Raw genomic sequence first — 60,948 nt, 5'->3', positions numbered from 1 at the left:
TTCAGTCCTCATCATCAGTTATCTTCTATGTTCTTGAACAACCCTCAATGCCATTATTATTGCTCTCTACCAAAAGGCAGGAAGAGGAAGACGAGTGTTGAGGAGTGCTCTCTTTGACAAGGGATGTGTTTATTAGGCACCGAATGGAAGAAATCGGACTGAAACAAGGAGAGGGACTACCTGGATTTGTCCAATAAGAAACCCTCATTTTCGCTTTCAGTTACGAAGCATTTTAAAATATTTTTTGTTATATGCCCTAATGAACACAACCCTGGTCTCTCTTGTAAGAAGATGTTATCTCAGTGAAACCGACCTGGATAAATAAGCTGAAATAGCAAATAAACTGATCCCTGATCAGTCCTCAGAGCAGCAGTCCTCTTCGTCTCCAGAGCCCTTGAAGCAGGCCGACTCGTAGTGCTTGTTCAGGTAGGACTTGAGTACAAAGCTCTTGCCGCAGTGCTTGCACTCATAGTGCTTGAAGGCTGAGTGGGTCTGCATGTGGGCACGCAGGTTGGAGCGGTCCGCAAACGCTTTGCCGCAGTGGGCACAGGCAAATGGTTTTTCGCCCGTGTGCGAGCGCATGTGACCCTGCAGCAGCCATGGCCGGCTGAACGCCTTGCTGCACACGCTGCACTCGTGCCGCAGGTCGTGGGTGAGCATGTGCATGGCCAGCGCCGGCATGGACACATAGGCCTTGTGGCACGTGGGGCACGTCCTGGCCTGCTGGCCGTCCAGGCTGCGGTGCGTCTGCTTGTGGCGGCTCAGGTTGGATGAGGTGGCGTAGGTCTTGCCACATTCGCCACACGTGTGGCGGCCCGGTCCCTTGGATTTCCCAGACTTCCCTTTGGCAGCCTTAGCCGCTGTGGCTCCTGTGGAGCTTTCTTCTGTACTGCTATCTCTCTCCTCACCTTCCTTGTGTTGGTGCCTGTGGTTGGCCCTTGTTCGAGAGCGGCCGTCGGAGATAAGGACGGCGTCCACTGGGTAGTAGATGCTGCTATCCGACTCGGTGGTGACGCTCGAGTGGGGGCTGTCGGGCTGCTCCATGTCATGGTCAGAGTAGTCCTCCCCCCCACTGCTCCCCGTGCTCCCCGGAGAGTACAGGGGCCCCACAGAGAGCCCGGTCTGCCACTTCGAACCCAGCTCCTTTGTGCTCTGGCATATTGAGGGGATCACATAATCCTGGATGTAGCCTGTAGCGGGTTGGAAGAGAAAGAATTTGAATAAATAAGGGCAGACATTTATGAAAATGTATACACATTTTTACTAAATAATTTGTTACAAAATACGTTTTGGGGTCGAGGATGTTATGGTTTTATGATTCCAGCACTCTTTCTGATGCCAGTTGAAAGCATCTTGTTGTTTTTTCGTTTTTTGTTGAGCTATTGAGTAAAAACCTCTAACTGGGCACAGACGTCGATTCAACGTCTGTTCAACGTTAGTTCAACATAATTTCATTGAAATTACATGGAAACGACGTTGATTCAACCAGTGTGTGTCCAGTGAGCTGGATCTTCCATGCGTTGCGAATCAATATGAAACTATACAAGAAACCAAAAGCAAGTACTTGGTTCAGCAAGATTTGCGAATTAAATATGAATGACTCTTCAGTGCACCGTTTTTCAGCGATCAATAACTCATCCGGCTCAGAACAAGGGTTGTATCCCAAATGGCACCATATTCCCTATATAATGCACTGCTTTTGACCAGGGCCCATAGGGAATAGGGTGCCATTTGGGACGCATCTAAGGACAATCATTGCTAGCTACATCAAAAACACCATCACATACGAAACACAAGTTCTATGAACTGACACAACAGTCATAAAATTAAACACACTTGTTAGTTCTCCACAACCGATCCACCTGTCACCTTCCCATCCAATGCCACCATATATAAATCTGGGCCAAAACAGAATGTCTAAGAAGAGAAATTCCCCAAAGCTCTAATTCATTTTAATCAGATCATTCTCCATCTGTGGCATGTTGAAAGTGCCTGTGAGTATGGTAATAGAGAGATTGAATGACAGGTGCAGTGTCATTTGAGGATGGGGATGGAAAGGAGGAGTTATAGTCTGATCTTGACACTATATTGTGCTCCCCCTGCAACACAAAGGGATTCAGACAGCTGGCATCCTAAATCTGGGAACAGATTATCCTGCGAGCCAAAGCTCTGTGGTTTTGAAGGACATTCCACCAACAACAAAAACAAAACACACCACACATTTCGATGGAAGTGTTTTGCCCTGAAATCACAGTATGAGTTGACAAAACCTGTACATCTGAAGTTGGTTGTACTCCCCTCTCATTGTTTTGAATCCATTTTGTGACATCATAAACAAATGATGTCACATAAAGCATGTTGCCCTTTTCCATTTAAGGTAATATGTTCTAATGTATGCTCTTTTTCACCATTTAACATTGAGTTTTGTCAATTCATCAGAGAAACATTATATTTTGTCAATGGATTTTAGAGGGGGAGAGAGAGGGATTTCATTTCTGCAATTTGACCCCCTGTGGGTATCTAGCATCCTGTAAGATCAGATGGAATGGAGGAGGATGAGGAGATGGAGATATGGAGGGGGGTTGGTGATGATAAGGGGAAACGCTCAAGAATAACAGCGAAGGACAAACCAGTCCCATGTGGATATCTGCTTTCTGGTGGTGATGGAGAGGTTTGGACCTCACAAAGGCTTGGATGGGATTTCAAGCCTAATGTATACATCCATGTATACCATTATGTATGTACACAATAGTATTAAAGCCTGTTGTGTGATCTGCTCAGTATTAAATTGATTGGTCCAGTGTGACCTGAATACTATTTAGCATCACTGGAGTTAGAAAACAAAAGGATTGAATTGAAAACACAACATCACAGGCTTCATGGCAGAAGACATGGATCAAGAGGTTGATCCGTTTACTGAATATTTTTCTAAATAAAAGTAATTTTTAAAACAAATGCTTTTGTGATTTTTCCATTCCTGAACAAATACAGTATTGCAACAAAAGAATTATCTAAAACCTACAACTCTAATCTATATACTCCTGAGTGGCGCTGCGGTCTAAGGCACTGCATCTCAGTGCTAGAGGCGTCACTACAGACCCTGGTTTGATTCCAGGCTGTATCACAACCGGCCGTGATTGGGAGTCCCATAGGGCGGCACAGAATTGGTCCAGCGTCGTTAGGGTTTGCTTGGGGTAGGCCGTCATTGAAAATAAGAATTTGTTCTTAACTGACTTGCTTAGTTAAATAAAGGTTAAATAAAAATAAAATAATAAAAAATATACAGCAAGCAAATTAATGATGACAATGCACTTTTTGTTTTCAATGTGTAGACAGAATTTTTAAGTAATCTTGACCCACCATTTTCACTCAAATGGACCGCCAAGTTGGTGGTGGACTCAGTGATGGCACGTGTGAGTGTGTACGATCCGTCGTTGTGATGCTGATGAGGATGATTGGAGGAGGAGAAATAGTGGACCTTCAGTTGCTTCACCAAAAAGGAACGTGGCATTTTCTTGACGGGCTGTTCCTAATGCCACATATGAAGAACAAAACTGCACAGGAAAAAGTCAAAGACCTGCACCCTTTAGAAAAGGCCTCAAGTCAAAGAAAACCAAAATGGTGGTGGACGATACTAAAAGATGCTCTGAGATTTCCCTCACTGCTAAAACTCCCAGGCCTGAATAGCCTGAAAAGCCTCAGTCTGAATGCCAGAAGGAAGAGAAACAGAAAGGACAGAAGAAAAAGGGAAAAGTGAAAGACAAAGGATAGGAGAAAGAACACAGAGAAAGAAATAAAGTGTAGAGAGATAGAGGGCGAGAGAAGAGGAGATGGCTAGACTAGCTGAGCTCAGCACTCGCACAGGCTTTTATATGGAACACGAGTCCCCTAAGATCAGGTGGTGCCTTTGGAAAAGGGAGCCTGCTTAGCATTAATCCATCAAACATCCCCGGGGACACACATAAAATTACCACAAGCCGTCTGTGCATGCCAGCGCGCACACACACACACACACACACACACACGAGTGCACATGCACATTGCAGCCATCTCCCCCTCCTCCCCTCCCACCCCCACTCTTTTACCCCTTCATCACTCCGCTCACACAGAGTGAGAGAGAGAGAGAGAGAGCAGACAATAGCATGGCTGAAACACGTGGGTGACACTACACACAACATCTTGTCTCCTATTGTCTAACCCCCTTCTGCAGATATTAGAATATTTAACAGCAAAATGCTGATTAATGGAATTTGATTTCATAATGATAATCTTCTTTTATAAGTATTTGTAAGTAGCAGTGGAGGCTGCTGAGGGGAGGACAGCTCATGGTAATGGCTGTAACTGAGCAAATGGAATGGCATCAAACACATATAAACCATGTGTTTGATACCATTCCACTTATTCTGCTCCAGCCAATACTGGACTACCTGGCATGATGACTCCTTGCTGTCCCCAGTCCACCTGGCCGTGCTGCTGCTCCAGTTTCAACTGTTCTGCCTGCGGCTATGGAATCCTGACCTGTTCACCGGACGTGCTACCTGTCCCAGACCTATTATTTGACCATGCTGGTCATTTATGAACATTTGAACATCTTGGCCATATTCTGTTATAATCTCCACCCGGCACAGCCAGAAGAGGACTGGCCACCACTCATAGCCTGGTTCCTCTCTAGGTTTCTTCCTAGGTTCAGGCCTTTCTAGGGAGTTTTTCCTAGCCAACATGCTTCAACACCTGCATTGCTTGCTGTTTGTGGTTTTAGGCTGGGTTTCTGTACAGCACTTTGAGATATCAGCTGATGTACGAAGGGCTATATAAATACATTTGATTTGAATACCACGAGCCCGTCCTCCCCAATTAAGGTGCCACCAACCTCCTGTAGATGGGGATATAGATTTTAACAAAAGGCAATATATAGGCAACTGCCAAAATAAAGGAAACATTTAAATGAGGTAGTATAGTGAAGTAAATTGAAAACAGGTGCTTCCACACAGGTGTGGTTCCTAAGTTAATTAAGAAATTAAAACATCCCATCATGCTTAGGGTCATGTATAAAAAATGCTGGGCAGCCCATTATTTTGGCTACCATGACTAGAAGAAGAGATCTCAGTGACTTTGAAAGAGGGAGCATAGAGGGTGTAAAGGGTTTGTGTGTCTCAGTCACCAGATCTCAACCCAATTGAACACTTATGGGATATTCTGGAGCGGCGCCTGAGACAGCGTTTTCCACCACCAACAAAACACCAAATTCCAGACAGTTGTAGAATCTATGCCAATGTGCATTGAAGCTGTTCTGGCGGCTCGTGGTGGCCCAACGCCTTATTAATGCACTTTATGTTGAAGCTTCCTTTATTTTGGTAGTTACATGTGTGGCAGAGGCTGTAAAATGTGAATGTAGCCATCAGCCGTACATATTGAATTGGATGTAATGAACGGAGGGCATTACATTGCGATGTGTATCTCTCCAGCATAAACCACTTCCACATTTTACATTTACATTGTTGACATTTCAGAGATACTGCAATCAGTGCTGAGACCACAGCTGCTATTGTTCACTCTCATCCCTGATTGTGGGTTTCTGGTAGTTTTATGTCCACTCAAGAATATCTTAACCCCAACGTCAACCGGACGTGACTTTTGGTCTGGCGGCTGGTACTCAGCTTTACCAAGGCCTGGACAGTGAGGATACACACACTCACACACACACAGGTGGGTTTATAGATTCTAAAGGTACAGTTGGACTAAATCGTGGGCCTTGAAAAGTCTTTGGATGTATTTTTGCTAATGCACGAACAGAAGGAAAACCCTCTCTCCAACAACAAGAAAAGCGATATGCCTAATTTCATTCCTTTTGTGTTTCATTTCTTTTGGGGGAAACAAGTGTTTCACTCATACAAGGAACAAGGTAATGGTACAAAATGTGCAATCCTGCAAATCTGTAAAGATACTTACACATAAAGTACAACACGTGTGTTTTTACTCCATACACAACATGAATTAATTTTGTGTGCGACTTTGCACTATGTGACGAGCTAACAGCATAGTAAATAGGCCATACAGTGTGTTAGTTGGGAGTGGCTATTGTTGTCTGTTTTAGTAGAGATAATTGAGATAATTTGTGCTAATCACATTCAGTCATTGGTGGAGGGCCCTCTGCAAAACAAATGCAGGTCCTTTTCACAAAGAACGTATTTTCAGCGCTTCGCTAAAGTTGCTTTCTTCAGCACCTGACAATGAGACAGCTGCAAGCCAATGAATGAGCCTGATTGTCTTGTCCATTGATCGGCAGTAACCAATGAGTGAATCTGAGAAAAGAAAGGAATTAACTTGTTTTTACCTTCACTCACTTATTTCTGAGTATGTACCGAGTTAAAAATGAAGAATTATTCTTAAAAAAAAAAACTTTTTGTGTAGTCTTATACATACAGTGGGGCAAAAAAGTATTTAGTCAGCCATCAATTGTGCAAGTTCTCCCACTTAAAAAGATGAGAGAGGCCTTAATGAATTTATTTGCAAATTATGGTGGAAAATAAGTATTTGGTCACCTACAAACAAGCAAGATTTCTGGCTCTCACAGACCTGTAACTTCTTCTTTAAGAGGCTCCTCTGTCCTCCACTTGTTACCTGTATTAATGGCACCTGTTTGAACTTGTTATCAGTATAAAAGACACCTCAAACAGTCACACTCCAAACTCCACTATGGCCAAGACCAAAGAGCTGTCAAAGGACACCAGAAACAAAATTGTAGACCTGCACCAGGCTGGGAAGACTGAATCTACAATAGGTAAGCAGCTTGGTTTGAAGAAATCCACTGTGGGAGCAATTATTAGGAAATGGATTACATACAAGACCACTGATAATCTCCCTCGATCTGGGGCTCCACGCAAGATGTCACCCTGTGGGGTCAAAATTATCACAAGAACCGGTGAGCAAAAATCCCAGAACCACACAGGGGGACCTAGTGAATGACCTGCAGAGAGCTGGGACCAAAGTAACAAAGCCTACCATCAGTAACACACTACGCCGCCAGGGACTCAAATCCTGCAGTGCCAGACGTGTCCCCCTGCTTAAGCCAGTACATGTCCAGGCCCGTGTGAAGTTTGCTAGAGAGCATTTGGATGATGCAGAAGAAGATTGGGAGAATGTCATATGGTCAGATGAAACCAAAATATAACTTTTTGGTAAAAACTCAACTCGTCGTGTTTGGAGGACAAAGGGACCAGGACGACTGATCCGTGTAAAGGAAAAAATGAATGGGGCCATGTATCGTGAGATTTTGAGTGAAAACCTCCTTCCATCAGCAAGAGCATTGAAGATGAAACGTGGCTGGGTCTTTCAGCATGACAATGATCCCAAACACACCGCCCCGGGCAACAAAGGAGTGGCTTCGTAAGAAGCATTTCAAGGTCCTGGAGTGGCCTAGCCAGTCTCCAGATCTCAACCCCATAGAAAATCTTTGGAGGGAGTTGAAAGTCCGTGTTGCCCAGCAACAGCCCCAAAACATCACTGCTCTAGAGGAGATCTGCATGGAGGAATGGGCCAAAATACCAGCAACAGTGTGTGAAAACCTTGTGAAGACGTTTGACCTCTGTCATTGCCAACAAAGGGTATATAACAAGGTATTGAGATAAACTTTTGTTATTGACCAACTACTTTTTTTCCACCATAATTTGCAAATAAATTCATAAAAAATCCTACAATGTGATTTTCTGGATTTTTTTTCTAATTTTGTCTGTCATAGTTGAAGTGTACCTATGATGAAAATTACAGGCCTCTCTCATCTTTTTAAGTGGGAGAACTTGCACAATTGGTGGCTGACTAAATACTTTTTTGCCCCACTGTACCCATAACTTCTATTTCTGCTTGGGAAAACAATGCTACAAGGACCACAGGGATTCTGCATAGGACAAACACATGACAAAACCTCCACTTGAATTATTTTGAGGTGACTTGAAAAGGCATGTAGAACCAACTCAATCCTCACCATCCCTATCCCACAGAAAGACCTTAACAAGAAGCTCTGATGAGAGGTCACGGAAAGAGATCCGAGAAAAACATCAACCCATTAGGTGTTGTGATAAGGGGGGAGAGATGGAGTAGGGTGGAGAGCTGTTGGGGGGCACAACGGGGGTTGTACAACTACATTTTAATCTAGTCAGGCCTCAATCCTGATAAAAGGATTCTGTCCGTCTCTCTCCTCTCCATTTTGGTGGTCATCAATCAAACGTGTCACTCCCTCCTTCCCAACGGTCTTTGTTCACGACGTCCATCCGTTGTGGTGGTGTGAGGAGGACCAGGTCTCCTGGGAACTGGGACCTACAGAAGGCAGAAGAAGAGAGAATAAGGTGCATTAGGAGGAGAAAGCTGTGACATGATGCCTGATCTGGATGGATGCTAGTGCAGACAATAGGAGAAATGTACTGTACTGCATGAGACATTAATTTCAATAGTACTTGTGATTGTGTTCTTATTGACCAATAATGATACATTACAACCCAGGAACACAGGACACAAGAACGTGATTATTTTTTTATAGCGCTAAAACGTGGACTGTGGCCATTTTCGCTCAAACAACCCCCCGCATAAAAATACAAAATAAATATAGAAACAACATGCAAAGGTCAGCTCCAGACAGTAGATCAATGACATTACACAATGTTTAAAATGCTGACGAGTGCCTGTTTGGTGCATTCTATTGTGTCTCAGAAAAATAACAGGTGTCCACTACACGTACCATTTATGTCTATCGCATTACTGAAATAACCCGATTTTATTGGCTAAATGTCCCAATAGCATCCCGTTGTCCTTGGCTCCTGATATTGATAAAGGGGCTTGCGCCTCAAATGTCACCCTATTCCCTATATAGTGCACTACTTTTTTAACTGGACCCATAGGGCTCTGGTCAAAAGAAGTGCACTATGTGGAGAGTAGGGTGTCATTTGGGACACATCCAGAGTGAATTAACTTTCGTAGGCGGACACTTGGCCTTGGGACTTCATGCTTGCCAATAATACTGCATATTTCTAACCATATATCATATATAGCATATATCACTTCCCTTGTCCCTATTCAATATGCAATCAACTGATGGTGCCACTTGGGGTGACATTGTCTATACAAGTGTCATTCGGTGGCCTTGAGAGCACTTACACTAAATGGCTCTTTGTCAGATAGCCCTTCAGCGCTCACGGTTCAATTGCACTGTCAAAGGGAGTATTATTAATTATTAGTAGTAGTATTAAGGGAGAATTACCTGCAGAGGACCCCAATGGGGACCCTTATCTGAAAGGAAACAACATACCATTTGGCTATGGTCTGCATTAAAAAAGCTATTTTTCACAAAATGAAGTACCACTAGAATAATCACTGTATCTGTATATGAGCTGAAAAAGGAATGCTGGGAGAACGCATCATCAATTCTGCCTAATTGAGGGGCACGTGGCACGTGCAGGAAAGTGTGTGTGTGTTGGGGGCGGGGGGTGTTCGAGGAGAGGTTACAATGGGTGTGATAGGGGCCAGCTGTAGTGCTGAGACCACGAGCTGTGTGTTAGAGGGGAGGGGGTCTAAGGGGGGAAGTGGTGTGGGTGTGTTCAGGGGGGAGGGAATTCTCACCCTCTCACACTCTTTGTCCCGGGGCCATCTGCTCAGGGTTTCGTAATGGGGCGTGCAGTAGTGTGAGGGGGTGTAAGGGGTGGGATATTGGTAGAGGGCTACATTCCGTCACCTTAAAGCCATGCGACAGCCAGCAACTCAGCTGCTCCCCTTGGGACCAGGCTATTGGCGCCGTGAGATGGAGATGTACAGTGGCCCAAGTGACCTTGCCGAAATGACTCTCCATTTCCCTTATCAGTTGCATTGGTTTATCAGCCATTTTAGTTTTTTTTTGCAGAATAAAGGGGGGGGAGTATCTGGGTTCGACACGTGTGTCATGACGGCACTGACAAAGCAGTTGGCTCCAGTCAAACCTGACGGGAAGTCAGGATTACTAACATATAACATATTACTTTATTTTCTTAGAATGGGTGCCTTTGGTAAGTTTTTTTTTAAATTATAAATTAGATATGCTAAATAGAAGACTGACAACCTTGTCAACAGCTCCTCTGCAGCCCCCAAGTAAGCTGAACTAGCCCTCAGTTTCCCTCTGTTTATTTGTCATTATTATCAAGGGAGGGAAAACTCACAGTCCACTTTTCTCCAATGTCCAAGAATCTAAACAAAATCAACACGTTTGTTTATTTAATGAGAAAGTCCAAAAGGACATATGACAGAGTATGATCAACTTAATCAATAGCTTAATCAACGGGACAAATCTCAAAGCAAACCCAAAATGATACATGTACTGTATGTGCGCCGTCCTTCGAAATGAAACTCAACACAAAGCAAACAACCTGTCTCATTTAGCTAATTGGCACTCTAGTTGTGGGTCTCACTCTCTTTGAGCGAGATTGTATGTGTGTGTGTGTATGTGTGTGTGGTATTGACCACACGAGCAGATGGGCCTCTCAAAACTGCTCGGTGCAGCCCCATACACATCGGGTCATGCTGGAGAATGGTGTGGGACTATATGTGTCAGTGGATCATGTGACTCCTCCCACAACTGGTCTTCTCTCTGTCTGTGTTTGACATCTGAACGCAACAAATGGAGTGCAATCAGAGAATGGAGTCAATCATGAAGATGTGTGTGACTACAGATACGTCATTTGATGATCAGGCAGTTGGTCTAATGAACACAAGTTTATGACATTAAATGAATAAATATCAGATATACACTACCGTTCAAAAGTTTGAGGTCACTTAAAAATGTCCTTGTTTTTGAAAGAAAAGCAAAAAGAATTGTCCATTAAAATAACATCAAATTGATTAGATATCAGTGTAGACATTGTTAATGTTGGAAATGACTATTGTAGCTGGAAACGGCTGACTTTTTAAATGGAATATCTACATAGGCGTACAGAGGTCCATTATCAGCAACCATCACTCCTGTGTTCCAATGACACGTTGTGTTAGCTAATCCAAGTTTATAATTTTAAAAGGATCATTAGAAAACCATTTTGCAATTATGTTAGCACAGCTGAAATCTGTTGTTCTGATTAAAGAAGCAATACAACTAGCCTTCTTTAGACTAGTTGAGTATCTGGAGCATCAGCATTTGTGGGTTCGATTACAGGCTCAAAATGGCCAGAAACAAAGAACTATCTTCTGAAACTCATGAGTCTATTCTTGTTCTGGGAAATTAAATCTACTCCATGTGAGAACTTGCCAAGAAACTGAAGATCTCGTACAACGCTGTGTACTTACCCCTTCACAGAACAGTGGCTCTAATCAGAATTGAACGAGGAGTGGGAGGCCCCGGTGCACAACTGAGCAAGAGGACAAGTGCATTAGAGTGTCAGTTTGAGAAACAGATTCCTCACAAGTCCTCAACTGGCAGCTTCATTAAATAGTACCTGCAAAACACCAACGTCAACTGTGAAGAGGCGACTCCAGGATGCTGACCTTCTGGGCAGAGTTGCAAAGAAAAAGCCATATCTCAGACTGGCCAATAAAAAGACACTGGACAGAGGAAGATTGGAAAAAAGTGTTATGGACAGACGAATCTAAGTTTGAGGTGTTCGGATCACAATGAACATTTGTGAGATGCAGAAAAAATGAAAAGATCCTGGAGGAGTACTTGACGCCATCTGTCAAGCATGGTGGAGGCAATGTGATGGTCTGGGGGTTCTTTGGTGGTGGTAAAATTTGAGATTTGTACAGGGTAAAGGGGATCTTGAAGAAGGAGGCTATCACTCCATTTTGCAACGCCGTGCCATACCCTGTGGTCGGCGCTTAATTGGAGCCAATTTCCTCCTACAACAGGACAATGACCCAATGCACAGCTCCAAACTATGCAATAACTATTTAGGGAAGAAGCAGTCAGCAAATGCATGCAACAAATGTGTGGAGTCACAAGCTTGATGTAGTCATTGAGTGCTATGAATATGGGACCAAATACGTTTTTTACTACTTTAACACACATATAAGTGAATTTGTCCAAATACTTTTGGTCCCCTACAAATGGTGGGACTATGTGCAAACCATAATCTCTAAACGGTTCACCCGATATGGATGAAAATACCCTCAAATTAGATCTGACAGTCTGCACTTTAACCTCATAGTCGTATTGTAGCATTTCCAAATCCAAAGAGCTGGAGTACAGAGCCTTAACAACAACAAAAATGTGTTGGAGCTCACTGTATGTACAGTATATTGGAGTCATATTCTATTTGATATTCTTATTCATATTCCAAAACGGGTTAGCCCTGCCTAGCATAAGCCACATCAGTTAACATCATTTGAATTAACATTCTACATCGACATGGGAATTATTGCATCACAATAATCAAATCAAATTGTATTAGTCACATGCGCTGAATACAACAGGTGTTACAGTGAAAGGCTTACTTACGAGCCCCTAACCAACCATGCAGTGTAAAAAAAATATGAATAAGAAAAATAACAATATCGAGACTATATACAGGGGGGGTACCAGTACAGTCAATGTGCGGGGGCACCGGTTAGTTGAAACAATATGTACATGTAGGTAGAGTTATTAAAGTGACTATGCATAGATGATAACAACAGTCTGGGTAGCCATTTGATTAGGTGTTCAGGAGACTTATGGCTTGGGGGTAGAAGCTGTTTAGAAGCTTCTTGGACCTAGACTTGGCGCTCTGCTTGCCGTGCGGTAGCAGAGAGAACAGTCTATGACTAGGGTGGCCGGAGTCTTTGACCATTTTTAGGGCCTTCCTCTGACACCGCCTGGTATAGAGTTCCTGGATGGCAGGAAGCTTGGCCGTTCCCACTGCCCTCTGTAGTGCCTTGCGGTCGGAGGCCGAGTAGTTGCCATACCAGGTGGTGATGCAACCAGCTCTTGATGGTGCAGCTGTTGAACCCTTTGAGGATCTGAGGATCCATGCCAAATCTTTTCAGTCTCCTGAGGGGGAATAGTTTTTGTTGTGCCCTCTTCACGACTATCTTGGTGTGCTTGGACCATGTTAGTTTGTTGGTGATGTGGACACCAAGGAACTTGAAGCTCTCAACCTGCTCCACTGCAGCCCCGTCGATGAGAATGGGGGTGTGCTCGGTCCTCTTTTTCTTGTAGTCCACAATCATCTCCTTTATCTTGATCACGTTGAGGGAGAGGTTGTTGTCCTGGCATCACATGGCCAGGTCTCTGACCTCCTCCCTATAGGCTGTCTCATCGTTGTCGGTGATCAGGACTACCACTGTTGTGTCATTGGCAAACTTAATGATGGTGTTGGAGTCGTGCCTGGCCATGCAGTCATGAGTGAACAGGGAGTACAGGAGGTGACTGAGCACACACCCCTGAGGGGCCCCCGTGTTGAGGATCTGCGTGACGGATGTGTTGCTATCTACCCTTTTTTTTAAACATTTTCTTTTTACCTTTATTTAACCAGGCAAGTCAGTTAAGAACAAATTCTTATTTTCAATGACAGCCTAGGAACAGTGGGTTAACTACCTTGTTCAGGGGCAGAATGACAGATTTGTACCTTGTTAGCTCAGGGATTTGAACTTGCAACCTTCCGGTTACTAGTCCAACGCTCTAACCACTAGGCTACGCTGCCGCCCCACCCGCCCCACCAGATGGGGGTGGCCCCTCAGGAAGTCCGGGATCCAGTTGCAGAGGAAGGTGTTTTGTCCCAGGGTCCTTAGCTTATTGATGAGCTTTGAGGGCACTATGTTGTTGAACGCTGAGCTGTAGTTCTCACATAGGTGTTCCTTTTGTCCAGGTGGAAAAGGGCAGTGTGGAGTGCAATAGAGTATGCATCATCTGTGGATCTGTAAGTGCGGTATGCAAATTGGAGTGGGTCTATGGTTTCTGGGATAATGGTGTTGATGTGAGCCATGACCAGCCTTTCGAAGCACTTCATAGCAACAGACGTGAGTGCTACGAGTCGGTAGTCAATTAGGCAGGTTACCTTAATGGTCTTGCGCACAGGCACTATGGTGGTCTGCTTAAAACATGTTGGAATTACAGACTCGGACAGGGAGAGGTTGAAATGTCAGTGAAGACACTTACCAGTTGGTCAGTGCATGCTCACAGTACACATCCTGGTAATCCTTCTGGCCCAGTGGCCTTACTCACATCGGCTATGGAGAGCGTGATCACACACTCTTACAGACAGCTGGTGCTTTCATGCATGTTTCAGTGTTATTTGCCTCGAAGCGAGCATATAAGTAATTTAACTCGTCTGGTAGGCTCGTGTCACTGGGCAGCTCTCGGCTGTGCTTTCCTTTGTATTTGTGAGTGTACCCATGAGGTTACCAGTAGTTCCTAACGGCATCCTACAAACACCTGTGTCCTGCTTGCCAGTTGGACCCATTTGATCCAGCAGCAAGAGATGGGTTCCGATTATTGAGAATTCCTATCCTAATATTGAGCAATTGAGCAATTAGCCCTCAACCACTGACATGCAGTGCCTTAGACTGCTGCGCCACTCGGGAGCCCCACCCAAGTGGCTCCCAAACTTAATCATGCAGCTGACGTGACATTTTAGTTCTGGGTTAACCAAGAGGATCATTATAAGATAAGACATTATAAGACATTATACAGGGGTCATACATGCTCATAACAGGTCTTACAATGCATAATACCTGCATCATAATGCATTATTCATTCAGGCTTTAAGTAAAGTGTTACCCAATGGTTCACTGAAAAAGAACAGTCTACTTTCCTTATAATTTTTACTATGAGATGTTCTGATGGAAAATCACACAAGCCTAGCTGATCTTAAATCGTGTGATTCTAGGTATTTGCTGTTGATGTGAATTAAGGCCTAAACCACAATACCCCCCCCCCCCCCCAAAAAAAAAAAATCCTGATTGAAAACCTATATATTGCTGGGTCCATATTCATAAACCATTGCAGAATAGGACTGCTGATCTAGAATCAGTTTAGCCTTTTAGATCATAAAGAATGAGACTTCATGGACAAGAGGGACCTGATCCTATTCAGCACTTCTACTATGAAGAACTTTATAAATACAGGCCCTGATATAATGAGGTGTACTCTAATTTTGGCACTCCTTTGAGTTCACAGAGTTCTCCATATTGTGTGACGTAGCCTATAGGAGACTGGGGCACCCCCAGCTGTGTCTCTCATTGTGATGAATTTGTGCTGCTTTCCCCTAAAAACCGCCCAGGTCACGTAACTCTTTGTTCCATCTCTACGTTGGCCTCGCAGGAGAGGAGCGGTGGCTGAGCCCGGCAGCCAAAGGGGAACAGCTGTTGAATGAGGACCAGTGGTCTGCTTCCCATAGAGATGCTGCACCTTGCAAGTCACTGTACCAAGATGGACGAGAACAATCCCCATTTTCTGAGCAGACATGTTTCCTACTCAGCGGATGACCGCTTACTTCATAAAGGACTTTTCTCCCCCAATTGGTCTTCCCCAAATCTTCTCTCTGGGTGGGTGGCTACTTCACCCTCTCTGGCTTTGACAAATGAGAAAGACCAGTGTCAAATCAGGAGGTCCAGTATCCTTCCAGTATCATGAAAATCTGCATGACACTACAGAAGTATTTCTGTCAAAGCCTAGTGTCACATTTGACATTTGCCACAGAAAGACCCAGGGGAACTTGTTGGACATCCTGAGATTTCAGTTTGCAGATGTCTGCAATCTTTTTCGTGAAATTAGCATAGGGATTACATATTGGGGCACATTTGCTGTGTTTACCATGGGTATAACAAAACATTTATTTTTACTGCTCTAATTACATTGGGTAACCAGTTTATAATACCAATAAGGCACCTCTGGGGTTTGTGATATATGGCCAATATACCATGGCTAAGGGCTGCCCAGGAACTCCACGTTGTGCATAAGGTTTTAGGTCTGGCCACAGAACTGTTTCAGCAACATTGAAGGTTTTAAATTACATCCACTGTGCTGTTGATAAGAAGTTATATTGTGTGTCTGTCTTTATTGATTTGTCGAAGGCTTTTGACACTGTGGACCATGCTGTGTTAGTGCAAAGGTTAAAATGTTGTGCAATTACTGGTCATGGTCTAGATTGGTTTATAAATTACCTATCAAATCGCACATAATGTGTAATGGTGGATGGTTGTAAATCTGAGTCCATAGAGGTGTGCTCAGGTGTTCCGCAAGGTTCTAATTTGGGCCCACTGTTGTTCATTCATTGGGGATCTTATTGAAACAGCGGATGTTCATTTTTATGCAGATGATACTGTTCTTTATTCAAGTCGTAGTAGTTTATCTTTAGCTTTTGAAAATGCCCAAAGAGCATTTAACATCATACAACAGAATCTGTATGATTTAAAGCTGGTTCTAAATTCGGGTAAACAAAATGCATGGTATTTTCAAATGCCAGGCATGTTACTAATAATGTCATTGCTGAATTGGCTAGACATACTATAGAGCAAGTTAAAGTGTACAAATATTTGGGTGTGTGGGTTGATGACAAGCTGAGCTTCACTGTGCATGTAGAGAACTTGATAAGGAAGCTCAAGCTGAGAATAGTTTTTTATTACCGGCATAAGGCTTGTTTTTCTTTTGAGGCCAGGAAGGAGCTGGTACGATGTACATTACTGGCGGTTTTAGATTTTAGTGATGTTATATATATGCAGGTCTCAACCACTACCCTGAGAGCACTTGATTCAGTATCATGCAGCCCAAAGGTTCATTACAAATCAAAAACGTCTAACACATTATTGTGATCTCTACAGCGCTGTTGGCTGATCGTCATTGACCTTGCGTAGGCTTAAACACTGGTATACACTGATTTATAAGGCCATATTGGGTAAAAATGCAATTTTATCTCTGTTCTTTTTTAGCCAGGTCAATAAATAAATATCAATTAAGGTCCCATTCTCATTTGCTTCTAACAGCACCAAAAATTAGAACAGGTCATGGTAGAAATAGTTTTTGTTACTTAGCTCTGTGGTCCTGGAATTCTCTCCTGAACATTTGAAAATTTGATGATCTAGTTTCGTTGGTGGAGTTTAAACACTTGATCGATGTATATATCATAGAAGAGTGCAATTGTCTTTAGGACAGCTGTTTTTAGTCAAGACTTTCGTGTTTTTAACGTATTTTTTTTGTTGTTGTACTGTATGTGTGTTTATAGTTTTGTTTAATGTTGTGTTAGTGTATGTAAGTTGTTTTGTCTGAAACGTTGTTCCCCCTGCTGCTATTGGACCAGGTCTCTCTTGGAAAAGAGATGTTATCTCAATGAGAAAAACCTGTTTAATAAAGGAGAGAGAGAAAAAAAGGAACAACCCTTTGTAGTGGTGTATTGGCCATATACCACACCTCCTCGGGCCTTATTGCTCAATTATAAATGGTTACAAAAACCCAATGAAGATGTAAGCTAATATGTGTCCCTATAGCATTTTTTATATTGTTGTTAAATGTATTTTACAGTGCATTCGGAAAAGTATTCAGACCACTTGACTTTTTCACATTTTATTACATTACAGCCTTATTCGAAAATGTATTAAATTGGGTTTCTCCCTAATTAATCTACACACAATACCACATGATGGCAAAGCAAAAACAAGTTTATAAAAAAAACTGAAATTAAACATTTATGTATGCAGACCCTTTGCTCAGTACTTTGTTGAAGCTCCTTTGACAGCGATTACAGCCTCAAGTCTTCTTGGGTATGACGATACAAGCTTGGCACACCTGTGTTTGGGAAGTTTCTACCATTCTTCTCTGCAGATCCTCTCAAGCTCTGTCAGGTTGGATGGGGAGCGTCGCTGCACAGCTATTTTCAGGTCTCTTCAGAGATTTTCGATCGGTTTCAAGTCCGGGCTGTGGCTGGGCCACTCAAGAACATTCAGAGACTTGTTCCGAAGCCACTCCTGCGTTGTCTTGGCTGTGTGCTTTGGGTCGTTGTCCTGTTGGAAGGTGAACTTTCACAACAGTCTGAGGTCCTGAGTGCTCTGGAGCAGGTTTCAATCTAGGATCTCTCTGAACTTTGCTCCATTCATCTTTCCCTCGATCCTGACTAGTCTCCCGGTCCCTGCCTCTGAAAAACAGCCCCACAGCATGATGCTGCCACCAACATGATCCGCGGGAATGGTGCCAGGTTTCCTCCAGACATGATGCTTGGCATTCAGGCCAAAGAGTTCAATCCTGGTTTCATCAGACCAGAGAATCTTGTTTCTCATGGTCTGAGAGTCTTTAGGTACCTTTTTGCGAACTCCAAGCAGGCTGTCATGTGCCTTTTACTGAGGACTGGCTTCCGTCTGGCCTCTCTACCATAAAGGCCTGATTGGTGGAGTGCAGCAGAGATGGATGTCCTTCTGGAAGGTTCTCCCATCTCCACAGAGGAACTATGTAGCTCTGTCAAAGTGACCATCGGGTTCTTGGTCACCTCCCTGACCAAGGCACTTCTACCCCAATTGCTCAGTTTGTGAGGGTGGCCAAGCTCTAGGAATAATATTGGTGGTTACAAACTTCTTCCATTTAAGAATTATGGAGGACACCGTGTTCTTGAGGACCTTCCATGCTGCAGAAAATATTTTGGTACCCTTCTCCAGAGCTGTGCCTCGACACAATCCTGTCTCATGAGGTCGAAGAACAATTCCTTTGACCTCATGACTTGGTTTTTCGCTCTGACATGCACTCTCAACTGTGGGACCTTATATAGACAGGTGTGTGCCTTTCCAAATTATGTCCAATCAATTGAATTTACCACAGGTGGATTCCAAGTTGTAAACTCAGCAACAAAAAAAAGAAACTCTCACTGTCAACTGCGTTTATTTTCAGCAAACTTAACATGTGTAAATATTTGTATGAACATAAGATTCAACAACTGAGACATAAACTGAACAAGTTCCACAGACATGTGACTAACAGAAATGGAATAATGTGTCCCTGAAGAAAAGGGGGGGATCAAAATCAAAAGTAACAGTCAGTATCTGGTGTGGCCACCAGCTGCATTAAGTACTGCAGTGCATCTCCTCCTCATGGACTACACCAGATTTGTCAGTTCTTGCTGTGAGATGTTACCCCACTCTTCCACCAAGGCACCTGCAAGTTCCCGGACATTTCTGGGGGGGAATGGCCCTAGCCCTCACCCTCCGATCCAACAGTCGGAGGGTGATGGGATTGCGATCCTGGCTCTTTGCTGGCCATGGCAGAACACTGACATTCCTGTCTTGCAGGAAATCATGCACAGAACGAGCAGTATGGCTGGTGACGTTGTCATGCTGGAGAGTCATGTCAGGATGAGCATGCGTTGAGATTGCCTGCAATGACAACAAGCTCAGTCCGATGTTGCTGTGACACACCACCTCAGCCATGACGGACCCTCCACCTCGAAATCGATCCCGCTCCAGAGTAGAGGTCGACCGATTAATCAAATGGCCGATTAATTAGGGCCGATTTCACGTTTTCATAACAATCGGAAATCTGTATTTTTGGACAGCGATTTGGCCGAATTTTTTAATTGTATTTATTTAAAAATATATTTTTTTACACCTTTATTTAATCTTTATTTAACTAGGCAAGTCAGTTAAGAACACGTTCTTATTTTCAATGACGGCCTAGGAACAGTGGGTTAACTGCCTTGTTCAGGGGCAGAACGACAGATTTTTACCCTGTCAACTCGGGGATTCAATCTTGCAACCTTACAGTTAACTAGTCCAACGCTCTAACCACCTGATTACATTGCACTCCACGAGGAGACTGCCTGTTACGCGAATGCAGTAAGCCAAGGTAAGTTGCTAGCTAGCATTAAACGTATCTTACAAAAACAATCAATCAATCACTACACATGGTTGATGATATTACTAGTTTATCTAGCATGTCCTGCGTTGCGTATAATCGATGCAGTGCGTATTCGTGAAAAAGGACTGTCGTTGCTCCAATGTGTACCTAAATCAATACACAGAAGTATATATTTTTAAACCTGCATATTCAGCTAAATTAAATCCAGGTTAGCAGGCAATATTAACCAGGTGAAATTGTGTCACTTCTCTTGCGTTCATTGCACGCAGAGCCAGTGTATATGCAACAGTTTGAGCCGCCTAATTTGCCAGAATTTTACTTAATTATGACATAACATTGAAGGTTGTGCAATGTAACAGGAATATTTAGACTTATGGATGCCACCCGTTAAGATAAAATACGGAACGGTTCCGTATTTCACTGAAAGAATAAACGTTGTGTTTTTGAGATGATAGTTTCCGGATCCGACCATATTAATAACCTAAGGCTCGTATTTCTGTGTGTTATAACTAAGTCTATGACTTGATAGAGCAGTCTGACTGAGCAGTGGTAGGCACCAGCAGGCTCGTAAGCATTCATTCAAACAGCACTTTTGTGCATTTTGCCAGCAGCTCTTTGCTGTGCTTCAAGCATTGCGCTGTTTATGACTTCAAGCCTATCAACTCCAGAGATTAGGCTGGTGTAACCGATGTGAAATGGCTAGCTAGTTAGCGGGGTGCACGCTAATAGCGTTTCAAACGTCACTCGCTCTGAGACTTGAAGTGGTTATTCCCCTTGCTCTGCATGGGTAACGCTGCTTCGAGGGTGGCTGTTGTCGTTGTGTTCCTGGTTCGAGCCCAGGTAGGAGCGAGGAGAGGGACGGAAGCTATACTGTTACACTGGCAATACTAAAGGGCCTATAAGAACATCTAATAGTCAAAAGGTTAATGAAATACAAATGGTATAGAGAGAAATAGTCCTATAATTCCTATAATAACTACAACCTAAACCTTCTTACCTGGGAATATTGAAGACATGTTAAAAGGAACCACCAGCTTTCATATGTTCTCATGTTCTGAGCAAGGAACTTAAACGTTAGCTTTTAAAAATAATAATAATAATTGGCCGTTTAATCAGTATCGGCTTTTTTTAGTCCTCCAATAATCAGTATCGGTATTGAAAAATCATAATCGGTCGACCTCTACTCCAGAGTACAGGCCTCGGTGTAAAGCTCATTCCTTCGACGATAAACGTGAATACGACCATCACCCCGGTAAGACAAAACCGCGACTGACACTTTTTGACAGTCCTGTCTGGACCAGCGACGGTGGGTTTGTGCCCATAGGCGTTCCTGGTGTAACTCGGGCAGTTGTTGTTGCCATCCTGTACCTGTCCCGCAGGTGTGATGTTCAGATGTACAGATCCTGTGCAGGTGTTGTTCACGTGGTCTGCCACTGCGAGGACGATCAGCTGTCTGTCCTGTCTCCCTGTAGCGCTGTTTTAGGCGTCTCACAGTACAGACATAACAATTTATCGCCCTGTCCACATCTGCAGTCCTCATGCCTCCTTGCAGCATGCCTAAGGCATGTTCACACAGATGAGCAGGGACCCTGGGCATCTTTCTTTTGGTGTTTTTCAGTCAGTAGAGGCCTCTTTAGTGTCCTGCTTTCATAACCGTGACCTTAATTGCCTACCGTCTGTAAGCTGTTAGTGTCTTAACCATTCCACAGGTGCATGTTCATTAGTTTATGGTTCATTGAACAAGCACAGGAAACAGTACTTTAACACTTTACAATGAAGATCTGTGAAGTTATTTGGATTTTTACGATCTTTGAAAGACAGGGTCCTCAAAAGGGACATTTCTAGAATTTATTTAGAAACATCAAGGATCAACAATTGAAACAGGATGCACCTGATGCACCTCTCATGGAAAAGAAAAATACCTTACGTAAATAAGTTTTGTAAATTTGTGAAAATTTCCTAAAACCTGTTTTTGCGTTGTCATTATGGGGTAGTGTGTAGATTGATGAGGATTTTATATTTTTATTTAATCCATTGTGGAATAAGGCTATAACATAAAATGTAAAAAATAGAAGGGGTCTGAATACTTTGCCGAATGCATTGTATATAATTTGATAGTGAAAAACAGAACCCTCAAGTTTGGTAGTTTACACCTTAATTCTCTCTATGAAAAATATTTAGAATATGCTGATGCAAATTTAAGATTAGGGTAAATATATTAAATTAACTATACTTTAAAAAAAATCATAATGATACTTCTTTAGCGTCTCAACATTGTTCCTGTACAATAAAAATACACATTCTAAGACATGTGATAACACATACACGTTTTAGATATTTCAAATACAATGTTATCATTCCACTGTGCGACGGAATGCCGCCCATGCCGAAATGGATTGAGAATCACAAGGAGACAAACACATGCAAAAGTAATTATGTTTAATTCAAATAAAACCATGCACAGGTCACCATCACCCAGACTACAGAATCACACCGGTTAAAAAATAAACATCTAAAGCCATACATTGCATTTCAGTGGGCCCACTGTATGAGATAACCTCAACGAACATACACAGGTCAGCCCTAAAGATGAGACAAAAAACTAACTCATTCTCCACCTAGTAATGTGAACCTGAAAAAGGTGCCAAGCACATAAGATAAGTATTTTAAACCCAATGTAATTTAACCCCTTCCCTCAAAATGTACTTCCTCCCCATTCAATCACAAAGCGTAACAATCCACATGGCAGAGAGGCCAGAGGTTTAAAATAGGAGTGGGCGATGAACCGAGAGTGCCCAGTTGATACACAGTGTTGAATGCCTAATCCCATGTACCGTACATGTGCCAAGGCCCAGAAATTCACATAATCGGGATTGAGAAGCTGGTTACTCAGTTTGAGACCAATGCTAGCCTGAAAAACACCATAAATGTTTTAAATCCCTCCCTTGCCGTTTCACCAAGAGTGGCTCAAAAAATAAAACATAAGGGTGGGGGGGGTTTTGACTTGTTTGATTTCAGAAACAGACCCTGGCAAGACTGCAGTGTATCCTAAGCCACTGCATAGTTTAACAGGGCAAGCAGAATCAGATAAAAACTAGAGTCTTGCAGCGACATTAAGAGCAGAACAGTTACAACTTTACTGTCCACATTTCAGTGGGGCCACGGGATCTACTTTTCTTTTGCGGTGCAGCAAGTCATCTTGATTTCCACCCGTGCTACACACTACAGTACAGAGTAAATGCCACCACCCTTGGGTTGAAGAATCCAGCACACACATAAGATAGGTACACTCAATAAGATAATTTATGTTATTTTACAATCTGGATGTAGAACACAAATAATAAGAAAAAAAAAAAGATTAGTAAGATGTACAGTAATTTGTATCGTAATGTCTGGTCTGCACAGTTGGGTAGATGATGGGGGGTGGAGTTCACCTGTGCAACCATCTCTGTCTAATGAGAGAGAGCGAGAGAAAGTGGGCATGGCATTTAGGACAGAAGGTGAGAGGGGCCTGGCAAAAGAGAGCTACGTGAGAACAGAGTATTCAAGAGTCTCCGAAAAATAAGGGGTACGTAACGCTGTATGTGTGTGTGGGGGGGGTTCGTGCGAGTGTGCAGATGTGAGGAAGCATTGAATCAGTGCAAGTGCATGTACTGTATGTGTAGGTTTACGTGTGTGTGTGTGTGTCGATGGAGATAGTGAGGGAGAGTAGGGATAGCAGGGCTCGTCAGGGCCAGGGGGCTCAGTTGCTGAAGACCTGGCCTTCGGGCGGCTGGGGGAGCTTCATGTTCTCTTTACACATCATGAGCCTCCGGAGCTCCTGCAGCACCACACGGATGCTGTACGAGTTCTGCCACTTAGCCAGTGCCGCCACCGCCCGCGTGTCCACCTGAGGGGAGATTACAGCCATGTAAGAGACTCGCACACAACTTGGAAACGACATAAGCTGTGCTCGAATACTCATTCTAACATACTACAAACTTAATGAGTGCGATATATACACACACACAGTTAATTTTAGTATAGTGTAAACAAACGGTATATTTTCAGTTAAGCGTACTAGCGCTTCGCCTGTCTACTAGAAGTTGATGCTGTTGCTATGCAACCTCTTGCTAGGGCCGAGGAGTAAGGTTGATCCGAGCGTTCTGACCTCACGTCAATCAAGCACCCAAGCTAACTTGCTAGCTACTTCCAGACTCAAGTGAGAGAATACCTCACTCTGACCATTTTACTCAATCTAGCAGAGCTGGTTAGGCTGTTTTCATGTTATCTAGAGCTTTGGTGACAAACTGTTGCTGGCAACAATTTAATTACGCCTTTTTGCCAACGTTTACTGACACCGGCCATATTCAACTGGTGTTGAGTGTTCGTAAATCCATCAGTCATTCTGTGCTCTGGCACACTCGGACGAGAGTGCTCTGAAATCAGAGTAGAAAGCCAGAGCGAATGTACGAACGCAGGATGGAGTAGCTAACAAATTCTCAGTCAACATAACGTGTAAGGAAACTTATTTGAAAAGTACTTTATTACATTGCTCAACATTTTCTTAACACTTGTCATAATTAGTTAAAGCAATGAATTTGTATCCGCTCACGGACTTCGGGTGAATATTTTCCAGCATTTCTTGAAATCTGAGACCGTTGTGAAGCCACGCACATTTTCTGAAGAATTGCATTATGGGCCCTAAGAGCACGGAAATAGTGTCCACTGCTTGTTTACTTTGGCGAATGTAGTTATGGGTATACTAACTATACCCATATTATGACCAATAAGCTTACTTTACACTCAATTTACATCGCAAATAGTATGGTTAGTATGAGTATTCTAAGACCGCTATGGCCTCTGTAGAAGAAAATTGGGTTTCAAACCTTGGCTAATTTATTATATGTTTTAATGCTCATTGGTGCCTTCAGCTCAGACAAGGACAAAAGTACACTCAAACAAACAAACACAGATTCCTGGACTAAAACCCATGTTCAGTTGAGTTTCAAGTGCTTTTTAGTCTAGGACTTCATCTGGGTCTGGAAAACCAGTCCTGCGTCTGTAGGTAATGAATCCGCTGTGCTTTGCAAGCTGTAGGCCTTCAGGCCACATACTCCAAAATACAAAAAAGGTGCTGAATACAACCCGAACAACAGGACATGTATTTCCTGAGACTTACCACACCGTTTGAGTTGTGCACGCCATTCAGATTGATCTTGGTCACAAATCGGACAAAAGGGGGAGACTCAGGATATCTGGGTCCACATTCTACCTTTAGACTGTACATCCTGTTCTCGTAGATTGTCTGGAAGAAAGACATCAGAAAGAAGGAAAGATTTAATTCCTGAAACAGGTTTTGGTTCAAGATAAAGCCTGCATGGTAGTTTTGTCAAAGTTTATTTGTCACGTGGTAGTGGGTAGCTGTCTTGGTTATCATCATGAGTGGTGAGCCATGACAGTAAGTAAGCTTGTTGAAGGCCTATGATTGGCCTGCTGGCTCCAGTTTAGTATTGGCCTATGTTGTTAATTAAAAGGAGCCTGCAAAACAGAGGTGCATCTGGGACAGAAAGCGTGTGGTTCTTTGACTCATGGATGTTTCTTCCTTTGTTTGCAGAACGCCTGTGGCTGTCCCAATAGAATTTGAATTTTTCTATTTCAATTATATTGCTGTCGCGCTCATGGTATGTTCCTCCCAATGGTGTGTGTGAGTGAGATACACACAGCGCCTTCGGAAAGCATTCAGACCACTTGACTTTTCACATTGTTACGTTACAGCTTTATTCTAAAATGTATTAAATAGCTTTTTTCCATCATCAATCAACACCCGATGACAAAGTAAAAACAGGTTTAGAATTTTCAGCTAATTTATAAAAATAAAAACTGAGATATCACATTTACATAAGTATTCAGACCCTTTACTCAGTTGAAGCGCCTTTGGCAGCGATTATAGCATCAAGTATTCTTGGGTATGACACTACAAGCCTGGCACACCTGTATTTGGGTTGTTTCTAAAAATTCATCTCTGCAGATCCTCTCGGGCTCTGTCAGGTTGGATGGGGAGAGTTGCTGCACAGCTACTGTCAGGTCTCTCCAGAGATGTTAGATCGGGTTCAAGTCTGGGCTCTGGCTGGGCCACTCAAGGACATTCAGAGACTTGTCCCGAAGCCAACCCGACATTGTCTTGGCTGTGTGCTTAGGGTCATTGTCTTGTTGGAAGGTGAACCTTCTCCCCAGTATGAGGTCCTGAGCGCTCTGGAGCAAATTTTCATCAAGGATCTCGCTGTACTTTGCTCCATTCATCTTTCCCTCGATCCTGACTAGTCTCTCAGTCCCTGAAAAACAGCCCCATAGCATGATGCTGACCTTATATAGACTGGCGTGATTCCAAATGTCCAATCAATTCACCACAGGTGGACTACAATCAAGTTGTAGAAACATCTCAAGGATGATCAACAGAAACAGGATTCACCTGTGCTCAATATCAAGTCACATAGCTCAGGGTCTGAATACTTATTTTCGCTTTGTCATTATGGGGTAATTGTGGGCAGATTTAGGATTATTATTTTTTTATCCATTTTAGAATAAGGACGTAAATGTAACAAAATGTGGAAAAAGTCAAGGGGTCTGAATACTTTCCGATGGCACTGTAAATGATTGGTTCCTCCACTGGGAGAAAGGTGATTTATGCTATGTTTATCCTCTTTGTTCATGCTCACAAGCATCAACAACAAAAACATATGTACTTCATAAGCTGACAAAATCATGGTTTAGGTTGGGCGAGGGCAACACTACTTTAGGTCTCAGGGCGGGTGACATCACACCATGATGGCTGCTATTAGTGCAAACAGCTAACTAACTAGCTAGCGATTTCACCTGCTACCTTTCACCTGCTACTTGAGCATGGTTTAGAGCTGACCTGCGGTGTGCATGGTTTAGCTGAAGCAGTGTTCTTGGCTATGATTGAGCAGCAGCTCATCCTCTAAAATCAAAATGTTCCATGTTTCCATTCCTCAATTGGGGTTAAAATAGAGGTGACTCCATATTGATCGTCAACTGTGGATATAGATGTGAAAAGCGACAGTTGCTGTGTCAGAAAATGGCATTAGCTGCCAAATCCATTTGCGACGTCCTTGTTTTCTCACTTCCTCAATGCTTATAATTTAGAGAAGGAAATACAATGCACTTCAGAAGAATTGAGGAAACCAGGACTGAGAAAGCAAGGATTTCTGTGGCGTGACGGTGTTTGGTCTGACACCCTGAGAGGCCTTACGGCGTTTGTGTGTGTGCATCGTTGGTTTTCCATTACCCTGGGAGGCCCTATGATCATGCCTGTCCAGCGAGTCAGCATTATGTCCTCGTCGTCCTCCAGTCCCCAGCTCACTGTCCCGTCTCCAACACCCTTCTGGCCCTCTTCCAGCTCCTCCAGTAGCCGGAAGTTACGGGGAACTTTGATGACTTTTAAAACATACAAGGTTCAAAGCAGACATTTTTCAACCACTCATATCTAGTAGTTACTACAACGTAAACTGAAAATTCACTGCTCTGCAAACAGACCAGGGTGCCAAGTTGACTCAATGGGTTCTGTTGAATTGTTCATAAAAAAATGCAAAGTGTGGAGCAAGGTTGAAAATACTGTTCATTGTAATACAGTTTATACAGGAAGACATGAAAGGTAAAAACGGGATGATGCTTGAGAGGTTTTAAGTCACTTGGGATCTATAATGTGTGGAGCAAAACTGCAGTACTCTGTTAGATTGATGAAAGGAATGGAACAAAATGTTAGGCAAACATGTAGCTAGGCCTAATTCTATGAATTTTGATAGCGATTCATTTAACACAACCCTCCTCAGCTAATTGTATGTTAGCTAATCAAATACTATTAGTAGGAACCAAGTAACTAGCTGTCCTATATTATTCACACACCTCTGAATCTGACACATGCAATTGCCATAGCCATCACTTTCTCAAGTTGTGGGTGTGTAGCTGATGGCCAAAGTGCACTTGCTAGTTAGGTATCGAAAAGGAAAGGGGGATACCTAGTCAGTTGTGCAACAATGCATCTTCCGCATTTCACCCAATCCCTCTGAATCAGAGGTGCGGGGGGGGTGGGTATAATTTGTGGAACGTTCCAACATGAATCTGTTCCAAAAACTAAGTAAATAACAAGGTTGCCAACAAACAACGCATCCAAAGTTGTATAGCGGCCGAATAAGATACCGGGTAGGGCCTGGGCTATTTCATTAAGTTTAGAGTTGATGCCTTTGCAGCAGCTAGTTAGCTAGGTGAATTGATATCGCTAAGTTACTTTGTATGTGTTGTTTGTTGGCAACTTTGTACTTTTTTTACGTTTTTGGAACAGATTCCTGTTGGAACGTTCCACAAATTATACCCACCCCTTTTGACTTAACTAACCGCTAATAAACAGTTGGAGAAATGCATTTTGACAGACGCCAGCGATAGTTAGCTATTTCAGTTATTCGAAACATGTATACTAGTTCCGCCAAGCTCGATTTGTAAGTTGTCTCCGGTTCAGCTGCCACTGGTACCAGCTAACGTTACTAGTAATGTTAGCGTCGTTAGCTGCGCAGAAACATGACGCTGCAGTTGAATAGGCTAGCTAGTAAGTTAGACGAATACACAGACGATGGCTAAACCACACTAGAACCACAAATACAATATTTTATATACAAATTATGGCATAATCAATTAATATTTTAAATACACCAAGTGAGTTGGTCGAGAGTTACAAATAGTCGGAGAAGAGCAAACTGCGCTAATGTTAGCTAGTTAGTAGCTAGCAATACTGGCTGAGCGAACTCACCCACATTCATCTAGTAAACATGTCTCGGGAAATTGTGGAATGTCTTTGAGATTAATGTTTCATAACGGAATGTAATATAGCTATTAAATTAAACGTAAAATACATGCTCCTCAAATTAATATCACATATGTGTGAACGGGAAATTAGATTACCTGATCCGGCGGCGGCCGCCATCTTTGTCACTGAATAGCGAGGACGCGCACGTTCGAGCACGTCAGTGCAAATCGACTGGTCTGTTTGAGCAGTTATTGGAGCCGAAGGTCAAGATAAACAAGATTTTCGAGAAGGGTGCAATTGCGGCCCGCATTCGGGGCATTCCTGCATTTGCAGGAACCCCTCTTTATACTTCATTTGGTCAAATATAAATTTAGTACAGGCATGGGGGGGGCCTCCAGTACAGTAGGTGGCGTTAGATAAACCACAGACGAACGGTATGGGGCGATAATGGTAGCATGCTAGACATACACAGTAGACAGTGTTCCTTTGCCCCGCTTGTTGAGCACTGTCGCTCCAGCTAGCTAGCAAGGAGGACTCACAGCAGACGGGGGCGCAACCGTATGTTAGCTATTAAGCTAGCTAGCGCACGATGTTGTTAACTCAAACTAGCTAGTACACAGTGTCCTCGCCCCCATCTGTCAGCCACGGTTTTCTCCGGTACAGAGCAGGATGGAGTGACACCGTGTGCTAGCTAACTAGCAACCTAGCTAGTCCGCGGGGGGCGGCTGGTAGACAGTGTCATTCGCCCCCGCCTGTTGGGTAGTGTTTTCCCGAAGTTTTGTTTGTCTGGCCATGTGGAGAAATGCAGCTAAAGTGAGAGGCAACTTACCTGTTTGGTCAGGGCCAGCATGAGGGTTAAAGTTTATCCCGTGTCGGTGAGTGTAGCTTCTAAGTTAAGTTTGAGCATCATAGCAATACAATGTTTTCTTTTCAGCTGTCAACATTCTACAAGGAAAGAGACACTTAGTCAATTATATAATCATTAACCCGGATACTAGACAGTTGAGTGGTAAGTCAGTTCTGGACCGTTGTCATTGATGAGAATTAATCTAAAAATCTATTGACATTCAGAATTGACTTTGTTTAGACATCCAGCCTGTATTGTAGTTGCATGACCAAAGACAAATCTTCAAATGCACATTATTCATTTATTCGGAGTGTTACAGGCATTCAGTCTTGATTTATAGGATCCTTCCCACTATAGGATTGATATGTCAAGGGATAAAATCCTAAATTAATAATTACAAGTTTATGGAAAACTTCACTTGGCTTCAATATAAACGCAACATGCAACAATTTTTACTGAGTTACAATTCATATAAGGAAATAATAACATTTAAATATATGTATTAGGCCTTAATCTATGGATTTCACATTACTGGTAATACAGATAAGCATCTGTTGGTCACAGATACAGTGCCTTCGGAAAGTATTCAGACACTTTGACTTTTTCCACAATTTGTTATGTTACAGCCTTATTCTAAAATGGACAAATCTACACACAATACCCCATAATGAATAAATACCTTATTTACCTAAGTAGTCAGACCCTTTGCTATAAGACTCGAAATTGAGCTCAGTGCCTCCTATTTCTACAACTTAATTCGAGTCCACCTGTGGTAAATTCAATTGATTGGACATGATTTGGAAAGGCATACACCTCTATATAAGGTTGTGACGATGCATGTCAGAGCAAAAACCAAGCCATGAGGTCGAAGGAATTGTCCATAGAGCTCCGAGACAGAATCGTGTCGAGGCACAGATCTGGGGAAGGGTACGAAAAATTTCTGCAGCATTGAAGGTCCCCAAGAACACAGTGGCCTCCATCATTCTTAAATGGAAGAAGTTTGGAACCACCAAGACTCTTCCTAGAGCTGGACGCCCGGCCAAACTGAGCAATCGGGGGAGAAGGGCATTGGTCAGGGAGGGGACCAAGAACCCGATGGTCACTCTGACAGAGCTCTAGAGTTCCTCTGTGGAGATGGGAGAACCTTCTAGTAGGACAACCATCTCTGCAGCACTCCACCAATCAGGCCTTTATGGTAGAGTGGCCAGACGGGGATTTACCTCTCAGTGAAAGACACACGACAGCCTGCTATGAGTTTCCCAAAAGACACCTAAAGACTCTCTGTCTATGAGAAACAAGATTCTCTGGTCTGATGAAACTCTTTGGCCTAAATGCCAAGCGTCACGTCTGGAGGAAACCTGGCACCACCCCTACGGTGAAGCATGGTGGTGGCAGCATCATACTGTGGGGATGTTTTTCAGTGGCAGGGACTGGAAGACTAGTCAGGATCGAGGCAAAGATGAACAGAGCAAAGTACAGAGAGATCCTTAATGAAAACCTGCACCAGAGTGCTCAGGACCTCAGACTGGGTGCAAAGGTTCACCTTACAACAGGACATCGACCCTAAGCACACAGCCAAGACAACACAGTAGTGACTTCAGGACAAGTCTCTCAATGTCCTTGAGTGTCCCAGCCAGAGCCCGGACCTGAACCCGATCAAACATCTCTGGAGAGACCTGAAAATAGATGTGCAGCGACGCTCCCTATCCAACCTGACAGAGCTTGAGAGGATCTGCAGAGAAGAATGGGAGAAACTCACCAAATACAGGTGTGCCAAGCTTGAAGCATCATACCCAAGAAGACTCTAGGCTGTAATCGCTGCCAAAGGTGCTTCAACAAAGTACTGAGCAAAGGGCCTGAATACTTATGTAAATGTGATTTTTCAGTTTTTAATTGGTAATAAATTAGCAAAGATTTCTAAAAACCTGTTTTTGCTTTGTCATTATGGGGTATTGCGTGTAGATTGACCAAAAAAGTCAAGGTGTCTGTATAATTTCTGAATGCACTGTATTTCAGACCCCTTGACTTTTTCCACATTTTGTTAGGTTACAGCCTTATAATAAAATTGATTAAATTGTTATTTTCCCTCTCATCTATCTACACACAACACCCCATAATGACAAAGCATAAAGACGTTTTTAGACATTTTTGCTAATTTATTAAATAATAAAAAAACAGAAATAATACATTTCCAAATCATGTCCAATCAATTGAATTTACCACAGGTAGACTCCAAGTTGTAGAAACATCTCAAGGATGATCAATGGAAACAGGATCCACCTGAGCTCAATTTCGAGTCCCATAGCAAAGGGTCTTAATACTTATGTAAATAATGTATTTCTGTTCAAATTATTTTATGAATTTGCAAAAATAAAAAACGGTTTTCACTTTGAAATTCTGGAATATTGTGTGTAGATTGCTAAGGATTTTTTATTTAATACATTTTAGGATAAGGCTGTAACGTAACAAAATGTTGAAAAAGTCAAGGGGACTGAATACTTTCTGAAGGCACTGTACATATATTAATACATTTTTTTGTGAAATTAGTCTGCGGGCCTACAAGCATGTCACTACACCCGCAATAACATCTGCTAAATATGTGTATGTGACCAATAACATTTAATTTGATGGACGCCAGTTACCCATCCCTGTATTAAATTAATCAAGCCCTAGCTGTGAAGCCCAACTTTTTTTTGGCCACAAACAGCTGAGGTGGGAGACTCTGTCCATAGGACAACAATCAGTCGTATATTGCACAAATCTGGCCTTTATGGAAGTGTGGCAAGAAGAAAGCCATTTCTTAAAGATATCCATAAAAAGTGTTGTTTAAAGTTTGCCACAAGCCACCTGGGAGACACACCAAACATGTGGAAGAAGGTGCTCTGGTCAGATGAAACCAAAATTGAACTTTTTGGCAACAATGCAAAACGTTATGTTTGGCGTAAAAGCAACACAGCTGAACACACCATCCCCACTGTCAAACATGGTGGTGGCAGCATCATGGTTTGGGCCTGCTTTTCTTCAGCAGGGACATGGAAGATGGTTAAAATTGATGGGAAGATGAGAAATACAGGACCATTCTGGAAGAAAACCTGATGGAGTCTGCAAAAGACCTGAGACTGGGACGGAGATTTGTCTTCCAACAAGACAATGATCCAAAACATAAAGCAAAATCTACAATGGAATGGTTCAAAAATAAACATATCCATGTGTTAGAATGGCCAAGTCAAAGTCCAGACCTGAATCCAATTGAGAATCTGTGGAAAGAACTGAAAACTGCTGTTCACAAATGCTCTCCATCCAACCTCACTGAGCTCGAGCTGTTTTGCAAGGAGGAATGGGAAAAAATGTCAGTCTCTCGATGTGCAAAACTGATAGAGACATACCCCAAGCGACTTACAGCTGTAATCGCAGCAAAAGGTGGCGCTACAAAATATTAACTTACAGTAAGGGGGCTGAATAATTTTGCACGCCCAATTTTTCAGTTTTTGATTTGTTAAAAAAGTTTGAAATATCCAATAAATGTCGTTCCACAAAAATACAGTTTTATATCTTTATGTTTGAAGCCTGAAATGTGGCAAAAGGTCGCAAAGTTCAAGGGGGCCGAATACTTTCGCAAGGCACTGTATATACGATGTGAGCAAATGAGGTGAGATAAGGGAGGTAAAAGCAAAAAAAAGGCCATGGTGGCAAAGTAAATACAATATAGCAAGTAAAACACTGGAATGGTAGATTTGCAGTGGAAGAATGTGCAAAGTAGAAATCAAAATAATGGGGTGCAAAGCAGCAAAATAAATAAATAAATACAGTAGGGAAAGAGGTAGTTGTTTGGGCTAAATTATAGGTGGGCTATGTACAGGTGCAGTAATCTGTGAGCTGCTCTGACAGTTGGTGCTTAAAGCAAGTGAGGGAGATAAGTGTTTCCAGTTTCAGATATTTTTGTAGTTCGTTCCAATCATTGGCAGCAGAGAACTGAAAGGAGAGGAGGCCAAAGAAAGAATTGGTTTTGGGGGTGACCAGAGAGATATACCTGCGGGAGCACGTGCTACAGGTGGGTGATGCTATGGTGACCAGCGAGCTGAGATAAGGGGGGACTTTACCTAGCAGGGTCTTGTAGATGACATGGAGCCAGTGGGTTTGGCGACGAGTATGAAGCGAGGGCCAGCCAACGAGAGCGTACAGGTCGCAATGGTGGGTAGTATATGGGGCTTTGGTGACAAAACAGATTGCACTGTGATAGACTGCATCCAATTTGTTGAGTAGGGTATTGGAGGCTATTTTGTAAATGACATCGCCAAAGTCGAGGATTGGTAGGATGGTCAGTTTTACAATGGTATGTTTGGCAGCATGAGTGAAGGATGCTTTATTGCGAAATAGGAAGCCAATTCTAGATTTAACTTTGGATTGGAGATGTTTGATGTGGGTCTGGAAGGAGAGTTTACAGTCTAACCAGACACCTAGGTATTTGTAGTTGTCCACGTATTCTAAGTCAGAGCCGTCCAGAGTAGTGATGTTGGACAGGCGGGCAGATGCAGGCAGCGATCGGTTGAAGAGCATGCATTTAGTTTTACTTGTATTTAAGAGCAATTGGAGGCCACGGAAGGAGAGTTGAGCTTGCCTGGAGGGTTGTTAACACAGTGTCCAAAGAAGGGCCAGAAGTATACAGAATGGTGTCGTCTGCGTAGAGGTGGATCAGAGACTCACCAGCAGCAAGAGCGACATCATTGATATAAACAGAGAAGAGAGTCGGTCCAAAAATTGAACCCTGTGGCACCCCCATAGAGACTGCCAGAGGTCTGGACAGCAGACCCTCCGATTTGACACAACAAGTAGTTGGTGAACCAGGCGAGGCAATCATTTGAGAAACCAAGGCTGTCGAGTCTGCCGATGAGGATCTGGTGATTGACAGAGTCGAAAGCCTTGGCCAGATCATTGAATACGGCTGCACAGTAATGTTTCTTATCGATGGCGGTTAAGATATCGTTTAGGACCTTGAGCGTGGCTGAGGTGCACCCATGACCAGCTCTGAAACCAGATTGCATAGCAGAGAAGGTATGGTGAGATTCAAAATAATTGGTAATCTTACATTTAGATTTTTGGTCACTGACCTACACACAATACCCATAATGTCAATGGTGTTTTTCCTACATTCTACAAATTAAATACAAATGAAAACTGAAATTTCTTTAGTCAATAAGTATTCAACCCGTTTGTTATGACAAGCCTAAATAAGTTCAGGAGTAAAAATGTCCTTAACAAGTCACATAGTAATGGCTGTGTTATGAGAAAACTGAGGATGGATCAACAACTTTGTAATTACTCCACAATACTAACCTAATTGACAGAGTGAAAAGAACGAAGCCTTAAAGAATTAAACATATTCCAAAACATGCATCCTGTTTGCAAAAAGGCCCTAAAGTAATACTGCCAAAAATGTGGCAACGCAATTAACTTTTTGTCCTGAATACAAAGTATTATATTTGGGGCAAATCCAATACAACACATTAATGAGTACCACAATCTATATTATTAATAAATCCAGACCTTTTCTTTGTAGATCCACCAGGCACCGACAGAGGAGAGCAGAGCAGCCATAGCAAAGATGACACAGAAAGGAGACAAGATGGCCACCAGCATCCAGCACTGATCAGAGGATGGAGTTGCTGAAGACAGAGCATCAGTAGATTGAGAAGGAGATGGTGTCTTTGACCCACTGGTCTGATCTGTTTCAAGGAAATACACATTTCCATTGATAGTTTTGCCTCATGGAACTAAACATGGAAATAGTGTGAAAGTTGAAGGATGCTATTAAATACATACCATCACGGTCAAAGGTAAGGATGTAGCCAGACCCAACAATCATGTTTTCTTTTAGAGGTACAACAGTAGAGCCCAATAATAGATTTAGTGATGTTGTTGATGGTTAGACTGATGGAGTTGTCAAGGATGCTATTAGGCAGGGGCACATCTTTGGTTTTAGAAGTGGGGGGGACATAATTATTTTTATTTAACCCACCAAAATTGGTCAGATAAACACTCCAAACAGCCTACCTGACCGCTCTGAGGCGTCTGCAGGGTCCTAAAGCACACCGTTGCCTCGTTTGTATCACATTCCAATGATAAAACTTGGGGGGGACAAAAATGGAATTTAAGAATGTGGAGTGGACCTGTCCTTCCCGTCCCCAGTGAAAGTTGCGCCCCTGTTATTAGGTGTGTACCGTCACCATTTTACCTAAGGATGTAGCAAGACCCACCTTTCAAGTTTCCTTTAGAGGTACAATAGTAGAGCCTAAGAATATATTTAGTGATGCTGCTAATGGTGAGATTGAGGGAGTTGTTGCTTTCGAGACGTTCAGTAGAAACACTCATTCCAAAGCCTGTAAGGACTTTGATTTGAGGAGTCATTTCTCCATCATTCGAAGTAGATAACATTAATAATGTTAATACCAAAGGGTTTCTTCAGAGTGTTCTACGCTGCAGCACAGAGTCACGTTGACACCAGCTCTGACAACTCTGGTGACAAGTTTTGTTTTGAGGTCTCCAGAGAAGCAGAAATCCACATTAAACCTAATGAGAAAATAATATTGAATTAGATCTAGTTAGTATACAACTGACACACAAGTAACATAGGCATCACATAAAATAATCTGTAACAAAATAGTGAATGTCTGACATAAAGAATGAAAAATGACTTACAACATAAGATTAGGACAGCAACGAGGATTCTCCCCATGATGTTGACATACCATCAATGATGGGGAAAGCTTGTAAATGTTTTCTAGAGAAAGGATCTTACCTCATTGACCTTAAATGGTCAGGAGCAAAATAATTGGTTCATGTTGACATGCCCCTACCCTACACGCCCCTACCCTCACTGCCTCTATTATATTACTGTCAGGGGGGTAACTTCATCAGATGCAATGGTATTGTAAATGTCTGATGTGATTTTTATTCTGTTTAACAGACTTGTTTTTGTGACAACAGGATGATAGCTCTCCTTTTATCCCTGTGAAATATAGATGTGTATTTTCAACTGGATTTCTGCTGGTGAAATAAGAAATATACATTACTGTTCAAAAGTTTGGGATCACTTAGAAATGTCCTAGACATTGATAATGTTGTAAATGACTATTGTAGCTGGAAACTGATGATTTTTTATGATTTTTTTTAGGGAATATCTACATAGGCGTACAGAGTTCCCCTGTCCAGTGTCTGTGTTCTTTTGCTCATCTTAATCTTTACTTTTTATAGGCCAGTCTGAGATATGGCTTTTTCTTTGCAACTCTGTCTAGAAGGCTAACATCCCGGAGTCGACCCTTCACTGTTGACGTTGAGACCCTTGTTTTGCGGGTACTATTTAATGAAGCTGCCAGTTGAGGACTTGTGAGGTGTCTGTTTCTCAAACTAGACACTCTAATGTGCTTGTCCTCTTGCTCAGTTGTGCACCGGGGCCTCCCACTCCTCTTTCTATTCTGGATAGAGCCAGTTGGCGCTGTTCTGTGAAGGGAGCAGTACAAAGCGTTGAATGAGATCTTCAGTTTCTTGGCAATTTCTCGCATGGAATAGCCTTAATTTCTCAGAACAAGAATAGACTGACGAGTTTCAGAAGAAAGTTATTTGTTTCTGGACATTTTGAGCCTAATTTCAGCTAATCAAACCCACAAATGCTGATGCTCCAGATACTCAACTAGTCTAAAGAAGGTTCAGATTTATTGCTTCTTTAATCAGAACAACAGTTTTCAGCTGTGCTAACATCATTGCAAAAGGGTTTTCTAATGATCAATTATCCTTTTAAAATGATAAACTTGGATTAGCTAACACAACGTGCCATAGAAACACAGGAATGATGGTTGCTGATAATGGGCCTCTGTACGCCGATATAGATATTTCATTAAAGATCTGCCGTTTCCAGCTACAATTGCCATTTACAACATTAACAATGTCTACGTTGTATTTCTGATCAATTTGATGTTATTTTAATGGACATTTTTTTTTATTTTCTTTAAAAAACTTTTGAACGGTAGTGTATAAAATGTGTCATGTGGTTTACCTTCACATTTGGGCCAAATTCAGACCTTTTTAACCATCCTAAAGGTTAAGGTTACGAGTCAGGGTTAGGTCATCTGATCCTAAATATATAGTTAGGGACGACTTTAAACCTTGAACTTGAGAGTGAACAACATGTGTAACCAATGTGAAATGGCAAGCTAGTAAGCGGTGGTGCGCTAGCTAGTTAGCGGTAGTGTTTCAAATGGGTGACATCACTCGCTCTGAGACCTGAAGTAGTTGTTCCCCTTGCTCTGCAAGGGCTGCGGCTTTTGTGGCGTGATGGGTAACGATGCTTCATGGGTGTCAGTTGTTGATGTGTGCAGAGGGTCCCTGGTTCGAGCCCAGGTAGGGGTGAGGAGAGGGACGGAAGCTATACTGTTACATTGCTGTTGCTGTTTCCCATTTAACAAAAGCAACAGAAATAAATTATGCTCAACTGGGACCACTGGCTGATGTGATTTATTTAGAGAAAACACAACGCGAGGAGAGTACAATTTACATCTGTTACACTCTGGGACCCAGACATCCCACAGGATCAATGTGAGATGTAGTGTCCACACTGCAATTAAAGAAGATGTCATAGGAGGGTTAGAGAACTAGACTTTAGTCGATATACTTACAAGGATATTTCACTACGAAATGTGGAGATGTCTCACGTCATCTGTTGTGTAAATCCAGCTATATGCCTCAATCCCAAATGAATGGGAGAGACAGGCACTGTCTAATTTCCTAATTTTATCCAGTGTTTACACTACAGGCGGTGTGGGATCTGGACTAATCTCAACATTACTCCACTTTAGAGGTCTGAAACTTCTAGCACAGCTGTACATTTCAATGAAACATGGTGAAGCCCCAAAATTGCCCTCGCTAGAAGCATGTGTTTCAGACATAAGGAAATGGATGGCTGCAAACTTTCTACTTTTAAACTCGGACAAAACAGAGATGCTTGTTCTAGGTCCCAAGAAACAAAGAGATCTTCTGTTGAATCTGACAATTAATCTTAATGGTTGTACAGTCGTCTCAAATAAAACTGTGAAGGACCTCGGCGTTACTCTGGACCCTGATCTCTCTTTTGAAGAACATATCAAGACCATTTCAAGGACAGCTTTTTTTCCATCTACGTAACATTGCAAAAATCAGAAACTTTCTGTCCAAAAATGATGCAGAAAAATTAATGCATGCTTTTGTCACTTCTAGGTTAGACTACTGCAATGCTCTACTTTCCGGCTACCCGGATAAAGCACTAAATAAACTTCAGTTAGTGCTAAATACGGCTGCTAGAATCCTGACTAGAACCAAAACATTTGATCATATTACTCCAGTGCTAGTCTCCCTACACTGGCTTCCTGTCAAGGCAAGGGCTGATTTCAAGGTTTTACTGCTAACCTACAAAGCATTACATGGGCTTGCTCCTACCTATCTCTCTGATTTGGTCCTGCCGTACATATCTACACGTACTAGACGCAGGCCTCCTAATTGTCCCTAGAATTTCTAAGCAAACAGCTGGAGGCACGGCTTTCTCCTATAGAGCTCCATATTTATGGAATGGTCTGCCTACCCATGTAAGAGACGCAAACTCGGTCTCAACCTTTAAGTCTTTACTGAAGACTCATCTCTTCAGTGGGTCATATGATTGAGTGTAGTCTGGCCCAGGAGTGGGAAGGTGAACGAACCGCCCTTGCTGTCTCTGCCTGGCCGGTTCCCCTCTTTCCACTGGGATTCAGGATTGAGATATCAGCTGATGTACGAAGGGCTATATAAATACATTTGAATTGAATAGCAAACTTTGATTTTGGAGAGAAATAAAGTCCGGACTATACTGTGTGACATACAGCCATGATTTTTGACTATTGTAACACTGGTGCTTTATTCATCTGCGATTGTAAAGTTCTCAAACTCTGGACTAATAAACCAGTGTAAAGCATCCGGAAACATCATAACTCTAAGCTTCCCACGTCCAAAACCGTTCATAATGAGCTTGCCAGTGGGAAATCGTAGCATCAATGAACCCCGAGTTTACCAATGGATATCTCTGACTTTCAAATTTCCGAGTTCGGAACACCATTACATTTCATACAGGTCTCACACTTGTAGGGTGGAGATTTGTCCGTTAGGGGTGCAATAGAAGTGACCAGATGTTATAAGTCTGATTTATCAAAATCAAATGTCTTAAGCATCATCAACCAAAAATAGAATTACTGAGAATTGCAGTGTGGGTAGAGTGAAGGGTTTGCTAGCAGGGGAAGCTAGCCTTTCTGCAGTACAGCAGTGGTGCCTTCTTTGGTTTGAGTATGTGGTTCCACAGAGTCAGTTTCAACCACGTCAAAGATATGTCAGCAGCACACTTCGACTCAAACCGAACGCTTAATGAAGCAGAACAAAGAGCTAAACAGACTCACAACCTATTCTGTTTATTTTTAGTTTGAGTCATTAGCACCACAATGACCTCTGTACAATAGGTTATAACAGGGTGCACAAACAGATGCATAAAACAGTCCCAAGGTATGGGCCAACACTATCAGTTTCTACCCCTCCATAGTCAGTGGTGTGAAGTACTTAAGTAAAAATATATATCTGTACTTTACTTTAGTATTCATATTTTTGATTGCTTTTACTTTTACTCCACTATATTCCTAAAGAAAATAATGCAATAATACATTTTCCCTGACACCCAAAAGTACATTTTGAATGCTTAACAGGACAGGAAAATGGTCTAATTTACGCTCTTAAAGAGACAATTCGTGGACATCCCTGTAGCATCTGATCTGGCGGGCTCACTAAACACAAATGCTTTGTTTGTAAAGGATGTCTGAGTGTTGGAGTGTGCCCCTGACTCTCCGTAAATTTAAAAAACAGGAAAACAGTGCCGCTTGGTTTGGTAAATATAAGGATTTTTTAAAATTATTTATACTTTTACTTTAAATACTTAAGTATATTTTAGCAATTACGTTTACTTTTGAAACTTAAGTATATTTAAAACCAATTACTTGGGTAACCAGAAAATTGGGTAATTTTTCCACCACTGTCCATATTACAGGCAACAATACTACTACGCAATCTGCAGATCATATATTGTGGGAGTAGCTGCTGCCTTGGCAGCAACTAATGCGGATCCTTAATAAATACAAATACAAATACTTTAGACAGAAACAAAAGTAAACTGCTAGCTAACGTTAGCGACTAATGCTAACACTTCCGTATAAAGCAACCATGTGACAGCTAACAACCATTCAGAGTGACTCGTGGTTTCATTTCACAAGAATTGTGTGCAAACACGATGCTGCTATTTATCCATGTATGATAAAAGTGATTTACTTTCAATGAAGTGGCTCTTATACACTGCATAAAAAGTGCACATTTATACCAATATGCACCTAATACCTGTTATATTTGGGGTCATACAACTTAAAAAATCTAATTTAACTAATGGTCTAAAATGAAATTGTGACTAATAAAACATCGGACTGCTTTGGTAGTGACTGGTGATAAGTTTGATTTAAATCACCTTTCTCTAAAGTGCAGTGCATGTAAACCAGGGGTATTCACATCTTACCTTGGCCTACAAGGTCCAGAGACTACTGCTGGTTTTCTATTTTACTTGATTTAGTCCCTGATTAGAGGAAGTAGAAAAAGAAGCAGTGAAATTGGCTTTGAGGTCCAGATTTGAATTTGAGGAATGTATACCATAGAATATCAAATGGTTTACTTTTTCATAGTCGCAGGAGTAGAGTAGGTGTAGTTAAAGAGCTACTCCCACAATATATGATCTGCAGATTGCGTAGTAGTTTTGTTGCCTGACATTGGATGGTTGGTGGATGGTTCCCCTAATCATATTAATTGTGATCCTATATCAGCACTCTGTCACACCTTTTATTTTATTTTTCATTTTTAAAAGTTTTACCCCTTTTTCATGGTATCCAATTGTTTAGTAGCTACTATCTTGTCTCATCACTACAACTCCTGTACAGGCTCAGGAGAGACAAAGGTTGAAAGTCATGCATCCTCCAATACACAACCCAAGCAAGCCGCACTGCTTCTTAACACAACGCCACAACGCCATCCAACCCGGAAGCCAATATGTCGGAGGAAACACTGTGCACCTGGCAACCTTGGTTAGCGCGCACTGCCCACCACAGGAGTCGCTGGTGCACGATGAGACAAGGATTTCCCTACCGGCCAAACCCTCCCTAACAACGCTAAGCCAATTGTGCATCGCCCCACGGACCTTCCGGTCGCAGCCGGTTACGACAGAGCCTGGGCGCGAACCCAGTCTCTATTTTGGTTTGGTCAGGGCGTGAGTTGGGGTGGGCATTCTATGTTGTGGGTTCTATGTTTTCTATTTCTGTGTGTTTGGCCGGGTGTGGTTCTCAATCAGAGGCAGCTGTCTATCGTTGTCTCTGATTGAGAACCATACTTAGGTAGCCTTTTCCCACCTGTGTGGTGTGGGTAGTTGTTTTCTGTTTTGTGTCTTTCTGCACCAGACAGAACTGTTTCGTTCGTTTTTTTTGTTAATCAGTGTTCAGTTCAAATAATAAAGATGAACATATACCACGCTGCACCTTGGTCCTCCACTCCTTCCAACAGCCGTTACACACTCTTAAGCTGCGTTCATAACCAAGTGGGTATTTACCACATACGACTTGGAAGAATCCACTTGAACACCCCTCTGATTGGTAATTACTAGTGGGAAACTCATCTATCATCCCTGAGCTTTGACATCACCTACTAACGAAATGACCTCTAAAACAGCATTTTTGGGCAGTTAAATACAACAACAAAGCACAACATTTTTGGTTGACGCAGCTCTTTGGTCATTGACCAATCTGCATTGTCAATTAATTTGAACCACGTGAATGCATCCAACTGGTATTTATGACTTCCCAACTAGTAATTACTACCTTTCCACTTGGTTATGAATACAGCATTACTCTGAGATACTTGACATAGTACATACCTCCCCTGGTCTGAAGCTCACTGTTGTAGCACAAGTAAGGTTCTGGCGCCCTCCCGTGTCCCTCTGACCAACAGCAAGCTGCATACCATTTTGAGGGCAGCACTGAGACAACATCAGAACATTATTCCTTAAGATGTTACAATGGAAAAAGAAAGAGAGAAAATTGAGAGACACTAGTTTTGGAAAGCCATGTCTTAAAATCTTCACTGAAACCTTTGATTAAACTGACATAATTTTTATTTTTTTATTTTTTTTAAATAATTTTTTATTTCCCCTTTTATTTAACTAGGTAGACTAGTTGAGAACAGGTTCGCATTTGCAACTGCAACCTGGCAAAGATAAAGCAAAGCATTTCGACACATACAACGACACAGAGTTACACATGGAGTAAAACAAACATACAGTCAATAATACGGTAGAAAAATCAATATACGGCATGTGCAAATGAGGTAAGATAAGGGAGGTAAGGCAATAAATAGGCCATGGTGGCAAAGTAATTACAATATAGCAATTAAACACTGGAATGGTAGATGTGCAGAAGATAAATGTGCAAGTAGAGATACTGGGGTGCAAAGGAGCAAGATAAATAAATAAATACAGTATGGGGATGAGGTAGTTGGATGGGCTATTTACAGATGGGCTATGTACAGGTGCAGTAATCTGTGAGCTGCTCTGACAGCTGGTGCTTAAAGCTAGTGAGGGAGATATGAGTCTTCAGCTTCAGTGATTTTTGCATTTCGTTCCAGTCATTGGCAGCAGAGAACTGGAAGGAAAGGCGGCCAAAGGAAAAATTGGCTTTGGGGATGACCAGTGAGATATACCTGCTGGAGTGCGTGCTACGGGTGGGTGCTGCTATGGTGACCCGTGAGCTGAGATAAGGCGGGGCTTTACTTTATCATTGCTGGGACCATGTTCTAGACCTGTAATAATGACAATAATGGCAAGTAAATGCAATCTTTAATAATAAAGTTTTACATTAAGACAAAATTCAGACAAAGTGTAAAATCTTTGAGAAACATTTGATAGTAGTTTAGTATGTGAGCAGACTTCCTGTTACTGGTGATACTCTCCTGGCTGGTTGCAAAGTATGTTTCAGTTTGTGGGTTCACACCTTTTCTACAGGAACACATTCAACAACCGATGACCAGTAAAATAGACTTGGGTTTGTCATCCATTTAGTATCATTATTTATCTATTTTTGCTATTACCAATCTGTAATAAATATGTTCCAAGTAGTGTATAGTAGTGTATATATATATATATACTTCCGGTCAAATGTTTTATAACACCTACTCATTTAATGTTTTTTCTTTATTTGTTCTATTTTCTACAATGTAGAATAATAGTGAAGACATCAAAACTATGAAATAACAGATGTGGAATCATGTCGTAACCAAAAAAGTGTTAAACAACAACATTCTTCAAATAGCCACCATTTGCCTTGATGACAACTTTGCACACTCCTGGCATTCTCTTGGTGTTTTAACCTGTAGTTTTGACCTGTAGTGTATATATATATATATATATATATATATATATATATAGATAGATATAAAATAAATGATCAAATGCATCATCAAATCAATACAACAGTGTGGTGACATTATAGTAAAATCTAAATATGCTATGACTAATGATATGCAGAAGTATAGTGGTACAAACACAGGGCCTTGCTGAATACCGTAGACAACCAGTACATTGTGAGACATATAAGGGCTTCATAGCAAAAGAACGATGTACATTTTATAGGAGGAATTTTAACTACAACAATACAGTACCAGATAAACAATATCTATACCAGTAGCTGTACTAACATTAAGAAATATCATATCAGCATGTTCCATCTACAACTGCAGCTAATAAACAAATACATAGGATCACACTAGTTATGCGTGTTCTTAATTAACCACAAGTTTGTTTCCTTTTTTTTGTTTCATCTGCTGGTATGGACATTTCTCAGAGAAATATGCTAAGGAAAATTGTTATCTCTGTAACAAGTAAGGTGCTGGGGTTCAAGCAGACAGGTCTGGAGGTCATTTATGACAAAAGAGCCCTCACTACGACCCACAAGGTACTGATGGACCCCAGACATCCTCTTTACCAGGAGTTTGAGCTACTCCCCTCGGGGAGAGCTTGCACCAGGGTACAAAAGGAATAGAGCCAGGCAATCCTTTGTCCCAGAGACAATAAAGCTTCTGAATGTTTAAAAAAAAAACTACTCTTAGAAAAAACGGTTAATCGGACTGTCCCCATAGGAGAATCCTTTTCAGTTCCATTTTGAAACAATGTGGAAAGGATTCTACCTGAAACCAAAAAGGGTTCTTCAAAGGGGTTTCCTATGGGGTCAGCCGAAGATCAAATCAAATTTATTTATATAGCCCTTCTTACATCAGCTGATATCTCAAAGTGCTGTACAGAAACCCAGCCTAAAACCCCAAACAGCAAGCAATGCAGGTGTAGAAGCATGTATATGAGTAAATGACCATGGGCTGGCCTACAAGTGTGACATTGTAGTTGACTAAGAGTGCCCTCATGAATTATACATCTTCTTCCTTAATTGTCAGTGTATGTTCTTGTCTAAATAGTTTTTATATACAGTATATATATATATGCATAGTACGACAATGAACATTTCCATATGGGGATGATGAATCTATTATCTTATTGTGTCCTGTTGTTGTCACGAGAATTTTCAATCCCAATGATAATAACTATCAATCAATCAATAGCTTTGACCAATCCCCGAGGTTTGTAAGACCATGGGTTTAATAATAATTAGTCAAAGACTCAGTTTATGTACAGTTTAGTACAGTTTATTCAGAGAATGTTCTAAAGTCCATTATACAAATACATCCATTTTCTTGCTGTGCACAAACAGTGGGTATCCTACTCACATACTTACACACTAACAGTAGGTATCCTACGCACATACTTCCACACAAACAGTAGGTATCCTACTCACATACTTCCACACAAACAGTAGGTATCCTACTCACATACTTCCACACAAACAGTGGGTATCCTACTCACATACTTCCACACAAATAGTAGGTATCCTACTCACATACTTCCACACAAACAGTAGGTATCCTACGCACATACTTCCACACAAACAGTGGGTATCCTACGCACATACTTCCACACAAACAGTGGGTATCCTACGCACATACTTCCACACAAACAGTAGGTATCCTACGCACATACTTCCACACAAACAGTAGGTATCCTACGCACATACTTCCACACAAACAGTAGGTATCCTACGCACATACTTCCACACAAACAGTAGGTATCCTACTCACATACTTCCACACAAACAGTAGGTATCCTACTCACATACTTCCACACAAACAGTAGGTATCCTACTCACATACTTCCACACAAACAGTGGGTATCCTACCCGCATACTTCCACACAAACAGTGGGTATCCTACTCACATACTTCCACACAAACAGTGGGTATCCTACTCACATACTTCCACACAAACAGTAGGTATCCTACTCACATACTTCCACACAAACAGTAGGTATCCTACGCACATACTTCCACACAAACAGTAGGTATCCTACTCACATACTTCCACACAAACAGTAGGTATCCTACTCACATACTTCCACACAAACAGTAGGTATCCTACGCACATACTTCCACACAAACAGTGGGTATCCTACGCACATACTTCCACACAAACAGTAGGTATCCTACGCACATACTTCCACACAAACAGTAGGTATCCTACTCACATACTTCCACACAAACAGTAGGTATCCTACTCACATACTTCCACACAAACAGTAGGTATCCTACTCACATACTTCCACACAAACAGTGGGTATCCTACCCGCATACTTCCACACAAACAGTAGGTATCCTACTCACATACTTCCACACAAACAGTGGGTATCCTACTCACATACTTCCACACAAACAGTAGGTATCCTACGCACATACTTCCACACAAACAGTGGGTATCCTACGCACATACTTCCACACAAACAGTAGGTGTCCTACGCACATACTTCCACACAAACAGTAGGTATCCTAGGCACATACTTCCACACAAACAGTAGGTATCCTACTCACATACTTCCACACAAACAGTAGGTATCCTACTCACATACTTCCACACAAACAGTAGGTATCCTACTCACATACTTCCACACAAACAGTGGGTATCCTACTCACATATTTCAACACAAACAGTAGGTATCCTACTCACATACTTCCACACAAACAGTGGGTATCCTACTCACATACTTCCACACAAACAGTAGGTATCCTACTCACATACTTCCACACAAACAGTGGGTATCCTACTCACATACTTCCACACAAACAGTAGGTATCCTACTCACATACTTCCACACAAACAGTAGGTATCCTACGCACATACTTCCACACAAACAGTGGGTATTCTACTCACATACTTCCACACAAACAGTAGGTATCCTACTCACATACTTCCACACAAACAGTAGGTATCCTACGCACATACTTCCACACAAACAGTGGGTATCCTACTCACATACTTCCACACAAACAGTAGGTATCCTACTCACATACTTCCACACAAACAGTAGGTATCCTACGCACTTACTTCCACACAAACAGTGGGTATCCTACGCACATACTTCCACTAAAACAGTAGGTATCCTACGCACATACTTCCACACAAACAGTAGGTATCCTACGCACATACTTCCACACAAACAGTAGGTATCCTACGCACATACTTCCACACAAACAGTAGGTATCCTACTCACATACTTCCCCACAAACAGTAGGTATCCTACGCACATACTTCCACACAAACAGTAGGTATCCTACGCACATACTTCCACACAAACAGTAGGTATCCTACTCACATACTTCCACACAAACAGTAGGTATCCTACGCACATACTTCCACACAAACAGTGGGTATCCTACGCACATACTTCCACTAAAACAGTAGGTATCCTACGCACATACTTCCACACAAACAGTAGGTATCCTAATCACATACTTCCACACAAACAGTAGGTATCCTAATCACATACTTCCACACAAACAGCAGGTATCCTAATCACATACTTCCACACAAACAGTAGGTATCCTACGCACATACTTCCACACAAACAGTAGATATCCTACGCACATACTTCCACACAAACAGTGGGTATCCTACGCACATACTTCCACACAAACAGTAGGTATCCTAATCACATACTTCCACACAAACAGTAGGTATCCTAATCACATACTTCCACAAAAACAGTAGGTATCCTACGCACATACTTCCACACAAACAGTAGGTATCCTACGCACATACTTCCACACAAACAGTAGGTATTCTACTCACATACTTCCACACAAACAGTAGGTATCCTATGCACATACTTCCACACAAACAGTGGGTATCCTACGCACATACTTCCACACAAACAGTAGGTATCCTACGCACATACTTCCACACAAACAGTAGGTATCCTACGCACATACTTCCACACAAACAGTAGGTATCCTACGCACATACTTCCACACAAACAGTAGGTATCCTACTCACATACTTCCACACAAACAGTAGGTATCCTACTCACATACTTCCACACAAAGAGTAGGTATCCTACTCACATACTTCCACACAAACAGTGGGTATCCTACTCACATATTTCAACACAAACAGTAGGTATCCTACTCACATACTTCCACACAAACAGTGGGTATCCTACTCACATACTTCCACACAAACAGTAGGTATCCTACTCACATACTTCCACACAAACAGTAGGTATCCTACGCACATACTTCCACACAAACAGTGGGTATTCTACTCACATACTTCCACACAAACAGTAGGTATCCTACTCACATACTTCCACACAAACAGTAGGTATCCTACGCACATACTTCCACACAAACAGTGGGTATCCTACTCACATACTTCCACACAAACAGTAGGTATCCTACTCACATACTTCCACACAAACAGTAGGTATCCTACGCACATACTTCCACACAAACAGTGGGTATCCTACGCACATACTTCCACTAAAACAGTAGGTATCCTACGCACATACTTCCACACAAACAGTAGGTATCCTACGCACATACTTCCACACAAACAGTAGGTATCCTACGCACATACTTCCACACAAACAGTAGGTATCCGACTCACACACTTCCCCACAAACAGTAGGTATCCTACGCACATACTTCCACACAAACAGTAGGTATCCTACTCACATACTTCCACACAAACAGTAGGTATCCTACGCACATACTTCCACACAAACAGTAGGTATCCTATGCACATACTTCCACACAAACAGTAGGTATCCTACGCACATACTTCCACACAAACAGTGGGTATCCTACGCACATACATCCACACAAACAGTAGGTATCCTATGCACATACTTCCACACAAACAGTGGGTATCCTACGCACATACATCCACACAAACAGTAGGTATCCTAATCACATACTTCCACACAAACAGTAGGTATCCTAATCACATACTTCCACACAAACAGTAGGTATCCTAATCACATACTTCCACACAAACAGTAGGTATCCTAATCACATACTTCCACACAAACAGTAGATATCCTACGCACATACTTCCACACAAACAGTAGGTATCCTACGCACAAACTTCCACACAAACAGTAGGTATCCTACGCACATACTTCCACACAAACAGTGGGTATCCTACGCACATACTTCCACACAAACAGTGGGTATCCTACGCACATACATCCACACAAACAGTAGGTATCCTACGCACATACTTCCACACAAACAGTGGGTATCCTAATCACATACTTCCACACAAACAGTAGGTATCCTAATCACATACTTCCACAAAAACAGTAGGTATCCTACGCACATACTTCCACACAAACAGTAGGTATCCTACGCACATACTTCCACACAAACAGTAGGTATTCTACTCACATACTTCCACACAAACAGTAGGTATCCTACGCACATACTTCCACACAAACAGTAGGTATCCTAATCACATACTTCCACACAAACAGTAGGTATCCTAATCACATACTTCCACAAAAACAGTAGGTATCCTACGCACATACTTCCACACAAACAGTAGGTATCCTACGCACATACTTCCACACAAACAGTAGGTATTCTACTCACATACTTCCACACAAACAGTAGGTATCCTATGCACATACTTCCACACAAACAGTGGGTATCCTACGCACATACTTCCACACAAACAGTAGGTATCCTACGCACATACTTCCACACAAACAGTAGGTATCCTACGCACATACTTCCACACAAACAGTAGGTATCCTACGCACATACTTCCACACAAACAGTAGGTATCCTACTCACATACTTCCACACAAACAGTAGGTATCCTACTCACATACTTCCACACAAAGAGTAGGTATCCTACTCACATACTTCCACACAAACAGTGGGTATCCTACTCACATATTTCAACACAAACAGTAGGTATCCTACTCACATACTTCCACACAAACAGTGGGTATCCTACTCACATACTTCCACACAAACAGTAGGTATCCTACTCACATACTTCCACACAAACAGTAGGTATCCTACGCACATACTTCCACACAAACAGTGGGTATTCTACTCACATACTTCCACACAAACAGTAGGTATCCTACTCACATACTTCCACACAAACAGTAGGTATCCTACGCACATACTTCCACACAAACAGTGGGTATCCTACTCACATACTTCCACACAAACAGTAGGTATCCTACTCACATACTTCCACACAAACAGTAGGTATCCTACGCACATACTTCCACACAAACAGTGGGTATCCTACGCACATACTTCCACTAAAACAGTAGGTATCCTACGCACATACTTCCACACAAACAGTAGGTATCCTACGCACATACTTCCACACAAACAGTAGGTATCCTACGCACATACTTCCACACAAACAGTAGGTATCCGACTCACACACTTCCCCACAAACAGTAGGTATCCTACGCACATACTTCCACACAAACAGTAGGTATCCTACTCACATACTTCCACACAAACAGTAGGTATCCTACGCACATACTTCCACACAAACAGTAGGTATCCTATGCACATACTTCCACACAAACAGTAGGTATCCTACGCACATACTTCCACACAAACAGTGGGTATCCTACGCACATACATCCACACAAACAGTAGGTATCCTATGCACATACTTCCACACAAACAGTGGGTATCCTACGCACATACATCCACACAAACAGTAGGTATCCTAATCACATACTTCCACACAAACAGTAGGTATCCTAATCACATACTTCCAAACAAACAGTAGGTATCCTAATCACATACTTCCACACAAACAGTAGGTATCCTAATCACATACTTCCACACAAACAGTAGATATCCTACGCACATACTTCCACACAAACAGTAGGTATCCTACGCACAAACTTCCACACAAACAGTAGGTATCCTACGCACATACTTCCACACAAACAGTGGGTATCCTACGCACATACTTCCACACAAACAGTGGGTATCCTACGCACATACATCCACACAAACAGTAGGTATCCTACGCACATACTTCCACACAAACAGTGGGTATCCTACGCACATACTTCCACACAAACAGTAGGTATCCTAATCACATACTTCCACACAAACAGTAGATATCTTACGCACATACTTCCACACAAACAGTGGGTATCCTACGCACATACTTCCACACAAACAGTAAGTATCCTACGCACATACTTCCACACAAACAGTAGGTATCCTACTCACATACTTCCACACAAACAGTAGGTATCCTACGCACATACTTCCACACAAACAGTGGGTATCCTACGCACATACTTCCACACAAACAGTGGGTATCCTACGCACATACTTCCACACAAACAGTGGGTATCCTACGCACATACTTCCACACAAACAGTGGGTATCCTACGCACATACTTCCACACAAACAGTGGGTATCCTACGCACATACTTCCACACAAACAGTAGATATCCTATGCACATACTTCCACACAAACAGTGGGTATCCTACGCACATACATCCACACAAACAGTGGGTATCCTACGCACATACTTCCACACAAACAGTAGATATCCTACGCACATACATCCACACAAACAGTGGGTATCCTACGCACATACTTCCACACAAACAGTAGATATCCTATGCACATACTTCCACACAAACAGTGGGTATCCTACGCACATACTTCCACACAAACAGTGGATATCCTACGCACATACTTCCACACAAACAGTAGGTATCCTACGCACATACTTCCACACAAACAGTGGGTATCCTACGCACATACATCCACACAAACAGTGGGTATCCTACGCACATACTTCCACACAAACAGTGGGTATCCTACGCACATACTTCCACACAAACAGTAGGTATCCTACGCACATACTTCCACACAAACAGTGGGTATCCTACGCACATACTTCCACACAAACAGTGGGTATCCTACACACATACTTCCACACAAACAGTAGATATCCTATGCACATACTTCCACACAAACAGTGGGTATCCTACGCACATACTTCCACACAAACAGTGGGTATCCTACGCACATACTTCCACACAAACAGTAGGTATCCTACGCACATACTTCCACACAAACAGTAGGTATTCAACGCACATACTTCCACACAAACAGTAGGTATCCTACGCACATACTTCCACACAAACAGTAGATGAGTTTTATCCTTCTCCATAGTTCTCACCACTGTGTATCACTGCCCAGCCGACAGTTCCATTCCCCCGAGATTAGGGAGACCTTGAGAAGTACTCCCTATGCTCTCATAGGTTCCTCAGAGGCCTAGCCAGGTCGGTCCAAACACAGTTTTCATTGTCCTTGTCACGTTCTGACCATCGTTCGTGTGTGTTTTCCTTGTTTTAGTGTTGGTCAGGACGTGAGCTGGGTGGGCATTCTATGTTGTGTGTCTGGTTTGTCTATTTCTATGTTTGGCCTGATATGGTTCTCAATCAGAGGCAGGTGTTAGTCATTGTCTCTGATTGGGAACCATATTTAGGTAGCCTGTTTGGTGTTGGGTTTTGTGGGTGATTGTTCCTGTCTCTGTGTTTGCACCAGATAGGACTGTTTAGGTTTTCACTTTTCTTATTTTGTAGTTTATTCATGTATAGTTTTTTCTTTATTAAACAAACATGAATCATCACCACGCTGCGTTTTGGTCCGCTTCTCCTTCACCACAAGAGGAAAACCCTTACAGTTCTTCAGTATTTTCCTAGGCCCCTACATACAAGTTCAAATCCTGAGCTACGCCTTGCTCAGACAGTCTGTGTTTTTCCACTATACAGATACATTGTTTAACCTAATTCAGACTAAAACTACACACATCATCAGATTATAATTTTATGGTTATAATCAAGTTCATACAATTCAGAGGTTTCAGAGTGCAATTATTTTATCATTATCTTTCAACATATACATTATTTTATCAGTTGTATTCTGTGCTGCTCTGCTGGTGCTCATTGTCTGTTTGTATGTTTTTAATAACCTTCCCAGGGATTACAGTAAAACGGGCACTTTTACAGTAATTTTGATTAATGTGTACTGTCCCTGTAAAACAACATTTTATAAAGTAAAAGTAAATAGCTACATACCTGCACATCGTCGTTGGGTCTCTGATCTATTTTCGGGCGCTCAAGTTCATTTTTTTCCTGTGGGTACAAAGAAACTGTTGTCATCATGTGATTCAAAAAGTTTTATGCATATATTATTAATTAGGATGTTAGGGTTATAGCAGTAAACTTATAGTGTTATTGATTGACCAGTTTAAAAAAAAATAACATTGTAACATATTTGATAAAAAAATATGTTCATAATACATAAAGGGTGTTTGAAGTTTTGAGAATGAACTTTAGCCTTTTCTCTCAAACATCCAGGTCCAAAAAAGGCGAGCAGAGCAGCGACAGCAGCACTGAGAGAACACAAAATGGCCGTCAGCACCCAGGACTGCCCAGAAGACTCAGGAAGACATATTGAAGACTCATCCAGATTCTCTGTGTAAATGCAACACAAAATTGTCAATAGTTGAGAGAAGCAAATATGAAACCATAATGGGATGCTGAAGAGAACATACTGTACCATCAAATGCAATAATGTGACCTGATCCAACAACGGTTTTGCCACCAACTCCTGAGGTACAATAATAAAGCGCTAGAAAAGACTCAGTCATGTTGTCGATGGTCAGACTGATGGAGCGGTTGTATTCCACCGTTGTGGGGGAGCGGTTGTATTCCACCGTTGTGGGGGAGCGGTTGTTAAAGCCTTTGTAGAATTGATTTAGAACTTCCTTCGGGCTAACAATAGACTGTTTGGCTGAGATGATGACGAAGGGAAGCTTGTTGCTCTGTTTGTCCATACCACACTGTTTGCTGTTTGTGTTCTACACTGCAGAACAGAGTGACCTTGTCCCCAGGTCTGACGACTCTGGTCACAGTTTGGTCAGAGAGAGCCAGTGGACTGGAGAACACTGGAGAGACCAGTGGAGAAACAGACATGACTATAGAGCCTACTGACTTTCCTATCATTGTTTTAGGTTAGTCACACACAGTAACACATTTCGTAACAATTGACTTATTAATGCAGACAGGCCTACTATGGTCACATAACCTTGTACGATTTATTATAAGTATCTGTAATGTAATATTATCTTGTCATGATCCTGACTAAATAACAGCATTGGATAATTGCAACATAGAAATGCATTACACATAAGATAAGCCTTAGAAGTCGTAAGGGCTCATGCATGCTGGTTACAAGTAACAAAGCACTTTACTTAAAGTTACCTACATTGGTCTTGATAGACATATGAGTTGATGTAAATAAATATAATTTATTTAGAACTCAGTAGATAGGCAGGTACTTACAATGTAGGACAATCAGGACAATACGAATGTTCTCCATATTTACAGATGTTAACTGTGGTGAAAGAGACACTTGAGTTTTATAACCAAGGGTCTTTCGTTATTACCTTATATGGACAGATACAAAGAGAGGCTAAGTTATCGGTTCACCGTATGTCATGTCACCTCGTCCTTTAAGCCCCCACCTGATTATCAGAGTGTCAATGATGAAGCTGCCAGTGATCTTGGGTGGTTTGGCTGTGTTACTGTGCAAAACAAAACTTTGGTGGTTGATATTTGCTTTTTGTATGCATCTACTCGTAAAGGCATAGATGAAATGTGTAAGTGTGCAACATCCTTGAGGATATGACAAATTACAATGAAGGTATTGAATTCATTTTCCGTAAGGACCCCTCTAAAAAGCACATTTTCTTCTACCTCTTCTCAAACAAGCAGCGCTCCTGGCTCTGCCGTCCTACCACTGGCGGTACCATTCAGATTGTGACATGACGCACTGTCAGATGATAAACAAAATATTTGTTAAACCAATGTATGAACTTTGTCAAGTGTATCAGTGATCACCTTACCTAAGGTCTTGTCATAAGCTGAGACCGAAACATGTTTTCACCCCTCACCCTACTGTACTGGTAATAATAGGCCGGAGGTAGTAAAAGTGGTCAAATAGTGCATCCTGGTGTCAGAGCATGTCATATTATTCTGTACGTAAATCTGAGACATTTAATTTAGTATGATATGTTACGTTTAGTATGGTATGTATTCATTTGTCGATGTATGATATGTTACGAAATGTAATTTGTATTATATGTTATGAATTTACAAAACGTACAATATGTTATGAATTTGTTAAGGTATTATATGTTACACATTTTCTAAATGTATGATATATTACGAATTTGAGCTAACTGGCTAACGTTAAGTAACTGGCTAACGTTAGCTAGACTAGGGGTTAGGTTGAAGGTTACAGGTGCTTTGTAGCTCAGTGGGTAGAGCATGGCGTGTGTAATGCCAGGTTAGTGTGTTTGGTTCCTACTACAACCCGTATGTGAAATGTATGCACAAATGACTTTACTTCTCTTTGATAAAAACATCTGCTGAATGCCATATATTATCACAGTTCAGTTTAGGAGTTAGGGAAAGGGTTTTCTGAAAAGTTGCTAAAATGCCGAAGTTGTACCTGATAAGATTTGAACTTGTGACCTTTGGTTGCAAGATGTTTGAGTTATACACCCGACCAACCACACTATTTTCATTTTTGCCTTAAATAACCATCTGTCTTATGTTACCATACCAAACGTAACATATCATACTAATTTGAGTGTCCTGGATTCACAATTACTGTGTTACGTCTAGTCTATGAGAACAGGCTGAATAATGACCTCTATCAGTGTATTTTGGTTTTGCATAGATTACAATGCTGGGAAAGACATATTTTACTAATGCCAATTGTGCTGCTATTTTTAAAGGGTAATACAATACAGAAAACTAAGCAGCTAAAGACTGTTTATCTTTGCTTCTTATTCCAAATGAACAGTTATATTTTGGTCTTCATGTAATATTTGATTCCACCTGAATACAATACATGCAACATACAACATATCAGACAGACTCATAGCCCTGTTCTCAGTTGTACTGCATCATCAGTTGAAATGCTACATTTTGCTACATGCTACATAAAAACATATTGTTCAGGAAGTCAGTCAGTGGGCATATCTATCTATCTATCTATCTATCTATCTATCTATCTGTCTGACTGTTGATCAATTAGTCCCTGCACAGTGCACAGCTTAACATACAGTATCATTGACTACCATCACATCGGACACTACAGTACATCAGAAATATTAATTTCAACATGAATCTGTTAGTCTCCCCCCCACACACACACTTCCTACTCGACCTTGTCGACTGGCACTGCAGGCACCACAGGGTTAATTAGTTAATTAGTAGAACAAACACTGTGACGATACTATCCTAGCCTAACCCAAGAAATGAGAGTCCAAATTCCAACAAAATAGCCATTCAGGTCAGCTCTTTGCACAGCATTGAAGGACAAGCCAATCTGAGCCTCCTTACATTACAACAGGATAAACTTTACCACCATTTCCTCTCAAATATGATCCATTTATGAAACACAGCGAACACCCAATATGACAAGCGATGTATGATCGGATAGCAAACAGAGCACAATCCAATAATCAGTCTGCTGTGCCACGTGACCGAGTCGATTGTTTTTCTCTCCTCAATGATCTTGAGAATGAATGGCACTGGCCAGATGTAATAGTTGGGCCTAAGCTGGGCCAATAGCCTGCTCCGAGGACTAATTAACCACAGGAAAAGGGAACTACAACTAGTGGAGATGGATAGTCCTCAGATTCAGGGCTGTAGATGGTATTAGATTAGAAATCACTTTTCAAATCCCATTTTTTTTTTTTTTTATTATTATATTTTTTATTGAACGTTTATTTAACTAGGGAAGTCAGTTAAGACCAAATTCTTATTTACAATAATAACCTAACCCGGCCAAACCTGGACGACATCAATAAATGATCCATACAGTAATCCGATCACAAGCTTTGCGTCCACACCTGGTATCAAAATGTGTCCTGTGCCTGTGCTTTTTTCCAGAGATCATCTCTCAAATGTGTCCACATCATGAATGGATTTGATTTCCAAATACATTGAATGCGTCTTCACCAGACAACAACACAGAAACAGTGTGTCCTTGTCCACCTCCAGATGAGGTCAACCAGATCACAGATGTGGTCAACCATCCACCTGACATCTTGTAAGGGGTATGATGTCCTCACAAATGGCTAGGAGAATGCTACATCTTCCAACTCAATCCAACAGGGGTATGGCTCACATCAACACCATTATCCTAGAAACCCTAGACCCACACAAATTTGCATACCGCCCAAACAGACCCACAGATGATGCAATCTCTATTGCACTCCACACTGCCCTTTCCCACCTGGACAAAAGGAACACGTGAGAATGCTATTCATTGACTACAGCTCAGCGTTCAACACCATAGTGCCCTCAAAACTCATCACTAAGCTAAGGACCCTGGGACTAAACACCTCCCTCTGCAACTGGATCCTGGACTTCCTGACAGGCCATCCCCAGGTGGTAAGGGTGGGTAGCAACACATTTGCCTCGCTGATCCTCAACACTAGAGCTCCCCAGGAGTGCGTGCTTAGTCCCCTCCTGTCTCCCTGTTCACCCACGACTGCATGGCCAGGCACGACTCCAACACTATCATTAAGTTTGCAGACGACACAACAGTGGTAGGCCTGATCACCGACAACGACGAGACATCCTATAGGGAGGAGGTCAGAGACCTGGCCGGGTGGTGCCAGAATAACAACCTATCCCTCAACGTAACCAAGACTAAGGAGATGATTGTGGACTACAGGAAAAGGAGGACCGAGCACGCCCACATTCTCATCGACGGTGCTGTAGTGGAGCAAGTTGAGAGCTTCAAGTTCCTTGGTGTCCACATCAACAACAAACTAGAATGGTCCAAGCACACCAAGACAGTCGTGAAGAGGGCACGACAAAGCCTATTTCCCCTCAGGAAACGAAAAAGATTTGGCATGGGTCCTGAGATCCTCAAAAGGTTTGACAGCTGCAACATCGAGAGCATCCTGACTAGTTGCATCACTGCCTGGTACGGCAATTGCTCGGCCTCTGACTGCAAGGCACTACAGAGGGTAGTGTGTATGGCCCAGTACATCACTGGGGCTAAGCTGCCTGCTATCCAGGACCTCTACACCAGGCGGTGTCAGAGGAAGGCCCTAAAAATTGTCAAAGACCCCAGCCACCCCGGTCATAGACTGTTCTCTCTACTACCGCATGGCAAGTGGTACTGGAGTGCCAAGTCTAAGACAAAAAGGCTTCTCAACAGTTTTTACCCCCAAGCCATAAGACTCCTGAACAGGTAATCAAATGGTTACCCGGACTATTTGTATCCAACCCCTCTTTTACGCTGCTGCTACTCTCTGTTTATCATATATGCATAGTCACTTTTACTATACATTCATGTACATACTACCTCAATTGGGCCGACCAACCGGTGTCTGTATGAGCCTCGCTACTTTTATAGCCTCGCTCTGTATATAGCCTGTCTTTTTACTGTTGTTTTATTTCTTTACTTACCTATTGTTCACCTAATACCTTTTTTTGCAGAACCTGTAAGTAAGCATTTCACTGTAAGGTCTACACACCTGTTGTATTCGGCGCACGTGACAAATACAATTTTATTTGATTTGATTCCTTGCTCCATGAACAACCCACATTGTGTTATGGCTATAGCTTTAAAATATTATGTTTATTTCTCAAACATGTGTTCTCAACAGATATCACTTTTAATATGACGGTCTCAGAATTTTTTTTGCAGTGTAAAAACAAAACGATTATTTTTCAATTTGCATGGCCCAAAAGGAAGGGATCATTGCCACGACCCAACCAAGGTGCATGAATAGAGGAGTAAACTGAAGTGGAGAGGAGATTCAGCAACACTTGGAGGACTACAGAATTAAGTAAAAAACATATTTATTGCTTTTACCTTTCTACTTTTAGCAATAAATAATATTTTTTTTGAATTCCATTGTCCTCCAGGTGTTGTTGAATCTCCTCTCCACTTGAATTTGCAGGAAGAGGAAATTGTACCATATCATGTAATGTGTCCTACTATGTTGGTTCGCTTCTTTGTGTAACTTCTATGGGAGATTTAGCCCATTTACCTATACATTTCAATCCTTTCTTTGCATTCTTTGATAAAATATAATGAAAACTTGTTTTATCTAGGGGCACGAGGATAATTCCCCCTTAATGAAAGGATAATGGATTGTTCATCAAATATTCTGCCTTTCTAGCCTAAATTTATGGAGATTAGGATGAGGGGGATTAGTTTATGACACATTCGTCTGGATGGTATTAACCGTCCAAAACAACCTCTAGGTTGCCAGATGTACAAAGACACAAGCCATGCCAGGACACACTCAGTGTTTCATGTACCGTGGATACAAAATAAGCTGTAGTTTTATTTACACACGCATGCACACACACGACTGTCTGTCCAATTCAGATGCTTTACATTAACAAGTCCAATCTCAATGTACAGAAAAACAGCAGCTTTTAATATAAATACAGCAGCTTTTAATGTAGAAAAACAGAACAGGAGCTTTTAATGCAGAAATACAGAAACACCAAAACACCTTGTCCTGACCTGCTGTTTTGGACTCTCACTCTACCGCGCCTGCTGTCTCTAAACTTTGAATGATCGGCTATGAAAAGCCAACTGACATTTACTCCTGAGGTGCTGATCTGTTGCACCCTCTGCAACCACTGTGATTATTCTTATCTGACCCTGCTGTTAATTTATGAACGTTTGAACATCTTGGCCCTGTTCTGTCATAATCTCCACCTGGCACAGCCAGAAGAGGACTGGCCACCCCTTACAGCCTGGTTCCTCTCTAGGTTTCTTCCTAGGTTCTGGCCTTTCTAGGGAGTTTTTCCTAGCCATCTACATCTGCATTACTTGCTGTTTGGGGTTTTAGGCTGGGTTCCTGTATAGCACTTTGCGACATCAGCTGATGTACGAAGGGCTATATAAACACATTTGATTGATTCATTGATTTTAATGTAGAAAAACATGAGCTTTTAATGTAGATATACAGCAGCTTTCAATGCAGAAATACAGCAGCTTTCAATGTAGAAATACATCAGCTTTTAATGTAGAAAAACAGCAGCATTTAATGTACTGTAGAAATATAGGAACTTTTAACGTAGAAATATAGCAGCTTTTAATGTACTGTAGAAATATAGGAACTTTTAACGTAGAAATACAGCAGCTTTTAATGTAGAAATACAGCAGCATTTAATGCAGAAATACAGCAGATTTTAACCTAGAAAAACAGGAGCTTTTAACGTAGAAATATAGCAGCTTTTAATGCAGAAAAACAGCAGCTTTTAATGTACTTTAGAAATATAGGAACTTTTAACGTAGAAATATAGCAGCTTTTAATGCAGAAAAACAGCAGCTTTTAATGTACTTTAGAAATATAGGAACTTTTAACGTAGAAATATAGCAGCTATTAATTCAGAAAAACAGCAGCTTTTAACATACAAATACAACAGCTTTTAACGTAGAAAAACAGCAGCTTTTAATGTAGAAAAACAGAAGCTTTTAATGTAGAAATACAGCAGCTTTTAATGCAGAAATACAGCAGCTTTTAATGTAGAAATACAGCAGCTTTTAATGCAGAAATACAGCAGCTTTTAACGTAGAAAAACAGCAGCTTTTAATGTAGAAAAACACAAGCTTTTAATGTAAAAAAACAGCAGCTTTTAACGTAGAAATACAGCAGCTTTTAATGTAGAAATACAGCAGCTTTTAATGTAGAAAACCATAAGCTTTTAATGTAGAAAAACAGCAGCTTTTAATGTAGAAATACAGCAGCATTTAATGCAGAAATACTGCAGCTTTTAACGTAGAAATACAGCAGATTTTAACCTAGAAAAACAGGAGCTTTTAACGTAGAAATATAGCAGCTTTTAATTCAGAAAAACCGCAGCTTTTAACGTAGAAATACAGCAGCTTTTAACGTAGAAAAACAGCAGCTTTTAATG

General features: G+C 41.8%; 2 protein-coding genes across 2 annotated transcripts; both read right to left on the bottom strand.

Moving 5' to 3' along the window:
• Window positions 1-354: 354 nt before the first annotated feature.
• Window positions 355-3,511, bottom strand: LOC139414449 (transcriptional repressor scratch 1-like). Its single transcript, XM_071162362.1, has 2 exons — window positions 3,361-3,511; window positions 355-1,190 (listed from the first exon to the last, which is right to left on the bottom strand). Exons 1-2 carry the CDS (start codon window positions 3,509-3,511, stop codon window positions 355-357), a joined length of 987 nt encoding a protein of 328 aa, XP_071018463.1.
• Window positions 3,512-22,175: 18,664 nt separating this feature from the next.
• LOC139413833 (ubiquitin-conjugating enzyme E2 variant 1-like) lies at window positions 22,176-28,792 on the bottom strand. Its single transcript, XM_071161623.1, has 4 exons — window positions 28,709-28,792; window positions 27,042-27,190; window positions 24,915-25,040; window positions 22,176-23,642 (listed from the first exon to the last, which is right to left on the bottom strand). The coding sequence occupies exons 1-4, from the start codon at window positions 28,728-28,730 to the stop codon at window positions 23,496-23,498; spliced, it is 444 nt and encodes a 147-aa protein (XP_071017724.1). The 5' UTR covers window positions 28,731-28,792; the 3' UTR covers window positions 22,176-23,495.
• Between the last annotated feature and the right edge of the window lie 32,156 nt (window positions 28,793-60,948).

Source organism: Oncorhynchus clarkii, chromosome 7 (assembly GCF_045791955.1).
Source record: "Oncorhynchus clarkii lewisi isolate Uvic-CL-2024 chromosome 7, UVic_Ocla_1.0, whole genome shotgun sequence".
Taxonomy (NCBI): Eukaryota; Metazoa; Chordata; class Actinopteri; order Salmoniformes; family Salmonidae; genus Oncorhynchus; species Oncorhynchus clarkii.
The sequence above is the reverse complement of the archived record's forward strand: the minus strand, read 5'-3'. Positions and strand labels throughout refer to the sequence as shown.

Coding starts and splice junctions, on each gene's coding strand:
- LOC139414449 (XM_071162362.1), bottom strand. CDS start 3,511: ATGCCACGTTCCTTTTTGGTGAAGCAACTGAAGGTCCACTATTTCTCC. Junction 1,191..3,360: donor GGTCCATTTGAGTGAAAATG/GTGGGTCAAGAT, acceptor AACCCGCTACAG/GCTACATCCAGGATTATGTG.
- LOC139413833 (XM_071161623.1), bottom strand. CDS start 28,730: ATGGCGGCCGCCGCCGGATCAG. Junction 27,191..28,708: donor GGCGGCCGCCGCCGGATCAG/GTAATCTAATTT, acceptor ATGTTTTAAAAG/TCATCAAAGTTCCCCGTAAC. Junction 25,041..27,041: donor TGATCATAGGGCCTCCCAGG/GTAATGGAAAAC, acceptor TCTTTCTTCCAG/ACAATCTACGAGAACAGGAT.